Source organism: Peromyscus californicus, unplaced genomic scaffold, assembly GCF_007827085.1.
Source record: "Peromyscus californicus insignis strain IS unplaced genomic scaffold, ASM782708v3 Scaffold_6__1_contigs__length_162567912, whole genome shotgun sequence".
Lineage (NCBI taxonomy): Eukaryota > Metazoa > Chordata > Mammalia > Rodentia > Cricetidae > Peromyscus > Peromyscus californicus.
The window spans coordinates 133,208,859-133,268,598 of record NW_026294584.1 but is presented as its reverse complement, the minus strand read 5'-3'; the positions used below and the strand labels follow the sequence as shown (position 1 = coordinate 133,268,598).

Below are 59,740 nucleotides of genomic sequence, written 5' to 3'. Positions count from 1 at the left end.
TAAATGATTCATAAAGAATTTTCTATCAATCCAATATCCTCAGATTGTACAAATATTAAAAGTGCCCCAAGTATGTAACAGGTGGAGATGAGAACCAAAGGTGGCATGGCAGCCATCATGGGGCTCAGCTTTGCTGGATCTTTGTCAAACAGCTGTGCTGGCTTTATGACTTCTGCCATTCCATTCAGATATGGCTGTGCCACTATAGTATGATCAACATTTTTAGTACAAATATCAAATGTTTCCAAGCACTTTACATTCCAAGTAGTGCACTGCAATAGATAAATGGAATGAATATCGGTTACTGTGAAAGTCCTAATAGAAAGATACACATAGTGAAATTGACTAAACCGTGAACAAAAAAGAAATAAAAAGACATGACTGCTTTTAAGGGATTGAGGTCTTTAGTATAGCTATAAGGAGGAGCATAGTCAAGAAGGGTCCAGACTGACCATGACTGGCAAATTAAACTGGGCCATGTGAGAAGAGGAAGAGAGAGGAATCAGGAGTTAGGAGGCTAGGAGCAAGCCAGGAGACTAAGAAACCAAGAGGCCAGCTTAGCCAAAATGCCTGAGTTATATAGGGAAGAGAAACAGGGAAAGAGAAGCCCAGCCTGGGCTGGACAGTTGAGAGTAGGGGGTCTGGTATGTCAGCCAGGATGACTCTGCAACAGGTTGGGACTGAGGGAGGCTGGCTGCTAGAGTCCACTTCGTTAAATAGGCATTTTAGCCATTTGTCTTGAGTTTGAGACCTTCTTACATCTTAGCTTTTTTGTTGACTGTAAAGAGCAACGTAGTCTTTCCCATAAGTACTTTCTGCTGAAATAGGGGCATTTGTTGGGGGAGGAGGGCAGGAAGGTTGAAATGATGATCGCTGGAAAGATGGTCATAGGATGGGAAGAGAGAGAAGAATACAGATCTTACAGACTGTAAATTGCTAAACCTTTGATTTTGTTTCATGATTTCCATATAAATTTTTACATCTGTTTTGTGTTGATATGCTATGAAAAGGTACAAAACAAGGTAGTTTGAGGCAACATGAACCCGTGTTCTTAACCCATTACCGCTACTATTCAGTTGAACAATAAGCTCTTGCTGCCTTTGACCTGAGAGCTATGTTTTGCATGGACATGTTATTTGGTGGGAACCTGAATCCATATTCCCAGGCCACAGTCACTCATATTTGGTGCAATAACCTGTTTTTTATTCTTCTTGAGATAGGGGCTGCGTTTTGAGTCCGGCATAGTTGTAGCAAATAACTGGGACTGGAAGGAGTCCTGGGAATACAAGGCTGAGCACATGGAAAATGCTCAGCGGCTATGTTTCTTGAGAAAACGCCCAGGAACAAGAAGCACGGTTTGTCCCTGCCCTCGGCCCGTCGGTCCTGGCACGAGAAGGCACTAGAGAGCTGAAGAATCGAAACACTCGCAGTGATGGCATTTATGACAGACAGTGAGCCGTAGCCTGTTGGACTGCGGTGGGGTTCTGAGTTTTCAAGTTGTGACTGGTAGAGCCCTCTGGCTTTCCTCGGGTATTCAAGCGGGCGAGGCTACAGGGCGGCCCGGATCCCCAGCGTGGAGTCAGCGTGCGCAGCTCTCCTCTGCCGGAGTCCTGCAGCTGGGTTGCTCTGGCTGAGGACCAGGAGTCTAGACTGTCTTGGACAGGAGAGATGAGGGACCTGGAGGAGCGTGGAGCCAGGGCGAAAGCGGCAGACCCGCCTGCGCACACGCTCAGCCAATCAAGAGCTCACTTCCGGCTTTCCCCTGGAAAGCCGTCCGTCCGCGGGTCCTCTCTCTCTCTCCCGTTTCTCGTTTCCCTCCGGCGGGTGCGTGCGAAGGACAACTTCCGCTTCCGGCGTCGTGCTTGCGGGCCGGAGCAGTTGCGGCTGTGAGGTTGGGCGATTCAGCGAGCCCCGTAGGTACGGGCCGTCAGTCTGGTTCCCAGTGAGGTCGGTGCTCAAGCCTCCGACAGGCTGCTCCCAAGGCCCGCGTCTGGACTGGAAGGCAAGTTTCCCAACTGCCGGGGAGGTGCTCCGGGGAGTGCGAGGGTGCCCGATCCTGAGGAGATGGGGCGGGGAGGGGATCTTCCAGCAGGTGACCTAGGTTACCCAGCTCCGTTGGGTGTGTTTTTCGGAGCAAAAAGAGGAGAGCACAGGTAGGGGAAAATGTGCTTCCTCCAGTTGCTGCGAGACGGGTCTGGCCAGCACTGTTGTGGTGTTTTAAACTTGTATGTTTTCGTTTAAATTAGAAAGCCACTTCATTAGTTCAGTGAGTGGCTAGGCCTGAGTTGTCCAGGATAGTAGGCACTTGCCACATATGGCCGTTTCAGTTTAAAATTTAAGATTGTTTTTCAGTTTCCCAAGGTACATTTGAAATTCTCTGTAACCACGTGTAGTTAATGGCTACTGTATTGAGAGCCGCAGATAGAATATGTTTCTGTCATCACAAAAATGAACACTGCCGATGGTTTTAAGATATGTAAAACATAATAAAAGGATAATATTGGTACTGGTAACTCTTCTACTTTATGGCATAAGAAAGAAATGAATTTGAAGATAGCTAAGCAGTTTCTACCTCTATTCGGAGAACAAATATATCATTACTTCATAAACAAATGAAATTTACTCCCCCCCCCCATGTTGCCCTGATTATAATATATTACCCCATGCCACCCTGTTCCATATAGGTTAAGACTTATTTATAGTTGATAAACAGCCACCATGGAGGCCAAGGATCACAAGAAACACAGAAAGAAGCACAGTGGGCCTAAAGCTGAGAAGAAAAAGAAACGGTACCTGCAGGATCTCCAGCTCGGAGATGAAGAGGATGCTCGGAAGAGAAACCCTAAAGCTTTTGCAGTCCAGTCTGCTGTGCGGATGGCTCGCTCCTTTCACAGGTGTGTTTAGCTGGGGTTGGTGGTTCTTCCATTTCATTAAGTAGTAGGAGCCTCTCTCAGATGGCATTTGCCTTTGTGAGTCTAATTAAGATCTGAAGGACATAGGCAATGCCATATTGCTTTCCCTCACATTTTAGAACTCCAACCAAAGAAGCATTTTGCCTCCAACATCTGTCCTTTGCCTTTTTATCCCCCACGAGAAAAGAATTTATATTAGTTCACAGAAAAATTTTGTAAACTTTAACTATCTCCATGGTAATATGTGCCCCCCCCCCATCCTTCATTTAATGTAAAGTACTAAAATAATTGTATTTAGGGAGACATTCTATATATCCAGCAGTTTCTTTTAAACATTACTGAATTAAGTTCTTTCGTTTGTTTGGTTTTGCATTTTCAAGACAGGGTTTCTCTATGTAGTCTGCTTTCTTGGAATTCACTCTATAGACCAGGCTGGCCTCAAACTCACAGAGATTCCCCTGCCTCTGCCTCCTGAGTGCTGGGATTAAAGGCTTATGCGACCGCTGCCCAGTCTTAATTCAATTCTTTAACTGCATTAAGAGGTTAGGAGTTGTTCTCACCCCAGTTCTGTGGATGAGAGAACAGGTCCGGGGCACAGATTCAATAGCCGGTTGATCGATAGAACACTTTATCTCCTGTACCTCTGCTTGTGTTACATACTGTCTCCATCTTGGCCTATTATTCTCTTAAACAGTAAAGTCAAATCAGTCTGATTTACTATGTGTTTGATGATTATTAGCTTTATTTTTTTAGTCATCTGTTTTATCTTTAGTGAAGAATAGATTTTGGAGGGGGTGGGAGGGAAGGGGGTGGTTAGAAATTAGCCAGTTAAAGTTAATCGTATTATCTTTTCTCTATAAAATCTAACTTTAACATGTTAAGGTCTTTTGTGTTCTGGAAGTAAACTTTTTTTTCCCCCCAAAACCATTAGGACTCAGGATTTAAAGACAAAAAAGCATCACATTCCGGTGGTTGACCGGACTCCACTAGAACCTCCACCAATAGTGGTAGTGGTGATGGGGCCTCCAAAAGTTGGAAAGAGCACTTTGATACGGTGCCTCATTCGGAATTTTACCAGACAGAAGTTGACTGAGATCAGAGGCCCTGTGACAATTGTGTCAGGTAGGGAGTGCTGCCTTGGAGCTGGTGTGGCAAGTATTGTGCCTGAGGTCTAACAAAACTGAGTTATGTCTGCCCAAACAGAAAATATAATGCCCATGCTGGTACATTGTATAACCACATATTTGCTTTTACTGAGTTGCCTGTAACTTCAAAGGTGACTTCTTAGTCATAACAGTGTTGGTGTGTACCACCTTAGTCTGACGGGTTGACTTGGTCAAGTGTGCTTCTTTTACTGAGTTGCCTGTAACTTCAAAGGTGACTTCTTAGTCATTACAGTGTTGGTGTGTACCACCTTAGTCTGATGGGTTGAGTTTGTCAAGTGTGCTTCTTTTACTGAGTTGCCTGTAGCTTCAAAGGTGACTTCTTAGACATAACAGTGTTGGTGTGTACCACCTTAGACTGACGGGTTGACTTTGTCAAGTGTGCTGCTTGAAAGACTTAGCACTGCTCCCGGCATTGTGAGCATGTGCATTTCATGATAAATTGGCTCCCGTGTACCACAGACATCTGCTTTGCTTCTCAAAGCTACTCTTTCTGAGAATTTATATGCTTTTTTTTTGTTCCTGTTTTTGAATCAGGGTCTCTCTGTGTAGCTCTGGCACCCCTGGAACTTGCTATGTAGACCAGGCTGGCCTTGAACTCACAGAGATGCACTTGTCTCTGGCTCCCAAGCACTGGGTTTCTGATATCTGTTATTAAATGAGGGAAAGTGAAGTCAGTTCTCCAAATGGTAATGGTAGAAACAGAAGTACCTTGTTATAGTAGCCATGGAGTAGACATTTCTTTGTCTTTGGGATATCCTTAATCATTATATTTTAACTGGGAAAGTTACTGTTCCATGAACATTTTGACTTATTAGTTTGGGGATATTTCTATTTATAGTAGTAGAACAGGAACATATGACTTTCCCATGAACATCCTGTTACATTGTGTTTGATGATGTTTTTAGCCATATTGAGAGTATAGAAAAGTTTGATGGAGATAAAGAGTGGCCTGTGGCTCAGTAGGATCATGGTCATTAGAAACCCCATCTAGGATTGTACCTTTTTTAATACCTTTATTTATCTGGGTGCAGTTGTTGTATTTTAAAATTAAGGCAAGACCAATGCAAGGAAACTAGGATGGAATTGATACAACTATCACATTCCTATAGAGGTGTATGGTGTTTTACTGGATACAGTTAGAAACATAATTATAGAGTTAGTGACAGAGTGTTTTCAAGATTTTGAAAGGTAAACTTTCATCTTGTCCTTACAGGTAAAAAGCGCAGACTTACCATTATTGAGTGTGGGTGTGACATCAATGTGATGATTGATCTGGCAAAAGTAGCAGATCTGGTAAGTCACTAAGGTGGCCTGGGATCACGACAGAGAGTGTGACAGTGTGATGGGCTCTGTATCTCATTGCAGGGAAACACTGGTGGTTATTAAGGAAAGGTAGAGTAGAAGTGGTTGAAATTATGATATTGTTAATATCATAAAAATGGAATGTGCATGATGAATGCATTCTAAAACCAAATGAAACCATAGGGGTGAGAAAATAATGGGCAAGATTAATATATGAATATACACAGGCACACACGGCAAGATTGTATCAGTATACACATGCATAGACACATACACATACACACACCTTGCTTGCATATTGCCTACCATTTCTTGAACTCTCGCTAGGCACTATACTAATAGCTTTCTGTAAACTTAGCTCATATTACCACCAATGTGCTCATTCAGATATTATGTGTACTACTTTACATACGATGAAATCAAGGCTCCCATCAGCTAAGTATTTTGTCTTGGAATGAGCCCTCTTTCTTTCTTTCTTCCTTCCTTCCTTCCTTCCTTCCTTCCTTCCTTCCTTCCTTCCTTCCTTCCTCTCTCTCTCTCTCTCTCTTTCTTTCTTTTTTTTCCTTCCTTCCCTTCCTTTCTTCCTTTCTCTCTCTCTCTCTCTCTCTCTCATCTCTCTCTCTCCTCTCTCTCTCTCTCGCTCTCTCTCTCTCTCTCGCTCTCTCTCTCGCTCTCTCTCTCGCTCTCTCTCTCTCTTTTGTTCATTCGTATTTTTTTTCCCCTGAGACAAGATTTCTCTGTGTAGTCCTGGCTGTCCTGAAACTTACTCTGTAGACCAAGTTGGCCTTAGATTCAGAGATCCACCTGCCTTTGCCTCCTGAGTGTTGGAGTTAAAGGTGTGTTCCACCATGCTTGGCTGATGTCTTTATATTTATTTAGTTAGTGATTTGAGTTTGGTTATTTATTAGAACACTGGCAATTTATCACCAATGCCCCTCCCAGAATCTATTGACTGCATGGAGTCTCAGGCTCATGCATGAGGGAATGGTGATGGGCTCAGTCATGTCCAGGTAATTACAGATACAGTGAGTTCTTGAGTGCACTCTTCCCTATCTTCTGGCTTTAACAGTTCTTTTCACCCTGTCTTCTGCAGTATTGCTGAGCCACGGAGAGAGTGATACAGTGGGACCAATGTCCTGTTTTAGGGCCAAGCACTCTACAGTCATTATTCTTAGCACTTTGACCAGCAGTGAATCTGTTAACTGCCACCCATTGCAAAAAAAATCTCTGGAAAAGTCCTAGAGTTGGACTAATCCAATTTGTATTGTTTTTTTACTTCTGGTACAGGATCTTACTATGAGCCCCGTGTGCTGGCCTAGAACTCCTCATGTAAACCAGTCTAGCCTCAAACTCAGAGATCTGCCTGTCTCTGTCTCCCAGGTGCTGGGATTAAAGGTGTGCATCACCAAACCTGGCTAAACATAACCATTTAGAAGGCAGTCTGACACTGTCCTTTTAACAAAACGCCAGTAGTAGACTCCTTTAGAGCCTATGACCTCCCCAGTCATGGGCTCTAGACCAGTTTTACAATGCTAAATGCGAGTTCTGTGGAGCAGGCCTCAAATTGAATCAAAAGGCAGTTGGTTACCACCATAGTGGTCATTTGAGTGATGAACATAACTAGATTTGCAGGTCGTCTTTGTTGTAGCTCATGGGGTTCACAGCTGGGAAAGATGCTTGATGACCCCACCCCCCAACAGTTTGTATATTCCATAAAATTTCCATTCTTAATGGTTATGGTAGGGTGAAGCGGTCAGGGTTTATCAATGAAAAATCTATATAGTACTAAGCAGAAGAAAAAGATGGAGCCTGCATTGAATTTGGGAACTGGTGGAGGTCATTACTTTTTTTTTTTTTTTCAGTTGTCTCTTAACCTAGCATGACAGGATAACAGATGTCCTGGATTGTGTGTGTATGTGTGTGTGTATTTAATTTAACCAGATGCCAAAGAGCTACAGATTTTTGTTCTTTGGACCAGAAAAACTCCAAAAATATAAAAGTTACCAGTCTGTCCTGATTAAAAATTTTTTTAGGATTCATTTATTTTATTATATGTATATTGAATGGTTTGCTTGCATGTGAGTCTGTGTGCCATGTGCATGCCTGGTGCCTGCAGTGGCCAGAAGAGGCCCTGGAACTGGAGTTATAGATAGTTGTGAGCTGCCATATGGGTGCTGGGAATTGAGCAAGTGCTCTAACTGTTGAACCATCTTTCCTCTAGTCCCATCAAACTATATTGATACTAAAGATACATATTTTTTAACTTGGGGTTTATAAATAATGTTACTCTTAGTACAACTAGTATAAACTTGGTAAGCCTTATATTTTTAAAATTACTGAAATACTAGTGATTCTGTAGTTTTGAGAGCATGAATATTAGTGGAGATACCTTTTGTGTCATTCTTTTGAATATTTAAGCAAACAAGTGAGTGGCTTGATTTGACCCATGGGCTGTAACTTGCTGACTCTTGGTCTGGGTGGAGGATTGTCATGGCTTCTGTGAGAAATTGTGTTCTGTTTTTAGGTGCTAATGCTTATAGATGCCAGCTTCGGGGTTCGTTGAAATGGAGACATTTGAGTTTCTAAACATCTGTCAAGTACATGGCTTCCCTAAAATCATGGGCGTTCTTACCCATCTAGACTCCTTCAAGCATAACAAGCAACTCAAGAAGACCAAGAAGCGGTTAAAGCATAGGTTCTGGACAGAAGTCTACCCGGTAGGAAGAAAAACTATTATCAAGTCCTGTCACTTGTGACCCTTTCAAGCAGCCAGAATGAAGAGCTCTTCATAAATCTCTGGGGTTTTCCTGTATGCGTGTATTTCTAGTCCTTGGCCTGTTTCCCCACGTGGTCTTTACCCGGGTCTCTTGATGTATCACACTTGCTTCTGTACACATCCGTCAGAGAGTGTACCCTCTACTGGTCTGGTTTGATGCAGTGCCTCCAAAGTTTCTGCTAGTTCAGGACCAGGACCTGCCATTTCTCCTCATACTGCTGTGGCCCATTGGTCACAAAGTCCTTTCTCTGCTTAGGAACCTCAGTGCCTTCTCCACAGATGCCGGTGTTTAACTGAGAGGAGCTTGCTTTGGTGAGACCCTCACATGACAAGCCCTGAAGAAAGCAGCCAGCTTTGAAAACGCCAAGACATTGGCTCCTAATGACCCTGCTTCTTAGGTGACATGTGTGTAATTGGCTTTCATTTTTACTTTGTTTTCTTTTTAATGTTTAGGGTGCCAAGCTGTTCTACCTTTCTGGAATGGTACATGGAGAATATCAGAACCAAGAGATTCATAACCTGGGCCGATTTATCACAGTTATGAAGTTTAGGCCTCTCACGTGGCAAACTTCTCATCCTTACATCCTGGCAGACAGGTAAAATATAAGTGTGAGTTTCTTTTTCTCCAGGTCTGTATATTTCATTTTAACTTTTTTAAGGCTTGAGAAGGATCAGTAATAGTGCCTATTATATGCAGTCACTGGAAGATACTGTGCTTTCTAGGGCGAATAATTATAAATATTTCCAGTGAAGCTAAGGACTGGGGATGCAACTCAGTGCATTAGAGGCTTTTGCAAAGCCTCTGGCTGATTCCTAGCATTTTTTTCTTTTTCTTTTGTTTGTGTGGGGTTTTTTTGTTGTTGTTGTTGTTGTTTGTTTGTTTTGTTTTTGAGACAGGGTTTCTCTGTGTAGACCTGGCTGTCCTGGGACTCACTCTGTAGACCAGGCTGGCCTACATCTGTCTTGGAGTGCTGGGATTAAAGATGTGTACCACTACTGCCTGCCTGCCAGCCTGCCTGCCTGACTGCCTATCTCTGTCTCTGTCTCTGTCTCTGTCTCTCTCTCTGTCTCTGTTTCTCTCTCTCTCTCTCTCTCTTTAAACAAAGCTAGGTGGTCAGGTGGTGGTAGCACACGCCTTTAATCCCAGCACTCAGGAGGCAGAGAGAAGCGGATCGCTTGAGTTCTGAGTTCGAGGCCAACCTGGTCTACAAAGTGAGTTCAGAACAGCCAGAGCTACACACAGAGAAACCTAGTCTTGAAAAACCAACCAACCAACCATCCAAACAACAACAACAAAACCAAACAAACTGGCTAACAGAAAAATGGGGAAATTTTGAGACGCCAGTGATGAAGTCCTTGTGCCTAGAGCACCAGTTGCTCAGTACCTCTGCTTTACTTGTGTTTTGTTTTCTCAGCCTCTAATTCCTTCCTTAGAGGAATACAAGATAAAGCAAAACCTCAGCCAGCTGGTTAATCTTAACTCTTCCATAAAGGGTTTTTCTAAACATGTTCTGTGCTCTTCCCTGACTCAGTATCTTGTGGAGTGCATTACCATATGGAGCCGGTTGGAGGCAGTCATGGTTTTGCTCCTTGTCCTCTGGAACATGGTGAACCATGCTTCTGTATTTCTGTATCTTATAGTTTTCTAAATGATGTGCTTAAGTCTTGTTCTTGTGGTGCTCAAGATTGAGCTCTAAGCCTCATGTGCTGGGCAGTGTTGAACCACTGAGCCGTGCTCCCAGCCCATGAACAAGAGTGGTCAACACGTGATGAGAAGTGTAAGTACTTTTTACGTTTCTTCCTGCAGTGTGATTGTATTCATTTTTCTAGGATGGAAGATTTGACAAACCCTGAGGACATCCGCACAAACATCAAGTGTGACCGAAAGGTGTCTCTTTATGGTTATTTACGAGGGGCCTACCTGAAAAATAACAGCCAGATTCACATGCCAGGTATTCTCTTACTGTAAAGCACACTGTATTTGTCAACCTCTTGGGGTGGTTTTGTTCCTCCAGAACATTGAGAAATGACCAAAGAAGGCAGAACCATGGTCTGGAGGTTTTAGAAATAACCCAGTTGTGTATCATCTGCCAAAATGTTGAGTGGATGCACATACTGTCCAGCTAGCAAGGTCTACTGCCTCAGTGCCTTTTCTGGGTCATGCCTCAAGCCTGCAGATGCAAGCATGTGTTTTCCCAACACATGTGAATGTGTTGACTTCTTGTCAAGTTGCTTCCTGGGTTCTGTCTTCCAGGTGTAGGGGATTTTGCTGTCAGTGATGTCAGTTTTCTCCCGGACCCCTGTGCTCTCCCGGAACAGCAAAAGAAGCGCTGTTTGAATGAGAAGGAGAAGCTGGTCTATGCGCCTCTCTCTGGAGTTGGGGGTGTGCTCTATGACAAAGATGCTGTCTACGTCGACCTTGGTGGTAGCCATGGCTTTCAGGCAATGGTAAGAAAGGGTCTCTTTTCTGAATTGTTCTTTGCAAATCTTTTTGTCAACTATTGCGTTCATCTTCTGGTTATTAAAGCTTTATTTCTTTTAATCCAAGTTATGATAAAAAGAGTTGATTATAAAGGATGGTTTTCATTGTAGCAAGCAAAAAATAAAAATCGTGTCCTTCCTGCTCTTCAGATTTGAAGTCCCCAGTTGTTAGCACCACCGCCATGCTCATCATCTTTCTAGAAAACTAGTGTTCTCTAGGTCTAGAGTGCTCTTATTCTGGCTTTGCTTTTCTTTCTTTCTTTTTTTTTTTTTTTTGAGACAGGCTCTCTACATAGCCCTGGCTGGTATGTGTTTTGTGTGTGTGTGTGTAAGTAATTAGTGGTATTTTTATTCTTTTATTCTTTCTAATTTACATCTTCTAAAATCAAAATTAATTAAATCACATTTCCCCTTCCCTTTTCTCCAACCCCTTCTGTGACCTCCCCCCTCAAGCTGATGGCCTCTTTTTCTTTGATTATTATTGTTATTTATAAATATATTCACATGTGTAATTATAAATATGTACCTATCACTGAGTCCGTTTGATGGTATTTGTATGTATTTGATTTCAGGACTGACCAGTTTGTATTGGATAATTAATTAATCAGGGGATTCATCTCTGGGGAAGACTCTCTCCCTCCCTCAGCAGGCATTAGTTGTTACAGTTCTTTGTGGGTGGGATCTTGTGAAGGTTCCCCCTGTCGCATTAGCATGACTATTGGTGTTGTCATTGTTCAAGTCTTGTCTAGGCAGCCATTCTGTTGAGATGTCAAGGGTGTAGCTGCCCTGCCATTTCTAGGAAACACAATCTTAACCACAGACCTGCTGCTCCTCTGGCTCTTAAGTCTTTCTGCCCCTCTTTGTTCTCTGAAGCTTAGGTCAGGAGTTGTGTTGTAGGATGTCCATTGAGACTGGACTCCCCACCATATGTTGATCTCTGCATTGTGACCAGTTATAGTTTCCTATAATGGTCTCTATTTGCTATAAAGAGAAGCTCTTTATAGAGGTGATAGCTACACTTTTTTGAGGGGTGATAGCTACACTTCTGTGTGGGTATATGGATATGTTTTAGAATGCAGTTGGGAATTAAGCTTGTCTCGTAAAGTGGTGGTCGTAAGTCCTCTAAGATCCATGACTTCACTAGCCCCTCGTTGGTTAACTTTCCAATACCAAGCATGGTTTCCTTCCTGTGGACAGCTGGTGGTTATCACCCAGATGTGAGTGCCAGTATTACACCTTTAGGGACATCTTGCCACATTGGCCATTGTTGTGGTTCATAGGCATCACAGCTGGGTAGGACTATTCATTGCTTCCTTCCCTTGGTGGCTTGCTTAGTATTTTCTGGTAGTATAATCAGTAGACCTCAGGAAGGAGCTTTCAGGTTGGATCCATCTTGACTCTAGGTTCTGTGTCCTAAGTACGTGGTGTCTTCAGCAATAGAAACTTATCTTCAACCTCTGAGAAGCAATGAAGGACAACTGCAATAGCTTGAATTGTTCTGGGAGTCACTTGGACTCCCGTGACCGTCCCTTCACGTGGAAGTTTTTCATGCTGGGTACTGGGGGTTTTGTTAGATAGTCTGTGGCCCTTGTGATGAACATTGTCAGTCTAAATGGCATACTTCATTTAGGATCTCTTATCGTGTGTGTGTGTGTGTGTGTGTGTGTGTGTGTGTGTGTGTGTGTGTGTGTGTGTGTGTGTGTACATTTAAGATATGTACACCTGTGCCTGTATACGTTATATATAATGTTATGTGAATATAAAATAGTGATTTCTTGAGGTTTTATTAAACATCCTGTGTTGTTTGTCCTCCTTGCTTTTCCTGTTGAACTTTCTCTTCCCTCAGTTAGAGCCGTGTGTGTGTGTGTGTGTGTGTGTGTGTGTGTGTGTGTGTGTGTGTGTAAGTGTAAGAAATCTGAGGTTCTTTTGGAAAGATTTCTTTGACGATTTTCTATATGTGTATATTATGTTTTGGTCATTGTCACCCCAGTTACCCTGTCCTCCCCTCGCACCTCTGGCCACCTTCAGTAGGCGCCCCTCCTTTCAGACTCACCCTGACTAGTTCCAGCATGTGTACGGGATGGAGTGGAGCAGTTTCCGTACTTGCTTCCCTCCTTGTGGCCCCTCATCTTTCCTGCTGAAGCTTCTCAGCATACCCCCCTTTTTTTTTTGATTTTTCAAAAAGGTTTCTCTGTGAAACAGCCCTGGCTGTCCTGGAACTCACTCTGTAGACCAGATTGGCCTCAAACTCACAGAGATCTGCCTGCCTCTGCCTCCTGAGTGATGAGATTAAAGACATGTGCCACCAACACCCAGCAGCATGTCATTTTTTTATAATGACTCACTGAGTGTAATTAGGGTGTTTACATGAGAATAGGTTTGGAGTGATTTACTGGATATGGACTATAGAGTTTAAGAGCACTATCTGCTCTTGCTGAGGACCTGGGACCTTTTCAGCGTCTACATGGTGGCTCACAACTGACTTGTACTCCAGTTCCAGGGAAACTGACACCCTCTGCTGGCCTCTGCAGGCATAAAGGCATGCAAGTGGTGCACAGATGAAAATGTGTGGACAAAACACATTACATGCTACACGTTAAAACACACCAACAACAGAGATTTCCCCTCAGCAGCCATTAACTGTCAGCTGCTCCTCAGAGAGAGATGGTGCGTTATGAACCCCTCCCCAACCCAAGTGACAATGTTGACAGGCTCCGCCTTGTGTAGCTCAGCACAGCTGCTGTCCATTCATGAGTACAGTGGCCAGGCCTCGTGCAGAGGACAGTGTCACACAGCATTATTCCTGTCCTCCAGGTTACGTCTCTCCATTCCGTATTCCAAGATGTTCCCTTTGCCTTGGGAGTGATGGGGACTTAGATTTTTGTTAGGTTTTGAAAGGTAATCTTACTGGGTTAAAATTGTTCTTGGCTGTAGTGTAGAGATCTAGAGTTTTCCTAGCTAAGGGCTTAGGTTACCAGATTATGTACTGTGTGAATTGAGAGGTGTTTACAGTGTTGGGGATCAAGTTTAAGCTTTGTTACAAGAATTTTTTTCTCTTTCTTGAGACAATGAGAAAGGTTTTTAGAATTATAAGGTAATTTTTAAAAGATTTATTTTTGTGTATGTGTCTGTGTCTCTCTGTTCGTCTGTATATATGCATGCACGTATGTGTGTTCAGGTGGCCACAGAGGCAGACCTGTCAGATGGTGCTGGGGTTCCAGGCAGCTGTGAGCCTCCTGGCATGAGCGCTGTGCTAGAAAATGAGCTCACAGGTCTTCTGCATGAGCAGTATGCAGTCGGAACTGCTGAGTCGTCTCTAGCCCAAGTTTAGGGTAGTTTTGAGAAGTGATGCAGCCAGCATGTCGCCAGAATCCTTGTGCTCCTCACTTGCACGTTTTTCCTGGCTTTGGCAGGAGGAACCAGGCCCTACACATGAACTGGTCCAGAGTCTCATCTCCACCCATGCCAGTATTGATGCCAAGATGGCTTCAAGCAGAGTGACACTTTTTTCTGATTCCAAACCGCTGGGGTCAGAAGATATAGATAATCAAGGGTAAGTCTACCGTTTTCCTAAGTTATTCATTCATTCATTCATTCATTCATTCATTCATTCATTTATTTATTTATTGGCAGTGTGTGTGTGTGACAGAGAGAGAGAGAGTGAGTGCTTGCGTACAGATTGTTAGAGTTGGTTCTCTGTTTACTGTGTCCGTTCCATAAATCTAACTCAGAAAGTCAGGTTTGGTAACAAGTGCCTTTACTCAGTGACCCATGTTACTGACTCTCTTCTAATTTTTAATTTTAAAAAAATTAAAGTAAGCCAGGCGGTGGTGGCGCACGCCTTTAATCCCAGTACTCGGGAGGCAGAGCCAGGCGGATCTCTGTGAGTTCGAGGCCAGCCTGGGCTACCAAGTGAGTTCCAGGAAAGGCGCAAAGCTACACAGAGAAGCCCTGTCTCGAAAAAACAAAAAAAAAAAAAAAAAAAAATTAAAGTGAAAAGTACATTACCTACCATTCTACCATCATAGTTTTTATTTTGATGGAATTTGACTCCAGGTTTTTTGGTTTACTGTGTATATTCATGTGCTTCTTGACAGTTTTTCACTTATTGTATTTTCTCACAATAAAATAGAAGACTTGTTTTCAACAGAAGTATTCATATTATTGCTCAAGTACTACACAAACTTTTCTACTGATTGCTTTTAGTTTTCTAGGAAAGCTTGGATATTGTTTAGCGACCAAAATTCTAGAGTAGTATGTAGCTGCTTACTCAGGTCTTGTCCAAAGACATGCCTTGTCTCTGAAAGTCTTCCATACATTGCTTTGTCACCATGGTAGATGTCACTAACGTGGCTCAGTTTTCAACCCGGTTTGGGAGCTTGTATGCTTATGTGCCATTGTTGCACATTGATTTTTGTTCTACTCACGCCTCATAATCATTCTGAAAATGATAGATTATGTATAGTATTATTTATTATATAGTGCATTATTGCCTACCGTGATAACTTGAAAAATTAAAGAGTTAATTTAAGGGTCATTATTCCCGGGGCTTGAGAGATTGCTCAGTGGTTAAGAGCACATCCTACTTCTGCAGAGGACTCGGATTTAGTGCCCAGCACTCACATTTATTGCCTTACAAATGCCTGTAACTCCAGTTCTAGGGACTCTGACACCCTCTGACTGCTTTGACCACCTACATGCTCATGGTCCACATAAACTCTGTAGGCACACACATACATACACATAATTAATAACTTTATAATTTAAATATCCTGAGCATTTTCTTTGTCTATGTATTCTTTATATATAATCTTTTTATATAGTCATTGTTTTGTTACTTGTGTTTCTGACCTAGGAACTGTCTTATGGTATATTGCAGTTTTTTTTTTTTATAATTGATGGTCTCATCATTTTATATGTAGCACTACATTGAATAGCTTTGTTTAGTTTTAATTTTATCTCATAACTTTACCAACTCAATAATTCTGTACCACTTAATGGAACCCAGGTCTTCTGTAAGATCAGCGAGTGCTCTGAACTGCTGAGGCATTTCCTCAGCCTGTGTCACCATACTCTACAAACTCAGCAGCGCCCCAAAAATGAGTCACCAACCCACAGAGCACTGTTCAGAGCTCTGGCCAGCTGGCATTCTTTAACCAAGAGCTTTTCCTTCCCGCTTGCTTTCTGGACTTTGGTTTTATTTTGTGTGTTACCATCCCATTACTGTTTTCTCTGATGCCTGCATGGTCCCAGCTGTGACCCTCAGTGTCGAGTCTCATGTCTTCTAGGCACATCCCATTAATCTGTAAGCATGGGTACAGTATTTTCTGACACAATAGGTGACCCAGGCTTACATTGTCCTGTGGACCTGGAGTCAGTTTTTAAAGATTTACTCAATACTAGCTTCCCTTTTGACTAGTTTTCCTAAAATAGAAGTTGCTTTGTTTGTTTCTTTTTTTTTTTTTTTTTTTTTTGGTTTTTCAAGACAGGGTTTCTCTGTGTAGCTTTGGAGCCTGTCCTGGAACTCACTCTGTAGACCAAGCTGGCCTTGAACTCATAGAGATCCGCCTGCCTCTGCCTCCTGAGCGCTGGGATTAAAGGCGTGCGCCACCACCGCCCGGCGCTTTGTTTGTTTCTAACAAGAGTCTCCTTGTTCTGTTAGTGCCTTGCAAGCGTGTCATTAGGCAGCTGTGTGAGTTTGCTTCTTAGTTACTTGTCATTTTTTGTGCTGTCATTTTGGGAGTATGATAGTGCTGTTTCTTTAGTAATACTAGGTGAACACAGGGCTCTGCACGGGCTGGGACAGAGTCTACCAGCAACTCCACCCCACAGAAATCAGTTTCTGTTGGGGGACAGGGTCTCACTAAGTTATAAGTTGCCCTTGTAAACTTACCTTCCTGGGAGCTCAGACTGGCTAGAACCTTAACCCCTACTGCCTCAGCCTCCCATTTCTCGGCATAGTGGTTGACATTTCTAGACTAGCTAACTGCTGTACAGTTTGAGTTCGTTTTTATTTGTTTGAAATACAGGCTGTGGATGCCGAAAGAGGAAAAGCAGCTGGATGTGAAGACTGGTCGAGTGCGTCGGAAAGCCGTTTTTGGAGACACAGAAGATGAGTCTGGAGATGAAGACAGTGAAGATGATGAAGAAATGTCTGAAGGTGACAGAACAGAAAGTGGCTCCAGTGATGAGGAAGAGGAAGAGGAAGAGGAAGGTGCTAAAGCCACCAGCTGTAAATACGTGTCGGGCAGGGGAAGCAAGCGACCAAAACTTGCGGAGCAGGAAGAAGACAGTGAGGCAGACCTGCCAGCGTTTGCTGATAGCGACGACGATCTTGAGAGGAGCCCTGGGGAAGAGGAGGCGGCAGAGGAAGCAGACGAAAGCAGCGAAGATGGCGGCGACTCTGCCGCAGGAGACAGAGACATCGGGGACTCCAAGTCTGCTGGAGGAGAGAGTGGGGCAAGGTTGTCAGCAGCTCGTGAGTGGAGGGACCGTCTGGATGCAGAGAAGCCTTCCCCAGTGAGAAAAGCGGCCCTCACCACTTCTGATTCTGGCCATTGTACAGCCGAAGAGGCATTCCCATCTGAAGAGGAGTCTGGAGACTCGGAGCTCAGTTCGGATGAAGACTCGGAGCACAAAGGGCTTGTCAGGGGAAAGCTTGCAAGTCCTCAGGGGGGCAGTGGACAGAAACTCGAGTCAGAGAACATGGTTGATGAGACCAGTGACATTGAAATTTTACTCAAAGAGGAAGAAGAGCACAAGGAAGAGAATAGCAGCTCCATAGAAACGTCAGGTAAATACTCCAGAAATGCCAGGCATCCTCACACTGTTGGTATCAATAGGATGTTTACATTTTCGAGTCTGCTCTTTGGGTTTGTTAACTACTTAAACATGTCATGAGCACGTTTTAGGGTGGGTGAACTTTGGAGTTGGAGGCAGAGGCCAGTGAGCAGGTGTAACTGGGTGTTGGTCTTTCAGGTGCCCTCAAGTGGAAGGAAGACCTTTCCAGGAAGGCAGCAGAGGCCTTTCTGAGGCAGCAACCAGCAGCTCCAAATCTTCGAAAGCTGATTTACGGGACAGGTAAAGAGCTCAGTTCAGAGCTCAAAATGTTTTATGTTCTTAGATTGTTCTCTGAAAAGGAAATGAGGTAGACAATAGGATTGGAATTACACTTTTGACATCCATTATTTCTGGCCATCAGCTTTTATATATTTACCAGACATTTTAAAAACAGATTTTAAATTTACTTACTCTGTGTGTGTGTGTGTGTGTGTGTGTGTGTGTGTGCGCGCGCGCGCGCACATTTATGGTGTGGGAGGGTACTGATGCCGAGGATACGTGTGGAGGTTACAGGACAAATGTGTGGAGTTGGTTCTCTCCACCCTTTTATGGGTTTCCAGGTTCCAACTCAGGCCACCAGGCTTGCATGCCAAGCATCCTCACCTGCTGAGCCTTTTGCTGGCCATGGCAGATGTTTATAATCATGTCATAGGGACCATAAATTGGTCTTATAATATATTGTTCAGTTGGCTTGAAAGTTTTAATGAGAATATTGTCCATTGTATCATTTTATAAAGTCCTTCATGGAATTTGTTTTGTTTTGTTAAATTTAATGTTAAGAACATATTTTTGCCTATGAAAGTCACCCCCCCTTCTGTGTAAGAATGAGAGCCCTGTGTTCTCTTTGCCCATGTTCACTAATTTTTATAGTTTGTTAAACTTGTTAATCAGTTCTTTTTAGGAAAAAAAAAAGCAGAAATAAGTTGCCCCATGAGAGGAAACTGGAGAGTGATCTGTACTGCTCTTCATTTAGATTTATTTTACCTCAGACACTTACTGACAGAAGTTCTAAGGGAGCCTCCCTTCCCCAGCCTCCAGTACTCACTCCTCAGTGGTCTCTGGGACAAGTCTTCCAGACACATTAAGTGATAGCTTTTTGGCCTTTTGGCTCTTTGTGGGTGAGTGGCCCAGGGACACAACATGTCTATAATGAACGGGGACCACAGTTCCTTAAATTCTAAGATGTGTGGTTTAACTAGTTCAGGGCAGGGAGTCCTCTAAGATTGAAGTTTTTATCTTCACCTTTCTTTTATGGTGGTCTCTTTAGTGACAGAGGATAATGAAGACGAAGATGGAGACACCCTAGAAGAGCTTGGAGGGCTGTTCCGTGTCAGCCAGCCGGACAGAGGGTGTAAGCACAAGGCTGACTCTCTAGACTGCTCTAGATTTCTTGTGGAGGCGCCTCATGATTGGGATTTAGAGGAGGTAATGCTGAGTGGTCTGTGTGCTTTGGAAAGTCTTGGGGCTGGAAGTATATCATTGGCAGAGTGCTTACCTAGCATCTGGACACACAGTCCCTACCACCCCTCACCTCCCTCACACACACATTGAAATGCAGTGAAATGATTAAAGACTTACTCTAGAAGAACATTTGCTGACTTCAGGACTGCATATTTGTCACTGGCTTCTTGGTTCTCTAACAGATCATTTCCCCATGTCAGTGTTTCCGGCGTACAAGCAGTAACAGGTTCTGAGTTTAACCAGACTCCGTCTGTCCTTGTAGTGTGGTGAGATGGAAAGGAATGTTCAGCTGCTGGTGTGAAAGCATGCTGCCTTTTTCTTTTTAAAGCTCAGGCTTGCTTAGGCTCTCTGGGATCCTCTTTGGTTCCATATGTATCTTAAGATTTTACTTCTGTTTCTGGGAAAAATGTTGTGGGTATTTTCATTGGGATTTCATTGAATCTGTAAGTAGTCTTCCATAGGATGATCATTTTCACAGTATTCTACCAATCACGAACACTTCATGAACACGTGATGTCTTTTCCCTTTCTAGTCTCTTTCTTCAGAGAGTTGAAGTTTTCGTTGGAGAGGTTTTTTGTCTCCTTGGTTTGGTTTATTCCAAGATACTTTGTCGTCTTCGGTTCTGTGGTTAGTGGGAGTGTGACCATGTCTTTGTCCGTGTGTTTGCTGTTGTGTATAGGAAAACTACCGATTTTTGGAAGTCGATTTTTTTATTCTGCCACTTTGCTGAAATTGTTGATTGTTTCTAGAAGTTTTCTGTTGGAATTTTTAGGATCTCATGCCATTTGCAAATAAGGATCTTTTGACTTCTCTTCCTGTTTGAATCCCTTTCACTTTGTCCTCTTGCCTTACTGCTCCGGCTAGTGCGTCAGGCACAGTACTGAAAAGGAGTGGGGACAGTGGACAGTGATAGGTTTCCACCGAGGCCAGACCACACGAGATGAAAAACAGATAAATACAGATTTGTTGGGCGGTCTCAAAGAACAGGGCCAGAGAACTCGTGCCTGGACTAAGGCAGGGAGGTTTTATAGACCTTAATTGAGGGATGATGATGTGCCAGCCAGGAGCTCGGACTGTGCCCAAGTATGGTCAAAAGCTAAGCCCCTGGGTGGGCACTTGGGTGGGCCGGTCATGTCAGAGAGGCAGACTGCATCTGGGCTTTTGGTGCCATTCCTTTGTTCAGAGTTTTTTTAGTGCAGGTGAGGTTGGGGGAAGGAAGTAGGGCAGTTGGGGTTTCCCCAGCTTATACAGGGGTGAGCAGGGTTCCAGCCAAATAGGGAGCTCTCTCATTCCTGATTTTCACGGAATTGCTTCAAGTTTTTCTCTGTTTAGGATAGTGTTGGCTGTGGATTTGTCTTCTATAGCCTTTATTATGTTGAGATGTGTTCCTCTAGTTCCACTCTCTTTAGGACTTTTATCATGAAAGCGGGTTAGATTTGTTAGAGGCCTTTTCTGCATCTCTTGAGATGAACATGTGAGTTTTGTCTTTAAGTCCATTTCTATGATTTTACTTACTGACTTAGGAACCATACTGCATTTCTGGGATAAAGCCAACTTACTTGATCATGGTGGATGATCTTCCTACATGCCTTTATTTAGTTTACTAGTATTTTATTGAGGATGTTTGGCAACTATGTTCACCATGGATATTGGTCTGTAGTTTTATTGTCTTTGCTTGTTTTTCTTTGTTTGTTTTTTGTTTTGTTTTTTTTGAAACAGAGTTTCTCTGTGTAGCATCTCTGGTTGTCCTAGATCTCGCTCTGTAGACCAGGCTGGCTTCGAACTCAGAGATCTCTCCCTGCCCTTGCTTCCCACATGCTGGGGTTAAAGGCGTGCACCACCACCATCTGGCATTTGCCTTGTTTTGATACTAGAGTGATACTGGCTTCTTAGAATGAATTTGGGAGTGATCCTTCTGTTTCTGTCTTTGAAGAATTTAAGATCGCTAAGTAAGGATTGGTTATAGTTTTTCTCTGAAACTAGTAGAATTTTGCTGTGAATCCATCTGGGCCTGGACTTTTTCAGTCAGCGGGTGCTTTATTACCCCTCTGTCTCCTTATTTGGTGTGGGTCTGTTTAAGTTGTTTGCCTCCTCTTGGTTGAACTTTGGTCCTTTGGATGAATCAAGAAAGTTGTCGATTTCTTTCTGGTTTTCCAACAACAGAGTACAGGTTTTTAAAGTATCCCCTTAAAACTATTATGAACTTCTTTGTTGTCTGTGGTAATGTTTCACTGCCTATCTCTAATTTTATTAATTTGGGTCTCCCTTTTCTTCCCTTTGGTTAGTTGGGCCAAGAATCTGTTTGTTGTCCTTGCTTTTCTCAGAGAACCAGCCTTAGAGTCATTGATTGATTGTATTGGTTTTTGTTTGTTTTTTGCTCCATTTTATTAATTTAATTTTTATTATTTCTTGCCTGCCATCTGCTGGGCTTGGATTTGGTTTGTTTTTTTTTTCAAATTCCTGAGTTGCATCTTCAAGTCATTTATTTGTGCTCTTTCTGACCTAACGGGCACGTAGGGCTCCAGCTTCCCTCTTAGAACTCCTGTTAATGTGTCCCAGAGGTTTTGTTGTCTTGTTTTTCATTTTCATTTAGTTCTGTGAATATTTTTGTTTCTTTCTTGATTTCTTCTTTGACCTGTCCATCAGTCAGTTATGAGTTGTTTAATCTCCATGAATTTAGAGTTTATACATTTACTGGAGTTTTGTTTGCTCTCAGCTTTTTGTTGTTGTTGTTGTTGTTTGAGACAGGGTTTCTCTGTGTAGCTTTGGAGCCTGTCCTGGATCTCACTCTGTAGACCAGGCTGGCCTCGAACTCACAGAGATCCACCTGGCTCTGCCTTCCGAGTGCTGGGATTAAAGGGGTGCGCCACTGCCACCAGGCTGCTATAGACTTTTATTGTGTAATATTGGATAGGATACATGGGATTACTTCAGATTTTATGTATTTGTTAAGGTTTTTTTGGTGACCAAGCATCTGTTTTAGAAAAGCTTCCATGAGCTGCTGAGTAGAATGTATGTTTGGCATTTGGGTGGATCATCTGTTAGATCTGTTTTTGATGTCATGTAATTCTGAGGTTTCTCTTATTTTTTGTCTATTAGAGAAAATGGTGTGTTGAAATCACCTACAATTGTTGGGTTTGTGTAAATATGTGTCATTAGTGTGTTTTCTTTTTTTATTTCTTTTAAGACTTAAAAAATTTATGTGTATGGCTGTTTTGTCTGCACATGTGTCTGTGTGTGTATGCCTGGTGTCCATGGAGTTGAGTGGACATCAGATCCCGTGGGACTGGAGTTACAGACAGTTGCAAGGCAAAGTGTGGGTGTTGGGAATCACCTAGATCCTCTGGAAGAGTGCTCATAACTGCAGCTGCTGAGCCAAATTGGGCGCAGCAGAGTTTGGTGCATGTGATATTTTCCTGATTAATTGATCCCTTGATTAGAATGAAGTGCTCTTCTTTGTCTCTTCTGATTAGTTTTAGTTTGAATTCTATTTTGTCAGCTATTAGGATGGCCATGCCTGCTTGCTTCTTGGAATTTTCTTGGAATACTTTTTTCCATCCTTTCACTTTAAGGTGGATCTTTAAAGCTGAGTTTCTTAGAGTTGATAGATGAATGGATTTTGCTTCTCTCTCTATCTCCCCCCCCTTTTAAAACTTTTTATTTTATGTGCATTGATGTTTTGCCTGCATGTATGTCTGGGTGAGGGTGTCAGATCCCCTGGAACTAGAGGTAGAGACAGCTGTGAGCTGCCATGTGGGTGCTGAGAATTGAACCTGGGTCCTCTAGAGAAGTAGCCAGTGTTCTTAACTGCTGAGCCATCTCTCCAGTCCTCTGGGTTTTGTTTCTTTTTTTTTTTTTTTTTTTTTTTTTTGTTTTGTTTTGTTTTTTTTTGTTTTTCAAGACAGGGTTTCTCTGTAGTTTTGCGCCTTTCCTGGAACTCACTTTGTAGACCAGGCTGGCCTCGAACTCACAGAGATCCTCCTGCCTCTGCCTCCCGAGTGCTGGGATTAAAGGCGTGCGCCACCACCGCCCGGTTGGGTTTTGTTTCTTAATCCTTTCAGCTAGCCTGTCTTTTGGCTGGAGAGTTGAGGAAATGAATAGTTATTATTGAAAAGGTGTGTCGAGCTTGCAGTCTGTTTGTTACTTTTTCCTGCTAATTTGTGTTCTTTGTACTTTACATTTCATTAAAGTTTAGCTTTGTTTTCTTCCTAAGTCTCTTGGCTGTGTTTGTTGCTCTCTTCAGTTCTGAATATTGCTTCCAGGATTCTGTTGAGCATTTTGTTGTTGTTGTTGGAAATGAAATTTTTTAGGCTGTTTGGATCATGGAAAATTTTTTTCTTTTTGCTTAACTATGGCAGATAGTTAAGTACAGTACTGAGTACAGTAGTCTTGGTTGGTAGTTGTGGCGTTAGAACTTAGAGTGCGTTGCTCCAGAAGTGAGAAGTCATTTCTGGGAAATCAGGTATTACTCTGAAGGATTTCCCTTTATATGTGACTTGTATTTTTCCTCTTGCAGCTTCCAGTGTTATTTGTTTTGTATCCTTAGTGTTTTGACCATAATGTGCTGTGGGGTGTTTCTTTTCTGGCCTTGTTTGGTGTTCTGTGTGCTTCCTGTATCTGTATGGGTGTGTCTTTCCTTAATTTGGGGGAAAGCATGCTTCTGTGATCTTGTTGAAGATCTGGTCTATGCCATTGATCTGGGGTTCTTCTCCCTCAGTTATGCCTGTAATGAGAAGATTTGGTCTTTTGATGGTGTCCTGCATTTCCGAATCTTCCTTTCCTGTGCTTTAACATTATTTCATAGTCCTTGCTTCAGTCCAGATCCTCTGCTCTATCTTCCAGTCCTGGTGTCCTGTCTTCTACTTGACTCGTTCATTCTGCTGGCCAGGCTTTCCTGCAGGTTTCTAATCAGGATGTTGGCGTTTTCTCATTCCATCTTCACTTCAGTTTGTTTCAAATTGTGAATTATCTTCATCATTTCATTCAGCCATGTATTTGTATTTTCTTAGACATCTCTCAGGTGTTTATCATTACCCTCGTGGAGTTTAGTGAAGTATTCGTTTATGCCTTCGTTAAATTCCTTGAATTCTTTGATAAAGTTGATGATTGTGCTTTTAAATTGTGTGCTGTGGTTCACCTAGGTAGTTCTCAATAGAGAACACTTCTGTAAGACTGCTGGGTTTGATGGGAAACATGCTGTCATGGCCATTCATGTTATTTTTTGTTTTGGTGATTTGACCTGGGCATGTGGACTTCTTTTTTTGGCTTTATGTGTGAAAGTGAAAACCTGGCCTTCCTTGGATTGGGCCAGTGCAGATGTATGACCTGAGGTAGGTCATATAAAATTAGTGGGTGAGCTGTATAATTGGCCCAGGGAAATATGGCTCCCAACCCCTGGTCTATCTAGGCCTGTGGGTGCAGAGATGGCAGTGGGCGTATAGGAAAGGGGAGATGGCTCTTGAAGAAAGCAGGTTCACAGGCCATGGATCTGGAGCTAGACTTGTGGGTGTGGAGGTGGTAACTGTTTGGGGAAGGAATGCAGGGGATGGAAGAGGGAGGAGGTGACTTACCCAGCAGTGGTGTCTCAGGAACCAAGAGGGTTTGCGGACCTTGGTCTAGAAGTAGCCTTGGTGTTTGCAGATAGTGACAGGAGAGCAAGGGTTTCTATTGCTGGGGTAAAACACCATAACCAAAAGCAACTTGGGGAAGAAGGATTTGTTTCCCCTTAGAGTTCACAGTCTGTCATCCAGACAGGTCAGGACAAGAACTCAAAAGGAACATGTTAGCCGGAACTGGTGCCCCTCATGGCTTGCTCCGCATTCTTTCTTATAGTACCCAGGACCCCCAGCCCAGGGGTGGCACTGCCGCAGTGAGTTGGACTATCCCGTATCAATTATCAGTCCAGAAAATGCAGCACTGTCTTGTCCATAGACTGATCCAGTAGGGGCATTTTCTCCACTGATGCTCCCACTTCCCAAATGATTTGTGTTAAGTTGACACAGAACTAGTCTGCACAGATGGCAAAGGGAAGAATAGACTTATCAGGTGGAGGTGGTTCAGGGGAAGAGGGTTCAAGTCTAGAACTAGGCTTGTTCTTTGGTAGATGGCTGCTGGTTGGCAGAAGGGCGGGGAAGAGGAAGAAGTCATTTTCTCTCAAAAGGTGGCTAGGGAACCTAATATAATATTCTTTGATAATTTCATATACACACACACACACACACACACACACACACACACACGTATTTTGATCATATCCACCCTGTACTGCCTCTCCTCAATTTCATGTTCTTTATTTATCTATTTATATCTTTAACTACATTCTTTCTAGAGAATTAGCCCTTGGTTGAATTGAAGGAGTAAAATTAGAAAAATCATGTAATTGCTCATCTCATTTATTTCAGTGTTATATACAAAACTATCAGAACAGTATGTTAGTTACTGTTGATAAGATTAGAGAAAACAAGTTTTTCCCTCATATATTCTCTATTCTTTTAAAAAAACAGCCGTGCAATTTTCATTCCCATCAGCAATATTTGTGGGCTGTAGTTTATTTACATCTTCAAGAGTTATTTGTATCTATCTTTTTTTAGCCACACTAGAAGGTGTGAAATGTGTCATATCATGATACTGATTTGCATTTCTCAGATAGCTAATGTTGTCAAGCATCATTTCAGGTGATTGCTATCTATTTGTTATATACCTGTTCATAATGTTTGCCTATTTTTAAAATGTAGGCATTTAGTTATAAGAGTTGTTTATTGTGAGAACATATCCCTTATCAGTTTATATATCTGGGGATGTGTCCCTTCTATATACTTGCAGATATTTTTCTGCTATTCTGTAAGAATTATCTCACACACTTATGTGGAATGAATGTATCCACAGAAGTGTGTATTTGCTTTCTTATTAATATTTTTGAGACAGTCTGTATTCTAAGTTGGCTCACTGTGTGATCTAGACTGAGCTTGAATATTCTTCTGTCTCAACAACCCTGGTACTAGGATTATAGGTATGTACTAGGATTACAGGGCCAGTTTGAAGTGTCCTGAAAAATATTTAGAGGCAAATTGTTGTCTGTCAGCATTTCTGAAAAATAGTTGTTTTGTATAAATGTACTAAGTGCTGGTTTTTCTGTGTAAGGTTATGAACAGTATCAGAGATTGCTTTGTGACGGGGAAGTGGGAAGACGAGAAAGATGCAGCCAAGATCTTAGCAGAAGACGGTAAGTCAGGGCTGCGCATTTTCTTTGTGGGTTTGAGTGTGCACATGCCTCTGGAAGCAAGGGGCAGACAGCCTTAGCTGTTATTTCTCGGGTGGTATGGTGTTCCTTCCTCAGACACTGCCTGCCCATTTATTTATTATGTTTAGGCCTGGTCTCTTATTTTCCTGAACTCACTAAGTATGGTAGGCAGGTTGCCCAGCAAGATCTAGGGATTGGCCTCCCTAACCAGGATTGCAAATCACTTGGCTTTTGTTTATGTGAATTCTAGGGAGAGAACTGAGGTCTTTGAGCTTGCAAGTACGAGCACTTTACCAACAGCCATTGTCCTACCCTTCATATTTTCTTTAATGTCTTACAGTCAAGTTGGAAATTAGTCAGTTGTGAATGCTTTGGGGAATTGACAAATAATATCCTGTTTTCTGCCCTTAGCTGACCTATATGCTATTTGGGGACTTTAAAGGAAAGTGAGAAACCTCCTATAGTTACAGATAGATATTGTGTGTGGGTTGTCCTCAGCATGTTCATTTTAGTGAAAGTAACAGTCATGGGAAATTTAAAGCAAAAGGTACATATCCATAGCAGAGAATTTTACAAAGTACATATAATACTAAAATTCTGCTACACGTAAAAGACCCGTTAACATTTTGAGATCTTTCCTCCTACTCATTTAAAACTGTGTGTATAAAGTTTACTTGTTGTCTTAGGGTGTCCCCTGCTGTGACAAAAACACCATGACCAAAAACAACTTGGGGAGGAAAGGGTTTATTTCAGCTTACAGGGACATCAGAGAGGAACTCAAGTCAGAAACCTGGAGACAGGATCTGATGTCAAGTTTTGTATTTTGTCTATGTTAGAGAGCACTGTTATATAGAAAATTCAAGGACATCCTTCCTAGGCAACTGAATAAGACCCTGCCTCATAATGGAAAAGGCTTGGAATGCATCTCAGTAATAGAGTGCTCATCTAACATGTATAGAGGCCTTGATGAGTTCATTCCCGGTAACACACACACACACACACACACACACACACACACACACACACACACACACACACACACACGTGCACAGTATGATTTTGAGATAACTCTTTGGTCACCTTTTGCAGTTCACAACTACCAAATTTTTTTCTGAAGGTCATTTACTTTATGTGCCCATAAGGAGGGACACTTAGCATCTACTTTATTGCTTTCATTCAGCATTGATTACTATAGATAAACCTTGGGTAGGGTTTAGGTTTCATTTCTCAACTTTTATAAATGTATTTTTAGTTTTCCTGGTATAAATATTTTGCATGCATGTATGTATGTGCACCACTTGTGTGCCGGGTGCCCCTGAAGGCCAGAAGAGGGTGTCAGGTGTGCTGGACCTAGTGTTAAAGAATACTGTTTGCAGTGTCTGATGATGCTCCCTTTATGCCCCTTGGTAACAGAATAAAGCACCTGTGCGGCTAGCATGTGTGTGGAGGACAGAAGACAGCCTTCAGGAGTCAGAGGGTCCTGGGGCCTGACCTCAGGTCCTCAGGCTTGGCAGCAGGCACCTCTGCTTATGCGCTCTGACACTAACCTGTTATATTTCATGTATTTAGTGTGTAAATTTCTAACACAGTTCTAGGTATATGCTTATATGTTATAGTTTTTGTTATAAACAAGAGCTTCCTATCTGTTATGTGACTATGTCTTAATAACAGTAAATGTCGCCCTCCCAAAGGCATTCTTTCTTAACTTGTTTGTTTTAAAGAGAACAGCCTGTAACTGAACCCAGAGCTCTAACGGTGAACAAGTAGATGAAATAATGACCTCTTCCTATGAGCTCAGCATTGTTTTGAGCCCTAATTTTGTTTCAGGCTCTATACATACATAGTCTCACTTTCCCCAAGGACAGGAACGATGTGCTGTGTTGGCAGACACTTCACATGGGCTGTCATTAGGCTGTGTCTTTTCACTTACTCTTTGAGATGTTGTTTTGGAGTTGACCTTCAAGGCTGCACTTGGGTCTCTCATACAGTGTCCAGTACTTAGACGTGAAAGATGGTCATCAGGAAGTGAGGTTCCAAGTCCTGGGTCCGTTTACTTTTCCTAAGCAAATAGTGAACTGCTTTTGTTTTTAAGCCGTGTAAGTTTAGGACTCCTGGCACGTAGAGTGATGGAAACAGAGATGAAGTTTGGAAGGCAGAGCACAGGGTTGACTAGGCTGGCCAGTGCTAGTGTCACAGAACAGACATTTATATGCTCTTTTTCAGAGGAGCTCTATGGTGACTTTGAAGACCTAGAAACGGGGGACGTGCACAAGGGACAACCGGGCCCGGATACTCAGGTATGGCTTTGATGTGACTCTGCCAGCTTGATCCAGTCAGTATGTCCTGAGAGAGATCTGCTTTGGGACATGTGGATCTTGACTTCCCTGTCAGATGGATAGATAGCTTCCTGAAGAGTGGCAACAGTTGATTTGTACAGTTCATGGATGAGACCCACTATCCCTCCCACCCTGCTGTAATCATTTGTCAAGTTCATGCTTTTTATTTGTCTTTCTTTTGCTATCATTTAATGATGGAATTTAAAAGCACCATAAAACGATTCCTTATTCTTCCTGATATACTTTGAACAGTGTCTGGAGCATCTAAGTGGGAGACACTTGTTTCATGCCTGTTGCCACACCCAGCCAGATGAAGAGTGGAGCAGCACCAAAGTCTGTTTGTTCATGATGATCATAAGAAAGAATTTTTAAGCTCAAACACTATATAAAAATCTGCTTTATTTATTTGAAGAACGTTCTCCATAAACTTCTCAATACTTTTTATTCTGGAAACTTAAGATTGAAGACACAGAAGAAGACGTTAAGGAAGAAACTGACCCAACTGAGGAGGAAAGTGCTAAGAAAAAGCATCTGAGTAAGAAGAGAAAGTTGAAGGAGCTGTTTGACGCGGAGTATGACGGAGGAGAAAGCACGTATTTCGATGATCTTAAGGGTGAGATGCAGAGGCAAGCGCAGGTAAGAAAGCAGTCCTTGGCTGCTGCGCAGGCAGCGCCACCTGCTGGCCGGCTCCCCGTTTTCCTGGGAGCCCCGGGTGGAAATTGTGTGATGGGATTCTTCAGACCGCGATTGCCTTTTCTTCTCACCGGGAGGCGTCAGCACCACTCTTGTTCCGGGCTCCACATGCTCAGGAAGCAGTAATGACTGAGACATGGTCTCTGCCTCTGAGGAACTCATGCAGTTGAGGCAGGCTGGAAGGACAGAAAGTAAGGGAATGTAGGAAGAGAAGGACTCAGCCTGAGATCCAGTTTACATTTTGTACTGAGAGTCAAGAAACATCAACACAATTGAAAAAAATCAAAACTACCTAGAATGTTTGTGGCCTTGAGTTTAAATGTGTTAGCACTTCCCTCTGAACACATTCTAAATTCTAAATCTAAACAGTGCATCACATGGAAACAACCTTAAAATTTCATTTACACAGGAAAATTGTTTCCCTGTATGTGTGCACGTGAGCGAATGCATCTGTGTGCATGTACACAGCTGAGAGAACATGTGTCCTGCTCTGTCACTCTCTGCCATGGTCCTTTGAGACAGACCCTGCCAAAGGTCTGCTGGTGCCCCCAAAGCCCCATCAGTCCCCCATCTCCACCCTCCACAGAGCTGAGGTTGTAGACGTGCACAGCCATGCCTGACTTTTTATGTGTGTTTTTATATGCACAGCAAGCTCTCTTACTCACTGAAGAAGGTGCTGTAAGATAGTAGGTGAACCAGCTTGTGTAGAGTCTCACTTAAATAGACTTTACATGCTTTGAAAAACTGTGCCTTACATAGATGCAGAAAGTTGTCTACCATTGTAAGGACAGCTAAGTAGGACTCACTCTCAAGACGTCCACACCCTGACTTGTAGCTGCACACTGCCTGTCTCTCTTACTAGCTAAATCACTCTAACTTAACCTCTCTCTAATCGCCCTGAAGTTCTAATGGGTCTGGCTTACCTAAGTGGAGGTCCCTGAAAAGGAAAGGCTCCTTCAAGCCATAAGGTAGCTTGGGAAGTTAGCACAGAGGGAAACAGGAGTGTGTGTGAGTGGAGATGAGGCACAGGGCTAAGAGTGGCCAAGAGATAAATTTCCAAGGGCAGGTGTGCCAGAAGCCAGCAGTCTATACTTCAGATCTTCCTGCTCTAGAAGCTCTTCTTGGGGCGGGCCACCACTGGGTACCGCATGGAAGGTCTGTGGTGACTGACAAGCGCTTTCATGCAGTGTTCGGTGAGAAAAGCTCTGGAGACTGATTCGTAGGAAACGGGGAGTTTTGTTCAAAGTGAAGCAGGTCTATTTCTGTAGGACAGTAGTTGGTAAAGAAAGAGGACTCAAAAGGTTTTGAAAAGATGAGAAAAATAATAGAAGGAAGATCTTTTGGGAGCCAGAAGTTTGGCATTGAATAGAGGTGTGGTTAAATAATCTGTAGATGCCTCTGTGCTGCCCAGCATCCCAGCCACCTGCCACATACAAGTGCAATGGAAGAACTGTATTTAAATGTTATTTAATCTTAATTTATGGCCTAGCATGGTGGTGAGCAAGTGTAATTCATGTACTCAGAAGACTGAGGCAGGAGGATTCGAAGCTCAAGGCTAGCCTGGACTACATAGATCTTGCTTCCAAAAAATGTTTTTACCAAGTAGTTGCTTGTCCTTAACCTACAGTGCAGAGCTATAGTGAAAGCTTGTGTGGGTACAAACACCAGAGCACAGCTGACTAGAAGCAGGAATAGCCATCAGCTGAGAATGAGGGTAAGGCAGGGTAGACAGGCTGTTCTAAGACCAAGGATGAGCAGAGTTATAGAAAATGATTGACAGGGAGTTAGAGTATAGCCCAGGCACCTTCGCTAAGCAACATCCTTTTGGAGTTAGTGGCTGTGACTTGGAGCAACAGAAAACACTGTTGGTACATGTCTTGAAGTACAGAGGTGAAGAGGACATATATAACTTTTTATTACAATAAAACCGAAATTGTTGTGTCCATGGTTCCTTTGTATGTTTTAAAATTTAATCTTAATGTTGATTAAGAATACTGTGGGTTTATTGTGCTTCTGTTTTTGTCCCCTTATCTCATCTGTAGCTTAACCATGCTGAATTTGAAGATCAAGAAGATGAAACCAGAGTTCAGTATGAGGGTTTTCGACCTGGAATGTATGTCCGAATTGAGATTGAAAACATCCCCTGTGAATTCGTGCAGAACTTTGACCCACACTACCCGATTATTCTGGGTGGTTTGGGCAATAGTGAGGGCACTGTGGGATATGTACAGGTAGGTACCCTTTGCTGCATGCTTGGAGACAGGTTATTTGCATGCGCAGTGTTTTATTGACTGTTTATATCTCCAGATGCGCCTCAAGAAACATCGTTGGTATAAGAAAATCCTCAAGTCTCGAGACCCAATTATTTTTTCTGTAGGATGGAGGAGGTTTCAGACAATCCCACTGTACTATATTGAAGACCACAATGGCAGACAGAGGCTTCTAAAGTACACCCCACAGCACATGCATTGTGGAGCAACTTTTTGGGGTAAATTGTGATTATAATAATTATAGGATCAGTTTATACCATTTAGGCTTATGTCATTATAGTTCTTTTCCTGTCATGAAACCCCAACTTGAAAGATTTGTTTCTTTGAGAAAAGGGGTTAGAGTAAAATATGTGGTTTACTATTTTTTCTTTTCTGTTTTCTTTAAGGTCCTATCACCCCACAAGGAACTGGATTTTTGGCGATACAGTCTGTCAGTGGTGTGATGGTAAATATCACAGATGCATTCTTTATCGATTATTCAAATGAACTAGAGACTGAACTGAATTCGTGAAGCTAAGTTGAAAATCAGCTACCTTTAATATGTAGTACTTAGTTTCTCCTTGCTTTGTGTCTTCCTGCAGCCTTTGCCCTCCTTCCCACCCCCTCTCCCTCCCTCCCTCCTTCCTCCATTCCTTCCTTCTTTTCCTGTTCTTTCTAACAAGGTCTTGATGTATAACCCAGGCTGGCCTAGAACTCACAATCTTCCTGTCTCAGCCATCTGAATGTCAGAATTCCTGGTGTGAATTGCCCTGCCTGGCTTTCCTAAGTAGAGTGTGGGAGTCTTTTTTTTTGTTTTGTTTTTTTGAGACAGGGTTTCTCTGTGTAGTTTTGGTGCCTGTCCTGGATCTCACTCTGTAGACCAGGCTGGCCTCTGTAGACCAGGCTGGCCTTGAACTCACAGAGATCGCCTGGCTCTGCCTCCTGAGTGCTGGGATTAAAGGCATGCTCCACCGCCACCCGGCTTGAGTGTGGGAGTCATAAGAGAGGGAGAATTATAATGACAATGATGGCATTGTATATTTTTATGCCTTGTTTGGACTTATTTAAAAAGTATTTAAGCAGTGTTCACTGGATACTAATTATTGTAGTACATTTTGTAGACAAAGTATGTTCACAATAGTCTTTGACTGGACAGAGCAAGCTTCATTTATTGGCTATACATAACATATGAGAAAAAAGAAAAATAGCCCACCTAGAGGTCCAAAATCTCATTTTTAAATGTTGCAACTGAATTTGCCTTTTCCTTTGGTTCTGAATTGATCGTTGTGAAACTGTTACCATTAAATCACTCTCAGAAGAATGTTGAAGTCAGCTGCAGTGGCTTAACATACTTAAAATCTCCCAGGAGGCCGCCTTCTAAGGCATCCTCTGCCACATAGTTGGTGAGCCTGGGCTACATTAAACCATTTCTCAAGCAAACAAAATTATAAGTAAGTACCTACTAAGGAAATAAAAGAAATTCTGTCTTTTGTAGCTAACTGTTTAAGTGAATGGAATTTTGGCATTGTATCACAGAGAATTGTAATTTTTCTTTTCCTCTCATTTTTATTTTCAAATTTTTGTGGTTCTTTTTAGCCTGAATTTCGGATTGCTGCCACTGGAGTTGTCCTTGACCTGGATAAATCCATAAAAATTGTGAAGAAATTAAAACTAACTGGTTTTCCTTATAAAATATTCAAGAATACTTCATTTATTAAGGTCTGTATATCCATATATTCATGTTATAAATTATATATTGTTAAAGAAAGAGTAGAATGCTCTTTATTTACCTGAAATATTTAGCACTAGCAGTATTTCCAATGTGGATTTTCTTCTCAGGTTTTGAAATATTTTTATGTTTGTAGTGGGCTGTCTTTGGGATAGAAACTTAGATCTGTGTGTCATATACACATTACCCACAAGCATGAAGGTGTTCCAAGTATGACTTTGTTTTGACTGGGAATCATCAAATGAGGTTAGATAGCAGATTTCCCTGTACTTCTAAAGTACAAGTTTAGAGTTTTTAGAAAAGTATTTGAAATCTTGACCTTTGATATTTTTTGTTCTATTTATATTGATTTGTACTGTATTTAAAGTCAGAGATACTTAGTATCTACAGCTGTGACGCCTACATGAGACTGTTCCAGAGACAGCACAGACTCGTCCACTGGGTTGTATTACTTTAAAACTGTGTTAGTGAGGGGAAAAATCCTAAATTTGTCTGATTGTTGAGTAGAAAGTAGACAAAGCAGTTTGCAACAAACGGCAAGATTTCAGCAGACTACACAGTATTTACAGATGGTAGTTTGAAAGTTTCATTCAGGAAGGAGTCTCTATTAAAGAGAGTAAAGATCATAAGGACAGGCGATGGAGCTCAGTAATAGAGTACTTGTATAAGGAGGGAGGTAGTACTCCGTGATAGAGTGCTTGTAAAGCCTAGAGTTTGGTTCTCAGCACTGCAAAAAAGAGGATGCCAAGGCGGTCTAGGCCAGTTCACACCCATTAATACCTCTTTCCTCTTGTAAAGAGGTTATTTCAGTGAACGTAAAGTTGAGTGGTATACTTCTTGATGTTAGTATTTCACTTTAGTGAATTGCTTTTTGTTTTGTAACCAGTGCTGTAAGTGATGATGTATGTATGTGAGTGTTTTTATTTTGCTGCCTGTAGGGGATGTTTAATTCTGCCTTGGAAGTAGCCAAATTTGAAGGTGCTGTCATTCGAACTGTCAGTGGCATAAGGGGACAGATCAAGAAAGCACTCCGGGCTCCAGAAGGAGCATTCCGGGCCAGCTTTGAAGACAAGTTGCTAATGAGTGGTAAGACTCCCTGTGGTGTGTTGAGGACACTGTGTTACCATTTGTTACTGATTCTCGCTGGTGTTGATTGAAGGAGTCTGCTCTTCAGAAGGTGGGTCAGCTCCAGCCCTGTCCAGTCGGAGTATCCTGTACTCAGCTGATTCACACTGTACCTGCTGGGCTCACACCCGGAGCTCTGCAATAGTTAGCAGTAGTTTAATTGGTTAAGTTCTCTTTCCAATACTGTTCAACCAGGTAGAGATGTTGGGGTGACTTGGGGTGTGCACATGTCTGTGTATTGCTTCAAATGGATACAGACCTTCTTTCGAAACCTCTTCTTCTAGATATTGTTTTCATGCGAACTTGGTATCCTGTCTCCATCCCGGCCTTCTATAACCCTGTAACATCTTTGTTGAAACCAGTGGGTGAGAAAGACACCTGGTCAGGAATGCGGACAACGCATCAGCTGAGGCTTGCCCATGGCATCAAACTAAAGCCAAACAAGGACTCGTTGTACAAGGTACAGGCCTCATGTGTCTGTGTTTCTAGACAGCATCACACAACTGCTTTATTTGCAATATTTTTAGTTTTTGTGGCACTAGAGATCAGACCTAGTGCTTCGCATGTATTAAGCAAGTGCTGTACCTCTGAGCAAACCCACCAACCCTATAATGTCTTATTTATGTGACTTGTATTTTCAAGTGTAAAGTCTGGTGCTGAGTTTGATCTGAACAATTGTATATTTGCTGTTTTGGAGACGGAACAGAAAAATGGTGACAGTGGTTTTCTCAGAATTGGAAATGAAATTAAAACGCTTTGCAAAATCATAATGTCATATTTGAGGATTACTAATGACATTGTTATATGTATGGATTTGGTAAGGTGGTTGATTATATACTGTGGGTGAAGCAGCTGAGCATTTCTGCCATTTCACCCCTCGCTCAAAAGTCCCAAACACAAAACATTTGTGTAAGCTGTGGTTCTTGTGTGTATCATATCTCTTCTGCTCTGGGTATTGTCACACTCATCCTGCATTTCTGCCGTTTTTATATCTTTTGACCTCTGTGCCCCTGTTCTCATCACTCATTTTGTTTTCTTTGGAGAAATGCTTGCTGGGGGCTTTGCCCATTGCTCTAGACAGGTTGTTTTGGAGGAGCTTACAGGAATTGGGCCCAGGCTTCACACATTGACACTCTCATTGTTAAACTGAGCTAGTTCCCGGCTCTGTGTTGCTTGAGTTTTCCTGCCTGGCCCACAGTCAGGACAAATCTCTCTCACCCGCCAGTCCCACAGCCTCTCAGACCCGACCAAGTAAACACAGAGACTTATATTGGTTACAAACTGTATGGCCGTGGCAGGCTTCTTGCTAACTGTTCTTACAGCTTAAATTAATCCATTTCTATTAATCTATACCTTGCCACATGGCTCGTGGCTTACCGGTACTTTACATCTTCCTTGTCCTGATGGCGGCTGGCAGTGTCTCTCTCACTCAGCCTTCCACTTCCCAGCTCTATTCTCCTCCTTGTCCCACCTATACTTCCTGCCTGGCCACGGGCCAATCAGTGATTTATTTATTGACCAATCAGCAACACATTTGACATACAGACCATCCCACAGCACTTCCCCTTTTCTTTTCTTAAAAAGGAAGGTTTTAACCTTTACACATCTCTAAAGTCAGCTTGGTATATTTGGGAATTTGGGCGTAGCTTCTCTTACTACTTCCTGCTGGAGGGGGGCGCTGTATCTTATGGGGACACAAAGAATATTTTAGGGTTATGGAGTAGTCCATGAGGGTGTATCGTCTGAGCCAATTGCCTTGAAACGGTTCTGGATGTTGGATCATCTGGGCCATGGTGTCATCGGAGACCTTTCAGGTGGTCTTGGCTGGTCAAACCTGATGTGTCTTAATCTGGAACAAATCCATAGCCTCTGGCTTTCTGTGGAAACAAAAGCAGAGCCTCGCCGGGCGGTGGTGGCGCACGCCTTTAATCCCAGCACTCGGGAGGCAGAGCCAGGCGAATCTCTGTGAGTTCGAGGCCAGCCTGGTCTTCAAAGTGAGTTCCAGGAAAGGCGCAAAGCTACACAGAGAAACCCTGTCTCGAAAAATCAAAAAAAAACAAAAAACAAAAAACAAAAAAAAAAAAGCAGAGCCTCCTTTCCAAAGCAACATATCCTTACATCCAAATTTTGAAGTCAAGGTACCTTTAAAATATACATTTTGGCATAACTCAACAGCTTTTGTAATCACATGTTTTTCTTTAGTTACGAATATCAAAGAGAACATAATCCAGATTCTCTGTGTGGTAGCCATCTTTGCGTGGCTTATTTTTTTATATTAGCTTGAGCCTATTGCTTTGAACTGCAGCCTTCTAAGCCTGAAACGGCGCTGGCGCTGCTGGCTCCGCCCACTTCAGCTTCCCAACATGGCGGTGATACGTTTTCCGCCAGCTCTGGGAGCCATCAACTCTCAGAAATAGTGGGTCTATGCTTCTATCAAAGCAGCGTGTAGCCCAGAAACCTCTTTTTTTTTTTTTGTATTGTTTTGTACTAGCAAAGGCTAAATCCACCACACAGCTTAATGTGCCACTTGCAGAGACCTCATTCCCGCCATACTGCAGGTCGAGCATGCACGCACGCTAGGAACCCGCCAGTAGCTCAAACCGCCAGGCTGCCGCTAACTTGAAAGAGACAACTAGGAGCTGTTTTTAGCTCCGTTTTAGAATCTTTTTTCTCAGGGTTTAGGTGGAAACTCTTGCCCCACGTTGGGCGCCATTTGTAGCTAGAGTTTTCCTGCCTGGCCCACAGTCAGGACAAATCTCTCTCACCTGCCAGTCCCACAGCCATCAGACCCGACCAAGTAAACACAGAGACTTATATTGGTTACAAACTATATGGCCGTGGCAGGCTTCTTGCTAACTGTTCTTACAGCTTAAATTAATCCATTTCTATTAATCTATACCTTGCCACGTGGCTTGTGGCTTACCAGTACTTTACATCTTTCTTATCCTGATGGCGGCTGGCAGTGTCTCCCTCACCCAGCTTCCTGTTCTCTCAATTCTCCTCTCTGTTAGTCCCGCCTATACTTCCTGCCTGGCCACTGGCCAAATCAGTGATTTATTTATTGACCAATCAGCAACACATTTGGCATACAGACCATCCCACAGCAGCTCTGCTTATTTGTTTCTGTATGATTTGCTTGGGAGCCCCTTTTAAGCTCTGGTTACTAAGCCTTGTGAGGTGGGCAGCTCACCAATACTCTTTTCCTGTTTAGCATTTGCCTTTGCCTTTTGTTGATTGTTCTGTGGGCAGTGCCGAAGCTTTTCACTCTAATGTCATTTCCCTTGGGATTTGGGGGGGTTTTGGTGTGGTATCCAAAAAAACCTAGGCACTTTTCTCCTGGAAAACATTTAGGGTTCAGGTCTAACATTGAGCCATTTTGAGTTGATTTAGCTGTATGATTAAGAGTTTACTTTCGTACTTTTAACAAGACAGTTTTCACATGTTGATGGACAGGGTCATCCTGTGTCCTCTTGCTTGCCCTTGCATGTAGTTAGCTGACCACGTGGGTCTGGAGTCATTTCTGGGCTCTCCTTCCATACTAATGGTCTGTGTTGCGATTTTCATTATTACAGCCTAGTAATTCAAGTTTCTAAAGACTATTTTATTTATTCTTTGGCCATACATTTATATTACATAAATTATATAATATATAATCATGTATGTGAGTATATGCTGTACTTAGAATTTTCTTTGGGCTGCTCCCAGCTCCCAATAAAGACACAGAGACTTATTAACTGAATGCTTGGCCTTATCTTATGCTTGTCCCACTAACTCTAATAACTTAATTTAACCTGTTTCCATTCATCTACGTTTTGCCTCAGGGCTTTTTACCTTTCTTTCATTCTTTGTGACCTTTCCTGCTTCCTCTGTGTCTGGCTGGCTAGTTCCTGGTGTCTTCTTGGTGTAATTTCTCCTGCTTACTCTCCCTGTCTGGAAGTCCCTCCTACACCTCCTCCCTCACTATTGGCCGTTCAGCTTTTTATTAGACCAGTAATGTGCCTAGACCAATAGGCAGGCAAAGTAAAACAGCAACACATCTTTACCTAATTAAATAAATGCAACACATCTTTTCATAGTTAAACAAATATTCCATAATAGGCATATATGTATATGTGTGTGTCTTGATCATATCCACCCCCAGATATCCCTGGACCTCCCAAGTCCTCCTTTACACCTTTATGTCCTCTTCTTTATTTTTAAAGAACAATCTGCTGAATCCACTTGGGTCTCGGCAGTAGGCCATCCCCTACCATTGCCTGTACCCCCAGAAGAATTATTTCTCCAGTAGCCATCAAACACCAGTAGCTCCTCAACCTCACACCCCCAAACCCATCCCCAGTGCTGGAATGTTGACTGGCTTGCTCCTGTGCAGGTCTGTGCAGATGATCACAGCCACTGTAGACTCATGAGTACAGTCGGTCGTGTCCAGAAGATAGCATTTCACAGTGTTCCTTCCTAAATCAAGAAATGGGATACCTTGTTCTACTTGTTCTTAATATTGCCTTGGGCATTTGATTTTTGTTATTGTTTTGTTTTTTATATTTACATACACATTTTAGGATTGTTTTTATATTTCTATGGAATTTTGATAGGGTTTGCATCAAATCTGTAAATTGTCAGAGAAAACAGGTTAAGTCAAAAACTGTTACAAGAGGGGCTGGAGAGATGGTGATCCTGGATTGTATAAGAACGGAAAAAGCCCGCTGAACACTGTACTGTGTTCCATTGTTCTCTGCTTTTGACTGGGTAGTGGCTCTTTGAAGTTCCGACCACCTGGCCATCCCACAATAATTGTGAGCCAAATAAACATTTTTCTGTGAGTGGCTTTTTAACCAGTCACATTAATTGATTTGCATCTGTTTCATTTTCCTTGCATCGTAGGGATAAATCCTACATGTAATCATGTAAATTCTTTTTAGTTCTGGATTCCATTTCTTCTAATACTTTTGAGAAGTCACATCAGTGTCCATCATAGATGTTGTCCTATGGTTTCCTTTTTTGGTGTTGTGAAGAGACCTGCAATAAACATAAACACAGGTACCTCTGTAGTTTGATGTAGATCTCTTCGAGTGTTTGTCCATGAGGGGTATAGTTGGCTCATATATATGGAAGACCTATTGGTTAACTTTTTGAAAAAATTTCACACTGATTTCCATAATGGCTGAACAGTTTACACTCTGTCATCAGTAAATGAATCTTCCTCTTTCTGCACACACTTTGTATCATTTGTTGTCATTGGTCGTCTTGATGATAGCATTCCGAGTGGGGTGATAGAGAATCTCAGAGTAGTTATAATTTGCATTTCCCTAGTGGCTAAGGATGTTGAACAGTTTTAAAAATAATTTATTAGCCATTGTATTTCTCCCTTGAGGAAGTCTGTATTTAGCTTCTTTTCATGGGGTAGGGCTATTTGCTTTTTTGTTTATAGTTTATAGTCACCTGCTAGATGGATAGATGGCCAAGATTCTCTTGCATTCTGTAGCCTGTTTTCTCACGTGGTTAGCAGGTTTCTTTGAATTTCACAAGGCCCCATTTGTCAGCCACCCATCTTGTTTCCTGAGTGACTTTCCTGTGCCAGTGTGTTATTTCTCTGTAGCTGCTTCAGAGTTTCAGGTCTTAGGCTAAGAGCTTTGCCCATCTCTGTTGTCTGTAGCATGTGTATATATTTAGGTGCATAGATGTGGGGAACATGTGTGTTTACAGTTATGTCATCACAGTCAGTTGTACTTTTATCATTCATATCTTTGTCTCTTATAACAGGTTTTTTCCTTAAAAAATGATTTTATTATTTTTATGTGTATGGTGTTTTGCCTGTGTGTGCCATGTGTACACCTGGTGCCTACAGAGGCCAGAAGAGGGCATTGGATTTCCTGTAACTGGAGTTACGGATGGTTGTAGTGTTGGGAACTGAACCTGGCTCTTTTGGAAAAGCAGCAAGTGCTCTTACCTGATGAACCATCTCTCCAGCCCCCCTGTAACAGTTTTGACTTAACCTGTTTTCTCTGACGTAAGCAGATAAAGGCTAATTCAGGTGCTGTAGACAGTTGTTAGTGATGTGGTAATTAATGTAATTAAAAGGGCTCACTCATTGGCACAGGATGTATTAACGGCTTCAACAATCAGGTCTTCTGAGTAGAATCCTATAAGAAATGGTATTCTAGTTAATGTGAAGCTGCCAATAATTAGGGAAGATGATTTTTTTTTTTTTTTTTTTTTTTCGAGACAGGGTTTCTCTGTGTAGCTTTGCGCCTTTCCTGGAACTCACTTGGTAGCCCAGGCTGGCCTCGAACTCACAGAGATCCGCCTGCCTCTGCCTCCCGAGTGCTGGGATTAAAGGCGTGCGCCACCACCGCCCGGCTGGGAAGATGATATTAATGGAAGAGTTTTTATTGTTTCCTACTTTTCCATTATCTTGACGTTTAGACTGTGAATAATAGATCCAGAGCATATAAAGAGTATGAGTTCTGTTAGTTTTGTGTTACTAATGGCATTGGATATCTTCCGTCCCTTCACTTTTAACTTAGGTGTACTTAACACCAAACTGTATTTCTGCTAGGCAGCATGTAATAGGACTGTCTTTTTAAAAATTCATCTAGCTACTCTGTGTCCATTAGGGAAAGATTTATTTCTGCTGTTTTGTTAATTGCTTTTTAATCCCCCTCCCTTTCTTTTTTTAAATCCATGTTTCTTTCTTTTTCTGGGCATCTGGAATGTTCTAAAGTCAGACAGGTATAGTGTGGGCTACAGTTGCACATGTGCCCGGTTTCAGTGTAGAGTCCGAAGTGTGTTCTGAAGTTATCAGCAAGGTCCATTATTTACTTAACTCATTGCTATGACCACATACCTGGTAAGAAAGAGCGTCGGGAGGGAGGGAGGGAGGGTTTGCTCACATTTTAGGAAGAGATGGTCCATCGTGCTGAGGAAGGCATGGTGGCAAGACCAAGAAGAGGCTTGTCACATTGCATCCACAGTCAGGAAGCAGAGTGTATAGAATGTAGGTCCAGGCCATAGACCCTCCAGACCTGTCTCCAGGGACCCACCGCCAGCAAGGCACTACCTCCTTTTTGGAGAAGGTTTATCTGAGTTCTTTTAATTAGAAAGTTTGAGTTCTTTAACCAAGAAAATGGGTGATGTCTTTAGAGAAAGAGAAACCCAGCAGAGATGCTCTCTGCACACTTGCTTTTATCCAGTGGCTTGGCTCCTGCAGAACTCTGTTTTATAGTAATCACTGGAGTGGTTAAATATCCAAGTCAAAATACTTAATTTGAACACAGAATTATGTGCTGATTAATTCTTATTCTGCCATCCTTCAGTCAGAATCAGAGTTAAACTTACTGCTAGGGAAAAGAAGTTGACAGTCACAATGAGAAGCCAGACTATCCTTGTTATGCTAGAAGAGAACCATCCTAGAGTCTCAAAGATAAAACCCAAGTTCTCTCCTGAGCTACGTTGAATCTCTTCTCTGTTCTGTTTAAGACCCATAGCTCCACTCTGTTCAAGTAGGCCCAGTTGAATTTTCAGAAGAGCTGTAAATGTCATGTGTGCACTGTTTTGTCTAGCTGTGTAGATGCCCACTGAGGCTGTCCACATCGGATGGGTGATTGAATCGTGATTTCTGGTAGTCCTCAGATGCTGGTGTGACTGAGTTTGTAGAAAGTCAATCCATGAGAAGATCTAACATAATGGTTTTAAGTACATGTAAGTTATACTTTAAACATAGTCTCTGTTTTATTTTTTCCTTTTCAGCCAATCCTGAGACAAAAGAAACATTTTAATTCACTGCACATTCCGAAAGCCTTGCAGAAAGCTCTGCCATTTAAGAACAAGCCCAAGATCCAAGCAAAGGCCGGCAGAGTACCAAAGGACAGGCAGAGACCGGCTGTCATACGTGAACCTCATGAGAGGAAGGTACTGTGTGAGAGTGACTTATTCCTCATTGCATTTAGATGTGGAAACAGTGCTTCCAGCAGCACACTTGTCAATGTCTGCTGTATTCTGAGTTCATCGGGAGCACAAGGGCCAGATCGATGCAGGGCCCTTGACCTAGAAGTTGGAGGAAGAACCAGGGGCTACTTGACATCCTTTGTTACTCATAGTCCTCCTATATTTGGATAGGGAGTAAGGGACCCCTATCTGGTGAACCACTCAGCTAGTTACATATGGTTCCATATAGTGATAAATATGGGTCTTTATCATAGAGGTAAACCGCATACATACCTACATCCCCATGCAAGTTGTGACAAATTTTCACTCAATTAATTTCCACTTGGGATTGAATCTCATTTGATAGCAGCAGTCAGTGTGGTGAGGTCCTGACTACGTAGGTGATGGGCAGGCTCCAGCTGGCTTGTGCTCACCACTTCTTGTCTTGTCAGGTCCTGGCTCTGCTCGATGCTCTGAGCACAATACACAGTCAGAAAATGAAAAAGGCCAAAGAGCAGAGACACCTGCACAACAAGGAGCATGTGAAGATGAAGCAGAAGGAGGAAGAGGAGAAGCTGAGGCGGCAGAAGGACCTGAGGAAGAAGCTCTTCCGGATCCAGGGTCAGAAGCAGAAACGAAGTCAGAAGTCCAGTCTGAGAGGAGCCGAGGAGAGCTGAAGTGTCTCCAGAACGGAGGGGCTGTCCTCTAGAGCTGCAGCCATGGTGCTTCAGTGCTTATGACAAGTCAGGGTGAGAGCCCGAGGAGACTGTGCCTTGAGGAGGACTGTAGAGCCTGCTGGAGGGATGTGTGCTTGTGAAACAGGTCACAGCAGGGTCTGTGAATTAGCTCATTGCTTCTCCCTGTCTCGGTTTATTTTGTGCTATAAAATTATTAAACTATTTTCCCATTAATTTTGGCCTAGTGATTTATTTGGGGGTGAATACATGACGGTTTGCTTATAAATAACTGCTTACTCTACTGTGTTCATGAGATTCCTAGGGAGAAAAAATATTAACTCAAGCTTTTGGATTTTGTATGAAGGGTACATTGTTTTAGCAATCTTTTTTTGATTTTTTTTTTTAATCTCTTTCATCACTGTTCCTAGTGGGTATTTCATGTCTTATTTTATGGGTTAACACAATAGCTAGATAAAGTAAGTGCTTTTGTTTTGTTTTTGGTGTTTTTGAGACAGGGTCTCTCTATGTAGCTCTGGTTGTCCTGGAACTTACCATGTAGACCAAGCCATCCTTGAACTCACAGAGATCTACCGCCTGCCTCTGCATCCTGAGAGCTGGGACTAAAGGTAGGCACCACCATGCTTGGCCTAAAGTAAATACTTTTAAAAAGCTTTAAGCCAGGGAATTGTGGTCCTGGCTTAGATGATCCTCATGCATTATACTTGACTTTATTTGTTTTGTTTTTAAATAAACTTACTTATTTATGTTACATTCCTGCTGCAGTTTCCCCTCCCTCCTCTCCTCCCAGTCTCCCCCCCCCATCACCCCTCTGTTCCTACCCCCTAATCCACTTCTCTGTTTTTGTTTAGGAAAGGGCAGGCCTCCCATGGATATCACCAAAGCATGGCATATCAAGTTGCAGTAAGACTAAGCACCTCCCCATGTATTAAGGTTGGGCAAGGCAATCCAGTATGAGGAGTAGGGTCCCAAAAGCCAGTAAGAGTCAGAGACATTGTTGGAGACCCACAAGAAGACCAAACTACACAATTGTAACATATATGCAGAGTGTCTAGGTCAGTCCCAGGCAGGCTCTCTGATTGTCGGTTCAGTCTCTGTGAGCTCCTATGAGCCCAGGCTAGTTGATTCTGTGACTTTTCTTATGGTGTCCTTGACCCCTCTGGCTCCTACACTCCTTTCTCCTCTTCTACAGAATTCCCTGAACTCTGCCTGATGTTTGGTTGTAAGTCTGCATCTGTTTCCATCAGTTGCTGAATGACACTTCTCTGATGACAATTGGGCTAGGCACCAGTCTGGTCACAGGAGAAGGCCAGTTCAGGATATGTATCCACTATTGCTAGGAGTCTAAGCTGGGGTCATTCTTGTAGATTCCTGGGAGATTACCTTGTGCCAGGTTTTTACCTGACCCCAAAATGCCACTCCCTTTCCAGTAGTCCCTCAGTACTATCCACCTCCATAATCCAACAACCACCCCCCCCACCCCCGCAACCTGATTGCTCATGTTCCCATCCCCACCCGCCCTCAGTCCACTCATGAAATCTCTTCTATTTCCCCTTCCCAGGGAGACCTGGGTATCCCCCCATGAACCCTCCTCTTTGTTACCTAGTCTCTCTGGGTCTGTGAGTTGTAGCATAGTTATCCTTTATTTTACAGCTAATATCCACTTATAAGTGAGTGCATATCATATTTATCTTTCTGGGTCGGGGTTACCTCACTCAGGATGATCTTTTTCTAGTTCCATCTATTTGCCTTTAAATTTCCTGGTCAGCTGAGTAATACTCTGTTGTGTAAATGTACTACATTTCCTTTATCCATTTCTTGATTGAGGGACTTCTAGGTTGTTTTCAGGTTCTGGCTCTTACAAATAAAGCTGCTATGAACATAGTTGAGCAAGTGTCCTTGTGGTATGATTGAGCATCCTTTGGGTATATGCCCAAGAGTGGTATAGCTGGGTTTTGTGGTAGGTTGATTCCCAGTTTTCTGAGAAACTGCCACACTAACTTCCAAAGTGACTGTACAAGTTGGCACTCCCACCAGCAATAGAGGAGGGTTCCCCTTGCTCCACATCCTTTCTAACATGAGCTATTGCTTGTGTTTTTGATCTTAGTCATTCTGACAGGTATAAGATGGAATCTCAGAGTCATTTTGATTTTCATTTCCCTGGTGGCTAAGGATGTTGACAATCAAGTGTTTCTTGGCCATTTGAGATTCTTTTGTTGAGAATTCTCTGTTTAGATATGTACCCCATTTTTTAATTGGATTATTTGGTTTGTTGACATCTAGTTTCTTGAGTTCTTTACATATTTTGGAAGTCAGCCCTCTGTCAGATGTGGGGTTGATGAAGATCTTTTCCCATTCTGTAGGCTGCTGTTTTGTCCTATTGAGGTATCCTTTGCCTTACAGAAACTTCAATTTCATTAGGTCCCATTTATTAATTGTCAGTCTTAGTGCCTATGCTATTGGTGTCCTGTTTAGGAAATTGTCTCCTGTGCCAATGCGTTCAAGATTATTTCCCATTTTCTCTTCTATCAGGTTCAGTGTATCTGGATTTATGTTGAAGTCTTTGATCCACTTGGACTTGAGTTTTGTGCAGGGTGATAGATATGGATCTATTTGCATTCTTCTACATGCAGACATCCAGTTATGCCAGCACCATTTGTTGAAGATGCTTTCTTTTTTCCATTGTATAATTTTGGCTTCTTTGTCGAAAATCAGGTGTTCGCCAGCAGTGGTGACATACGCCTTTAATCCCAGCACTGGGAGGCAGAGCCAGGCGGATCTCTGTGAGTTCAAGGCCAGCCTGGGCTACAGAGTGAGTTCCAGGAAAGGTGCAAAGCTACACAGAGAAACCCTGTCTCGAAAAAACCAAAAAAAAAAAAAAAAAAAAAAAAGAAAAGAAAGAAAATCAGGTGTTCATGGGGTGTGGATTTATGTCTGGATCTTTGATTTGATTCCATTGATCCACCCATCTGTTTTTATGCCATGCGGTTTTTAGTACTATAGCTTTGTAGTAAAGTTTGAAATCAGGAATGGTGATACCTCTGGAAGTTCTTTTTTGTACAGGATTGTTTAGCTATTCTGGGTTTTTTGTTTTTCCATATGAAGTTGAGTATTGATTGTTCTTTCAAGATCTGTAAAGAATTCTGTTGGGATTTAATGGGGATTGCATTGAATCTGTAGATTGCTTTTGGTAAGATTGCCATTTTTACTATATTAATCCTACCAATCCATGAACATGGGAGATCCTTCCATCTTCTAATATCTTCAGTTTCTTTCTTCAAGGGCTTGAAGTTCTTGTCATACAGGTCTTTCACTTATTTGGTTAGAGTTACACCAAGATATTTTTATATTATTTGAGGCCATTGTAAAAGGGTGTTGATTATTGTACTATTTTGTTGATTTAGAAAAAAATCAAGAAAATTTAGAAAGAAGAGAACCAATTTGTTTCATTGATTCTTTATATTGTTCTGTTTCTTTATTGATTTCAGCCCTCAATTGATTATTTCCTGCAGTCTACTCCTCTTAGGTGTGTCTGCTTCTGTTTGTTGTAGAGCTTTCAGGTGTGCTGTTAAGTTGCTAGTATGAGCTCTCTCCAAATTCTTCATGAAGGCACTTAGCTCTGTGAACTTTCCTCTTAACACCACTTTCATTGTGTCTCATAAGTCTGAGTATGTTGTGCATTCATTTTCATTGAATTCTGGGATGTCTTTAACTTTATTTCTTTCTTGACCCAGTGGTAACACAGTAGGGAGTTGTTCAGTGTCCACAAGTTTGTAGGCTTTTTGTAATTTCTGTGGTTGAAACCCAGCTTTATTTCACAGTGATCTGATAAGATACAGGAGGCTATTTCAATTTTTGTTATATGTTGAGACTTGCTTTGTGGCCAAGATAATTTTAGAAAAGGTTCCATGCAATGCTGAGAAGGTATATTCTTTTGTGTTTGGGTGAAATGTTCTGTAGATATCTATTAAGTCCATTTGAGTCATAACATCTATTAGTTCCATTATTTCTCTGTTTAGTTTCTGTCTGGATGACTTGTCCAGTGGTGAGAGTGGGGTGTTAAAGTCTCCCACTACTAGAGTGTGGAGTTTGATGTGTGATTTAAGCTTTAGTAATGTTTCTTTTACAAATGTGGGTGCCCTTACATTGATGTTCAGAATTGAGACATCATCTCAGTAGATTTTTCCTTTGATGAATATGAAATGCCCTTCTCCATCTCTTTTGATGAATTTTGGTTAGAAGTCTATTTTGTTAGCTATTAAAATGGCTACACCAGCTTGTTTCTTAGGTCCATTTGATTGGAAATCTTTTCCCAACCCTTTACTCTGAGGTAATATCTGTCTTTGATGTTAAGGTGTTGTTTCTTGTATGCAGCAGAAGGATGGATCCTGTTATTATATTCATTCTGTTAGCCTGTGTCTTTTTATTGGTGAATTAAGTCCATCGATATTGATAATTGTTAATTAATTAACATTAATTAATGTTAATAATTGCTAATAATAGTTAATTCCTGTTATTTTGTTGATGGGTGTGTGTGTGTGTCCCTTCTTTGGGCTTTGCTGGTGTGAGATTATCTATTGCCTGTGTTTTTGTGGGTGTAGTTAACTTCCTAGGGTTGGAGTTTTCCTTCTAGTACCTTCTGTAGGGCTGGGTTTGTGGATAGATATTGTTTAAATTTGATTTTGTCATAAAATATCTTGTGATTCTGCCGGGCGGTGGTGGCGCACGCCTTTAATCCCAGCACTCGGGAGGCAGAGCCAGGCGGATCTCTGTGAGTTCGAGGCCAGCCTGGGCTACCAAGTGAGTTCCAGAAAAGGCGCAAAGCTATTCAGAGAAACCCTGTCTCGAAAAAAACAAAACAAAAAAAAAAAAAAAAAAAAAATATCTTGTGATTCTAATAGGTCTGCTTTTATATGTTCCTTGGCCTTTTCCCCTTGACACTTTTAATATTTTCTTTGTTCTGTATGTTTAGTGTTTTGATTATTATGTGACGAGGGGATTTTCTTTTCTGATTGAATCTCTGTGGTATTCTGTAAGCTTCTTGTACCTTTATAGGCATGTCCTTCTTTAGGTTGGGAAACTTCTTCTATGATTTTGTCAATATATTCTCTGAGTTTCTTCTTCTATTTCAATTTCTTATGTTTGGTCTTTTCATAGTGTCCCAGATTTCCTGGATATTTATGTTAGGAATTTTTCAGATTTAACATTTTCTTTAACTGATGAATCTGTTAGCCTGTGACTTTTTATTGGTAAATTAAGTCCATTGATATTGATAATTGTTAATTAATTATCTATCATGTCTTCAGTTCTCTCTTTATCTCTTGTATTCTGTTGGTGATGCTTGCATCTGTAGTTCCTGTTCGTATACCCAGATTTTCCATTTCCAGTGTTTGTGTTTTCTTTATTGCCTCTATTTCCATTTTCAGGTCTTGAACAGTTTCCTTTATCTGTTTGTTTTTTCTAGGTTTTATTTTAGGGATTTATTGATTTCTTCCAACTTTTTGTTTGTCTTTTCCTCAATTTCTTTATGGGATTTGTTTATATCCTCCTTAAGGACCTCAGTCATCTTCATAAAGTAATTTTTAAGGTCATTTTCTTGTGCTTCAGCTGTGTTGGATTGTTCAGGTCTTGCTGTTACAGGATAGCTGGGCTCTGGTAATGCCGTATTGCCTTTTCTGTTATTGATTGTGTTCTTACACTGGCCTTTAGGCATTGGATTTGAGATGATTATAGGTCTGTGTATTGATTCCTGCATCTGTCTTTGTTAGATGGGTGTTTTGTTCCTGGGTTTCTCTTTCCTCTCTGGTCTTCTGGACTAAATGGCCAAGGGTTCTGGTGACTAGTGTATCTTCAGGTCCAGTAGGGTGTCCCCTCTGGGGTTTTGGGGGAGTAGGAGTCCCTAGATCCCACCTGGCCTCTGGTAAAGCCAAAGTCGTCTTCTGAAGTTGTAGACCAGGAAATGGAGCCTGGGGGGGGGGGTGCAGACTGGGGTCTCTGGATCTGGTCTGGTCTCTGGGGTACCTCGGACCAGCCCGGCCTCTAGTAAAGCTGAAGTCTTCTTATGACGTTGTAGACCTGCGGTCCCTAGATCCAACCTTCTTTTGAAGTTGTAGACCAGGATATGGAGCCGGGGGTGATGGAGGTGGGGTGTGTGCAGTCTAGGGTTGGTGGGCAGGCTTTAAAGGGGTTTTGTGGAGCAGTATTAGGAAGGTTGAGAACCACTGCTAGAGTGGACTGGCAGGTTTGCTACAGGCTGTGAGCAATTGGCCTAGTCTGGAGACTATGAAACTCTAAAACTTTGAATGGGTAAGTACTTACTTTTTCCTTTTGCCCTATGTCTCCAAGAAGGGATGAAGCTGTGAGAATCTTCTAAATAGGACTCATGGACCACAGAAGCTGATATGTATCCTAATACTTTTGAGGGCCTCTAGATAAAAACTTCTTCTAGAGCAGTTAGGATGTCAGTATCCAGTATGCTAATAGGTTGGGAACTGACATATAGTAAGCCCATAAAAATTGTAAAATTAATATTGCCATGATGCCGATAGGAAGCTAGGAAGTGAGCTAGCTTTGTCCCCAGAACCCAGTCTAAGCTTACCTACCGGCTTCCAGGAGCGTTTTGACAGCTGCCCCTCCCTCCTCTGTAGCCCTGGCATCTCTCTTGCCCTGCGCTGCTTTAGATTCACCCCTACTTTGGAGTTTCATGCCCTGGCACTGGCTCCTGTGTCTGTTTGTCCCCTGGGGCGCCCATGCCGTCTCCTAACTATTTACATCTGCTTGCTGAAACATCACAGGACTGGAAGGTTGACCAGTTGTGGTTGGGTACCTTCTGAGGCTTTGCTGCCATGACCAGGCTACTGGGAGCGGAGCTGGTGGCTGTTCCCTTGAGTTGCCTTTTCAGGGCCTGGAGCTGGCCCAGGGCCCTTCTTCACACAGGACATGCAGGGCAGCCGATGTTAGGCATGCACACAGAAGATCCTCTGTTTTCCTATCTGTATGATAAGCTGAACCAGGGATAAGCTGTGGCTCTGATGTCTGCCTTTGTGACTGGAAGCAGCATCAGTTCCCTGTGTGGACCACTGTACCTCCACAGGGGGTGAGTAGGAAGGAAAGAGTGAAGTGTGTACAGCTGCATGCGAGCACCTGCAATGTTGTGCGTCTGAATGCACTCAGGGAGGCTGCATTGTATGAGTACAGCTGTAAACACAAGTCACATGCGGTTAGATCACACTCCGAGGACTTTCTTCCCCTCTAGAGCCTAGGGGATTAAGGGGAGTCCCCTTCCCTACATCTCCATGTGAGATTGTCAGCAGCTGCCCTGGTCAGAGAGGCTGCAAAGCTGCCTTGTGGCACAGTCTCAGGAACCCCCATCAGGGCCTCTTCAGTGGGAGTTACGGCAGCAGCCACGAGGTGGCGCCATAGGCAAGGGCTGCAAGGGGAAGGCCAGCCTGACTGGGGGGCGGGGTGGGGGGTGGCTTCGATCTCAGATGCCCCCTCAGACTGAAGGCTGATGGTTGCGGCCAGCCCAGGGGAGGCTGACCCATGCGTACAATGAGCACTGACCACAAGAATAATTGCTAGTCAGAGCGCTTACAATTATTTAGTGCTTATATTCCCAGGGCTGACTGCATAAAGTGAGTGTGCTCATTTTTCTGGAACTTTGCATGTTTGCTTGCTTGTTTGCTGCTGTTTAAGAAAGAAAAAAGTATCATTTAAAACGTCCAGTGTTGAGCTCAAAGTACAAAAGCGTTTAATTTTGCCAATCGGTAGCTATATGACTTTGGACATCTTTGAGTCGATTGTATATATTCTTTTATATTAAATCAATCTTTAGCATAAATGTGGGTGAGTATGTATGGGTATAATGTACACCTACGCCTGTGGGAATGCGTGTGTGTGTGTGTGTGTGTGTGTGTGTGTGTGTGTGTGTGTGTGTATCTCTGCACAGGTGTGTATCGGAGTGTGAGTGTCCTGGTTTGTTCTATGTCACAAGCTAGAGTCCTTTGGGAAGAGGGATGCTCAACTGAGAAAATGCCCCCGTAAGATCTGCCTGCAGACAAGATTGTAGTGCATTTTCTTGACTAACAGTTTCTTAACAGTTGATATGGGTTGGCCCAGCTCGCTGGGGGTGGTGCTGCTCCTGACCATGGTCCTGTGTGGCTTAAAAAAGTAGGCTGAGAAAGCCATGAGGAGAAAGCCAGTGAGCTGTGCTCCTCCGCGGCTTCTGCTTCGGCTCCTGCTTCCAGGTTCCTGCCCTGCTTGAGGTCCTGCCCGGCCTCTGTGATGGACTGATGTGGAAGTGTGAGTGAAATGACCCTTTCCTCCCCCAGTTGCTCTTGGTCACGGTGTCTCATCACAGCTAGAGCTCTCGTAAGGTGTGTGCTTGCCACACGTGTAGGTTAATGCTAGGAGAGAGGGAGGGTTGAGAGATGAGAGGAAACGCACTGGAGTTGGAAGAAAACGTTTGTCAAGGAGAGAAGCCTCCTAGATGAAGCCTAGGGGTCGTGTTTGGGGGTGTAAGGCTGGGGAGAGGGGGCTTCATCCCATGCTTTGGATGGGGAGGGAGAGGGAAGCACAGCTGAGATGGAGAAAGTGGACAGAGCAGGAACCAGAGGCACAGAGAAGGCTCAGGCCCAGAGAGGGCAGCTGGGTATCTGGGTGCAGGTCCTTCCTTCGGGAAGAGGCCACTGTAGGACTGAGCCCTGGAAGGAGGCAGGATGAACCATCAGACACATGACCATGTTCTGGTCCAGGACATCCCTAAGACAGGAAACACTGGTGTTCAACAACCGGTGCTGGGACTAGCGACTGTGCTCCCCTGAAGAGACCCAAAGTCACTCCTGTGCTGTGCCTTACAATAAACCCCAGGAAGATTAAAATTTTAAGCGAGATAAACAAATACATAAATAAATAATGAAGATCGCAGCTCAGTGGTATAGCACTTGCTTGGCATATGTCAGGCTCTGGATTCAATTCTCAGCACATTTTTAAAAAATGATTTATCTATTTATTATGTATACAGTATTCTGCCTGAATATATGCCTGCAGGCCAGAAGAGGGCACCAGATCTCATTATAGATAGTTGTGAGTCACCATGTGGTTGCTGGGAATTGAATCAGGATCTCTGGAAGAGCAGGCAGTGTGCTCTTAACCCCTGAGCCATCTCCCCAGCCCCTCAGCACATTTTTTAAGGTAGTTAATTTGGGCCGATCACAGGAAGCAGGGGTAGGGAAGTGGACATGGAAGGGTGAACTCCTGGCTCAGGGTCTCAGGACCCAGTAGAATGGGCTTGGGGAAGGCCCCCTAATCCCTGTCCCAGGGAGGCTGAAGTAAGTTCCTGAACCAGGAAAGGGAAATGCTTAGGTGAAGCAGTGACTGGAACCCTGCCCTGGACACAAAGGGCCACCCAACACAGTGGTTTGGAGAAGGGAAATATGCCCAGACCTTCAAGGTGACAAGGAGCTGCCAGCCAGTGAAGGATTCCAGGAGTCTTGGGAGGCAGGAAAACCCAGTGGAGCATGCCAGGAACTAGCAAAGCTAGGGTCCCAGCTCAGGCCCAGCTGAGGGGTCTGTTGGGGGCCTCCAGCAAGCTGACTTCATGAGCATTTGAGGGCAACCAGTCTGCTGTGTCTGCACCGGTCCTTGTACTGTCACTATGTGTAGGAATATACATGGGTCCCTGGGAACTTCCAGGAAAAAAGTGTTCTTAGAGAAGAAACAAAAGCATTGGTGCAGGCTATACCTTGGGTTTATCCGCTGCTCTTTTGTGGATTGGGTTTGTAGGAGCTGTTTTTCAAGTATTCTGAGACTGCAGAGGGAAAAAGGGGATGGGAGGTTCCCTTCTGTGCTAAGAGAGTCCAGGCACCTCCTGTCATCTGCAGCTTTTCTTGTACTGGGCAAGATATGATTGACATGCTCTTTATTTTGAGCCTCAACACATCCCTCTGTTTCACAGCTGAAGAAACCGAGCCAAAGAGAGGCAAAGTGAACCTCACGGTTCTCACAGCCTTCGTTCTGGTGGGTGGAGGTGCAGATGGCCTCAGACTAAGACAGGGGTCTAGCCCAGTGGTTCTCAGCCTTCCCAGTGCTGTACCCCTTTAATACAGTTCCTCATGTTGTGGTGACCCCCAATATAAGATTAGTTGTTGCTACTTCATAAGTGCAATTTTGCTACTGTTATGAATTATAATGTAAATATCTGATATGCAGGATATCTGATAGTCAACCATATGGGGGTTGCAACTCACAGGTTAAGAACAGCTGTGCTAGACAGGGTGAGTATGGCTGGGCAGGAGCTACTGTGGGCCAGTCTCAGATCCTGCCCTCTGCAGCCCCATGGCTTTTCAAGGCACCCCCTCCCCCATCTGTACAGGAGGGCCTATGACATGGTCACTGGGGACCCGGCTTACCCTCTGAGCTATCACACCAGCACTGCCTCCTGGCTTGTCATGTCCCCCACTCCCCCACCCCCCGCCCTGCACCCTTCAGCCCAGGTGAGGCAGTACGACTTCTGCTTCCCCACCTTGGGTCCCAGGACAGATCCTCCTGCTTCATCTGGTCCTGGTGGCCCTGCCATGTGTGAGCAGCAGCCTTTCCAGAAGCCGCCTTCTCCGGGGGGATTTGATTAGGTCCTGGTGGTGTGACCTTGTTAATGCAATCAGGAAGTTTTCTCAAGACTTCAGCTGCCTTGCTGGCAGCCTGGCCAGCTCCCAGGGCGTGCACGCTTCTCCACGCTCACAGCTTTTCTCTGGACAGGAAGGGCCCAGCGCCTCCAGGGACCAGCTGGATACAAGATGGGAAGAGCCCAGGCTGCCTCCACCAGCCCGGCTTGTCTGTCCACATCTCCTCTTTGGCTCCGATTTTATTTGGAAAGATTGAGTTTCATCCGTTTAGAAAAACAAAAAACAAAAACAAAAACAAAAATTGAACAACAAGAATCAGTACTTTGGAGAATTCTCCAGAAAGTGGTCATTTTCTATTAAGGTTAGGTCCTTAATGGAAGATTTTAAGAGAAGAAACTTGGGGAATGTCCAGAAATTCTCTCCATTAGGGTAATGAGCCGTCACCAGACTCTGAGGGTTGTGTTAATTCCCAGGATTTCTCCCCAGGGTTGTCCAGGGCATCAGCAGGCAGCTAAAGCAGGTGGGAGCCAGTGGAGGAGGCAGGAGCATTCCAGGGATGAATGAAGAGACACCCGCTTCTCAAGTTTCTTGACCCTCGACCCAGTTGGCTCCGGGCTGACCTTAGAAATGACAGCTTCATTGGCAGCACCAGGCAGAGGGACAGATGGACAGGACAGCAGGACAAAAGAGCAACGCACACAGCGGCCAGGGTGTGAGTCTGTTTTCCCAGGAACAGCGGTGGAAGTTTGGCCCCAAAGCATGGCCTGCAGGCAGTGTGGGGGGGCAGAGAGGCACTGGCCGCACCACAAGGTACACAGGACTGCACAGGGACCTTGGAGACAGATGATGCTTCTCCATCTACATCCTAGTGGCTGGGTGTGGCCACTATGCCATCTGCTTAGAGTGTTCCTCTCTAGTGGGGCTGGACAGGAAAGCCTGGGCCTCTTTACTCCCTATACTACCTGATGGTATACTACCTGTGGGTTCCTGTGAGAGCAGCAAAGACAAGGGGATGCCCATTGATGTCCTCTGGTACCTACAGGCCTTCTTGGGGCCTATGCTCACTGGCCTCAGAAGAATCTCATCCCATGGCCCCAGACTAACCGCACTGATTATCTGCTGCTCACATGATGGACAGCTTGGCAGAGGAAATGGTGGAGATCCTGTGTGTGCAGGATCATAAAATGCACTGTCCACGTCACCACTCGTTTCCTCCAACCTACCCTCTTCGTAGTCCCTCTAAGTCTCACTTGGGCCTTTCTGATGAATGCTTTGGAGGCTCCAGGTCTGGGAGGAAGAACAGGATGCTTACTCTCCAGTCGAAGCAAATTAGGAAAAACAACCACCCTGTGCTTTTTGCATCTAGACCTTTTACCTATCCCTGGGACCCTAGAATGATCTTGACACTTATGTCCCATCAACCCTGGGTAACTGGAGGGTGGCTTAGCTTCAGGAGGCAGTAGCAGCCCATTTTGGGTCACCTGCTCCAGATGGCTTGTCCCAGGAGACACAGAAAACACAGATCCTGCCTATGGAGCTGTGCTAGGAGGGAAAGGGGTGTCGGTGAAGGGCAGAGTGGGCACCCTTGAACTCTGTGTTCCAGCCATGCCTCTGGCCGATGGTCCCAGGGGAGCTGTCGAGGCTGGTGAGAGCCTCTGCCTGTATCCTTTGGGTCCCAGCACAGAATCGGGACCTTGGAGCAGGCAGTGGACGTCACCACCCCCTCTTAGCCAGGGAAGGGGAGCCACTAACTGCTTTCATTCTTGCCACACTCCTCCTCCTGTCTGTGCCCATCATGGGATGGAAAGCTATAGTGGGCTGGGGACCCAGCAGTCGCAACTGTGACGTTGATACATTTCTGACAAAACTCAAGCTTGAGTTAGCCACTCAGTAATAAAATGTATCAGTTAACCAGGACCTAACATGATGCTTTGATGAGGTCACATAACAAATGTGTCTTCAGTGTCTTTCTAAGATCCAACAATGATGGTGTACCCTGGCTAGGTAACATCAGCTTTTCTCAACACATGACTATGGCTTCTGGTCATGGGTTTCCTTCTTGCCTTGGCCTCTGGGAAGCTCAGGATCGGTTTAGGCCAATACCAGATTTATTTCATTTGTCCATTTCTCCAGTATAGCCCAAGTTCTCCCTTGATTTTTCATTGAAGGAGTCTTTTGTTCAATTTTTTTACATTGTGATTGACAATTGTAAGATATCATAATGGCACTTACCACCAAGTTTAATAATCTAATTCCTGACATTCACACAGGAGTTGAAAATAACCAACTTCTGCAAGTTTTGACTTCCATATGTACTTCATTGTGCACACACATGCACGCACGCATGCGCTCATGCACACGCGTGTGCACACACACACACACACCAACGTAAATAAAATAGATTCAGCATCCCGAGTAAACAATGATAGGGTGTGGAGGTGCCTGCTGAGGCTGTGGTCATGGTAATTCTGAAGGAAGAGGGGTGATCCTGTTTCTCTTGCACAGGTGACCATGAAGCCATGCCAAGAAGGACACACTGGCAATGTCGTCTTGGCACCCCACTCAGATTGAGAGGTCACCCCTGGTGCTGTCCCGCCTGGTGGGAGAGGTCTTGGGGGCATGTCTTGGGCATTTGTGGTCAGCACCTGGATGCTGTACTGTGCTTCATTCTCATTCAGACTGCTTTATTCTAGACATGAAGAGCTTGGGGCACCAGCATCCTGCAGTGCCAAGGTCAGCAGCCTGTGCCTCCTGGTTGGACTAAATGACCATCTCAGCCAAGGATGGGAGGAGCAGGAGGATTATGTCCAGCAGGGGGCGTTGTGCAGCTGCAGAATCCACAAAGGGGTGACTGGCCAGAAGACTCTTCAACAGCCAATGAAGACCCCGTTGGGTTCCCTAAAACCTCTCACCTGCTGTGTCCTTCACCCTCTTTGTTGTCCCCATAGGTCTATCTGCCCCCCCCCACCCCCGTCACAGTGCCTGTGATGTACCTGTCCATCACCTCCACCAGTCTTTCCTCCCAGCTGCTGTAGTCAGCCTGGGTTTCTACAGCGCAGCAATATCTGTTGAGTGTCTCAGATGTCCTAGGCAGGAGTCTGGCAGGTGTGGGTTTGCTGCGTGCCTGGTCCGCAGATCCACAGTAGGTGGTTGTGGCTGTTCAGCAGATGGTTGGATCTCACCCAGACTTCTGCAAAGCCTTCTGGGATTTCCCCTTAGCTGGCCGATTACAGGGGTTTGGGGTAAGGAGAGGCTAGAGGTGCCCTGCTTCTAGCCCCAACACTGCAGAGCCTCATGGCTTAGGAAGGTGAGCAGCTCTCTCTCCTTGTCTCCAGCCTCACTTACGAATGAGTCACCATCTGGAATGTACCTGCATTTGTTTAATTTAACAGTGCCCCACTCAGCCCCAGATCACTGCCACCAGCCTGTCCTTCCTTCCCCAGTAGCTAAGTGAGGGGGAGGGTGCAGAGTGCTCCGCAATAAAGCACTTTCACTTCATCATCTTAAAAAAAATTCTTAGCAGAAGCAATTGGAAAAATTTACTGGCTTGTCAGAAGAGCCATTGCTCATCAGACGAGAGAGAGGGAAGCAAAGGTCATCAATCCATGGGCAGTGTCTCAGGAAGAGATTAAATCATTTAGAGACACGTCCTTAAGAAATCGTTGAGGCCTGATGCTGCTTCTTCCTCAGCCTTCCCATAAAATCCAGGCTCCAAATGTGAAGTGAGGTGGATGCAGATGGCCACTTGCCTAAGACTCTCCCTTCTGTGTGGCAGTCTGAGTGGACTGTGTGTGTGTGTGTGTGTGTGTGTGTGTGTGTGTGTGTGTGTGTGTGTGTATTAGACACAACCCTCCAAGTACTGGTGTGATACAGTTATGGAAACTAACCATCATTGACTAGATGCAAGGGTATTCAGTTTTGTTATGCTTGTGTTATGTTATAAATTGCCACAGATTCGCCCAGATAAATGAGGGTATAAGTAAATATAAACCCTTCACTGCAGGATTCCAGCAGACATGTTAGAGTCCCCTAGGATGTGTTGTCTGTCTCAAGACTGAGTACACCTAGCACGGTGCTGTCCTGGTCCATGTCAGAAGGCAGTGGAGCTGTAGAGTGTGCTGAGAGGCGTTCCCCTGGCGAGCCTGTGGCCCGTGGTGGGGAGCTTTGAGACTACTGATCCTGGGTTTAAGTTTCAGTTTCTCTCGCTAGTTATGAGTCCTGCCTTCCTCAGCCTGTCCGCTCAGGGCCCTGTGAACCAGGAATATGTGGGGCTGTGCTCACCCTCCATGGGCGAGGGCCTCTTGGTCCTTCGTGGACCTGATATGGAGATGGCCAGTCTCCACAGCTCACCTGACCAGTGCCGGGGAGACCAAGCATGAAGTGTAGTAATGAGGGAGTGACTGTGCCAACAGCACTGGACCGTGTGACACTTGGGTTCACCAGTATTCTGAATGTGTCTGTGAGGGGTTTCAGGAGGCCCCTGCACTCTGTTGAGGGCCTCCTTAGAGAAGAAGGGCACCGGGAAGGGAACTGTCTCGCATCCTGCCCATTTGGGCCCCAGCATGGCTCTTCTGCCTAGGGACTGAGATTTACATGACATCAGCCGTGCTGGTACTGACCCTGCACCACCTTCTGTCCTGGGTGTTCATCCTGCAGACTGTCAGCTTGGGGCTTTTCTGTCTCCATCAACATGTGAGAAATTCCCATTATACAGATCTTAATACATGTCCACATCTCCGATTGGCTCACTTCCTCGGGGGAACTGTGACCAGTACAGCTCTGATGATGTTCAACACTGCCCAGTCAGCGATGAAAACAAAACAGAAGGAAGTCTTTGATGTCTTTGGAATAGGATCAGAAATCTGTAGGTTCACTCATCCCTCATATTTGCTCATCCCACAAACACTGACCACCAGGTCCAGAATGGCCCAGCCCATGGTGGCCCTCGTGGGTGCGTGTTCTTCAGAGAGGCAGCTACAGATAGCAGACAATGAGAATGTGCAGGGAGGATAGCATGGTTATGGCTTGGGGAGGGCAAGGATAACCTCTCCTTACCTGGGTTGCCTGGGCAAGACCCTGGCCATATCGGTCCCACCCACCTCACCTCCTCGGCTCAGCAAGCACATAGAACAGACGACATCTAGAGAGGTACCAGCCTCTGCTGGAAGGCCCCGGCAGACAGGGCAGCAAGCTCAACTGGGCAAGCTCTGCATCTCGGGCTGGGCTGTGAGGTCACGAAAGCCTGAGTGGCAGTTCTGCTCATTACGGGGTTTGGTCTCTTGTCTGTGGACTCCAACATCCACAGCACAACCTGCTCCTGGCTGCTCTGCTTGAGTGCCTCTCCTCTCCACACGAGAGCAGCATCTTCTCCCGGATGGGCCTGCCCTCCATCTTACTTCCTGTGTGTGTAGTGTCTTTGTGGTCTGGCTGGCTTTCAGTAGTTGAGAGTATTGCTCACACTCATGCTCTGATGAGCCATTCATCACCTCGGCCAATGAGACAGACCATGCCCTACAATCACCTGGATGACAGTGTGTGTTTTTCTTGCCCACAGAGTCCATGGTCAGCTCTGAGGTCCCATGAGGCTCACTGGCCACCTGTACCTTCCTGTGTTCTGTGTGCTGACAGTTGCTGCTTGGCTGTGGAGGAAGTCCCTCCCCTGGAGCACGAATGTGGACCAAGTTGGTGGTTGGTGCTGAAGGACTGACTGCAGAGTCTATGACAGGTGCTTGCTTCCTGCAGAGGTGAAGGGCCCTTATTCTGACTGTAGCCTCCATGCAGATCTGTCATTAACACGGCTAAGGGCAGGGCAGAGGACAAGTCTCCTTGAATGGACACCTTGGACTGTTCACGTAGAGAGATGAGAGCTCTCTCTCACACCTAGCGGGGTCCTAGCTGCCATCCTGGAGGGAAGTCACCAAGTGCTGTGTGTTCTCTAGAGAAGCAGCTGGCCTGTCATCCTCTCTGTGTGCATCACATAGAATGCCTGGCCCCACATTGTACTCAGGGATTTAGAGCAGGGCCTTCTCTCCTGCTCTCCCCTCTCTTGGGTCTGTGGGTGGGTAGACATTCTGTAGGCCCCCCTCTGAGCCTCTTTCTCATGCTTCCCCTGCCCCAAGAGAGAAATAGTGTGTGGTTGGAAACACAGAAAGCTCATGTGGATATCTTCCTGGAACATAAGCTCCAACTG

At 43.8% G+C, this 59,740-nt stretch overlaps 1 protein-coding gene across 1 annotated transcript; it reads left to right on the top strand.

Annotated features, from left to right (window-relative positions):
- Positions 1 to 1,240: 1,240 nt before the first annotated feature.
- Bms1 (BMS1 ribosome biogenesis factor) lies at positions 1,241 to 43,144 on the top strand. Its single transcript, XM_052719308.1, is given in 24 exon segments — positions 1,241 to 2,002; positions 2,685 to 2,894; positions 3,844 to 4,034; positions 5,292 to 5,371; positions 7,905 to 7,937; positions 7,939 to 8,097; positions 8,610 to 8,752; positions 9,987 to 10,108; positions 10,411 to 10,604; positions 14,051 to 14,190; positions 16,667 to 17,430; positions 17,616 to 17,717; positions 18,745 to 18,902; positions 26,079 to 26,160; positions 28,402 to 28,475; positions 28,974 to 29,150; positions 31,250 to 31,438; positions 31,515 to 31,695; positions 31,864 to 31,922; positions 33,053 to 33,175; positions 34,124 to 34,271; positions 34,595 to 34,770; positions 42,057 to 42,218; positions 42,686 to 43,144. Coding segments are annotated over 23 exon segments (3,858 nt in total). The 5' UTR covers positions 1,241 to 2,002; positions 2,685 to 2,718; the 3' UTR covers positions 42,911 to 43,144.
- Positions 43,145 to 59,740: the final 16,596 nt, after the last annotated feature.